The sequence below is a fragment of the Oncorhynchus mykiss genome, chromosome 19, assembly GCF_013265735.2.
Source record: "Oncorhynchus mykiss isolate Arlee chromosome 19, USDA_OmykA_1.1, whole genome shotgun sequence".
NCBI classification, from domain to species: domain Eukaryota; kingdom Metazoa; phylum Chordata; class Actinopteri; order Salmoniformes; family Salmonidae; genus Oncorhynchus; species Oncorhynchus mykiss.
The window spans coordinates 61,512,391-61,576,089 of NC_048583.1; the positions used below are offsets into that span (position 1 = coordinate 61,512,391).

The window sequence follows — 63,699 nt, forward strand, 5'->3', positions numbered from 1 at the left end:
CTATCTGCCTGAGGAGGACAAACTATGATGCAGCTAGGCTAACTGCCTAAGGAGGGCAAACTATGATGCCGCTAGGCTAACTGCCTAAGGAGGACAAACTATGATGCAGCTAGGCTAACTGCCTAAGGAGGACAAACTATGATGCAGCTAGGCTAACTGCCTAAGGAGGACAAACTATGATGCCGCTAGGCTAACTGCCTGAGGACAAACTATGATGCAGCTAGGCTAACTGCCTGAGGACAAACTATGATGCAGCTAGGTTAACTGCCTAAGGAGGACAAACTATGATGCCGCTAGGCTAACTGCCTGAGGAGGACAAACTATGATGCAGCTAGGCTAACTGCCTGAGGACAAACTATGATGCAGCTAGGCTAACTGCCTGAGGACAAACTATGATGCAGCTAGGCTAACTGCCCGAGGGCAAACTATGATGCAGCTAGGCTAACTGCCTAAGGAGGACAAACTATGATGCCGCTAGGCTAACTGCCTGAGGAGGGCAAACTATGATGCAGCTAGGCTAACTGCCTAAGGAGGACAAACTATGATGCAGCTAGGCTAACTGCCTGAGGACAAACTATGATGCAGCTAGGTTAACTGCCTAAGGAGGGCAAACTATGATGCAGCTAGGCTAACTGCCTAAGGAGGACAAACTATGATGCCGCTAGGCTAACTGCCTGAGGAGGGCAAACTATGATGCAGCTAGGTTAACTGCCTAAGGAGGGCAAACTATGATGCAGCTAGGCTAACTGCCTGAGGACAAACTATGATGCAGCTAGGCTAACTGCCTAAGGAGGGCAAACTATGATGCAGCTAGGTTAAGATGATCTGAAATCATATGAAACATCCCCACTTTTAGCCCACATTTACAAGCAGGCAAAGTAACCTCCTATGTGTGCTGAGGCATGTGTGATCACTCAACATTGACAGGACCGACAGAAAAAGACATGCTCACATGCAAACAAAAGACAACATGTGTCTAGCTTGCACCGTTATGCAATTATTAAGAGACTAGATACAAACAGCTAATCCTGGCTACCAATGTTCTAGCATTCATTTATTGAAGATAGCCAGTGGTATAAAGTACTTAAGTACAACTACTTTAAAGTACTTCTTAAGTCGTTTTTGGGGGGGTATCTGTACTGTATTTTACTATTTATATTGTTGCCAACTTTTACTTTTACTTCCCTAAATTCCTAAAGAAAATAATGTACTTTTTACTCCATACATTTTCCCTGACACCAAAAAGTAATTTTTATTACATTTTGACAGGAAAATGGTCCCATTTACACACTTATCAAGAGAACTTCCTCGGTCACCCCTACTGCCTCTGAAGGGATCAAGATGGCGTCTGAAATTTCTGTACTTCTTTTCAACAACGTTTTAGATCCTATTTGTTTTATTTTCTAACAGTTTAGTTTGTAAATATGTGATGTCACAAGAAAATGTGTTAATATTTCTACAAAAATAGCATTTGATGCTAACCAAATTTAGCTTGGCTAAGCACTAGCTAGCTCTAGGCTAGTTTATCTCAGTCTGATAGCTTAATGTAATGGTTGTAGCAACATTTAGCACAGGCCTCCAGTAATGTATAGCTCTTTCCAAATTGACACTGATAGTACAGTGAGTTATATATGATGTGAATGTGTAGATTGTATTTTATCTTTATTTAACTAGGCAAGTCAGTTAAGAACAAATTCTTATTTTCAATGACGGCCTAGGTTAACTGCCTGTTCAGGGGCAGAACAACAGATTTGTACCTTGTCAGCTCGGGGGTTTGAACTTGCAACTTTCCAGTTACTAGTCCAACACTCTAACCACTAGGCTACACTGCCGCCCCAGATGTGTGGTGATAGTATTTTAACCTCAGACCTTTTTTGATGCTGGAGTATGAACTGTGGAGATGTAATGCAATAATAGGATACAAAATGGATACTTGGTTTTGATAACCAAAAAGATGAACAAAAGAGAACAGTATTTGAATACATCTTGGAGAATTCCTACTACTGAACACTAGTAACGTTTCTCTGTCTCATCATTTTACCCTGTTAATTCAGGTTTATTATCTGCTGACCACGTCCCAGTCCGAGGCGTGTAACATATGTCAACAGGTGTCAAGGACTTGAAAGTTACAGAAATTGAGTTAACTGTTAGGACAAGGGATAACAATTAAATGAAATCCAGATCCTCAAACCTCACTTAGATGACTGCATTGATAGAATTGGCTCTGCTGCTTACGTTAGTTAGATTTGCTAAAAGGTTAATGGCAGGTGCCTCTGAACTCTCGAGCTTCTGACATCTCAGCTTTCATTACGCCTGATAACTTCGTACAATATACTGTGATGCCCTTTGGAATGTGTAATGCACCTGCTACTTTTCAGCGCCTAGTTAACATTGTGTTCGTGGATGTGCCAAATTGTACTGCTTACATTGACGATGTGGTGATTCATTCGTCTACTTGGTCTTATCATCTCGACACCTTGAAAAGTGTGTTTCAGTGGTTGTAGAATGCTTCTTTAACCCTCAATTTGGCCAAGTGTGAGTTTGGGAAGGCTACTGTGGCTTACTTGGGGACGCAGGTGGGACGAGGTCAAGTGTGAGTTTGGGAAGGCTACTGTGGCTTACTTGGGGACGCAGGTGGGACGAGGTCAAGTGTGAGTTTGGGAAGGCTACTGTGGCTTACTTGGGGACGCAGGTGGGACGAGGTCAAGTGTGAGTTTGGGAAGGCTACTGTGGCTTACTTGGGGACGCAGGTGGGACGAGGTCAAGTGTGAGTTTAGGAAGGCTACTGTGGCTTACTTGGGGACGCAGGTGGGACGAGGTCAAGTGTGAGTTTGGGAAGGCTACTGTGGCTTACTTGGGGACGCAGGTGGGACGAGGTCAAGTGTGAGTTTAGGAAGGCTACTGTGGCTTACTTGGGGACGCAGGTGGGACGAGGTCAAGTGTGAGTTTGGGAAGGCTACTGTGGCTTACTTGGGGACGCAGGTGGGACGAGGTCAAGTGTGAGTTTGGGAAGGCTACTGTGGCTTACTTGGGGACGCACGGGGGATGAGGTCAAGTGTGCCAAATAACTGGCAAAGTGGAAGCAATTGTTGCTTTTCCTGCTCTCACGACATGTCGCCAGTTGTGCAGATTCCTGGGGATGGTAGGGTACTATCGTACGTTCTGTAAGAATGTTTAGATGGTAGTAGCTCCCCTGACATCTCTGCTTAGTCCCAAAGTACCATTTAAGTGGTCCGAGGAATGTAACTATGCTTTTGTGTCACGTTCTGACCTTCGTTTCCTTTGTTTTGTCTTTATTTAGTATGGTCAGGGCGTGAGTTGTGGTGGGCAGTCTGTGTTTTTCTATGTGTGTTTTTCTCTGCCAGAGCCGTCAGCCAGTCCTGAGCTGCCCCTCAGTCCGGAGCTGCCCCTCAGTCCGGAGCTGCCCCTCAGTCCGGAGCTGCCCCTCAGTCCTGAGCTGCCCCTCAGTCCGGAGCTGCCCCTCAGCCCGGAGCTGCCCCTCAGTCCTGAGCTGCCCCTCAGTCCGGAGCTGCCCCTCAGTCCTGAGCTGCCCCTCAGTCCTGAGCTGCCCCTCAGTCCTGAGCTGCCCCTCAGTCCGTAGCTGCCCCTCAGTCCTGAGCTGCCCCTCAGTCCTGAGCTGCCCCTCAGTCCGGAGCTGCCCCTCAGTCCGGAGCTGCCCCTCAGTCCGGAGCTGCCCCTCAGTCCTGAGCTGCCCCTCAGTCCGGAGCTGCCCCTCAGTCCGGAGCTGCCCCTCAGTCCGGAGCTGCCCCTCAGTCCAGTGGGGCCCTTTAGTAGGGTTGCCAGTCCTAGGTCGGTGGCGAGGGTCGCCGCTTTAAAGAGGCCACAGAGGCGGGCGAAGAGGCGCACCAGAACTTTGGTGAAGTGGGGTCCACATCCTGCACCAGAACCGCCACCGCAGACAGACGCTCACCCAGACCCTCCCCTATAGGTTCAGGTTTTGCGGCCGGAGTCTGCACCTTTTTGGGGGGGGGGGGGGGGGGGGGGTACTGTCACGTTCTGACCTTTATTTAGTATGGTCAGGGCGTGAGTTGGGGTGGGCAGTCTGTGTGTTTTTCTATGTTTTTCTATTTCTATGTTTGGCCTGATATGGTTCTCAATCAGAGGCAGCTGTTTATCGTTGTCCCTGATTGAGAACCATATTTAGGTAGCCTGGGTTTCACTGTTGTTTTGTGGGTGTTTGTTTCCTGTGTCAGTCTTTGTGCCACACGGGACTGTTTCGTTAATATTAACTTTGTTATTTTATATTGTGTCATGTTCAGTTTATTCTATTAAAACATGGACACTTACCACACTGCGTTTTGGCCCGATCCTTGCAACACCTCTGACGAAGAGGAGGAAATCTGGCGTTACATTTAGATTCAGCCAAAGCACTACTTGTTAGTGCCCCAGTGCTTGCCGCTCCCAACTTTGACAAACCATTTAAGTTGGACGTATACGCTAGTATAGTATCATTTGGTAACGGAATTATGAGTTTTAATCACTTAATAATTCACAACCAAAATATACATCAGAAAAATCACTAGAACTAATTGTTAGCTCCACCATTACTGGATTAATTCTGTGTACTTTCATTATCCCCCCTCCTCACAAAGACAAATGTGAAAATATCTTGAAGTTATGTGGGGTTTTGGTAACGGAATTACGAGGCACAAGACAATATTACCAAAACGATTTCTCCAAACCCAAATGTAAGTGTTGATAATAGTAGTCAGGGGTCTTTATGTCAACATGATTCTGGTTTTATGTAGTTCTGATATTGGACCTCTTCAGACTTTTTCTGGTGATGTTTTCTAGGACCCCTTTTCCATCTGTTTACCCAGAAATCAAAGCCTTCACTGGTTGAAAAATGTATCTAGAATTACATTTACCAAAAATATACACTCTTAGATTTCATTTCACACCCAATTACACATGCTCCTATGAACGTCATAATTGGTGCTTAAATCAAAATCTAATTTTATTGGTCACAACACATGGTTAGTAGATGTTATTGCGAGTGTAGCGAAATGCTTGTGCTTCTAGTTTCGACAGTGCAGTAATATCTAACAAGTAATATCTAACAATTTCACAACAAATACATAATAGACAATCCTTTTACATGGAAATGCCCTACTGTACCTCTAGAGATACTATCCATCCCCAACTAGTAATAAAGTGGTTGGGCTGGTTGCTACTGGCCTCTCCAGCTTCAGGCTGAATCACACCCATGATGAGAGGAGGTTTACTGGACACACAGGGAGAAACTACAGTCTGAATCACACCCATGATGAGAGGAGGTTTACTGGACACACAGGGAGAAACTACAGTCTGAATCACACCCATGATGAGAGGAGGTTTACTGGACACACAGGGAGAAACTACAGTCTGAATCACACCCATGTTGAGAGGAGGTTTACTGGACACACAGGGAGAAACTACAGTCTGAATCACACCCATGATGAGAGGAGGTTTACTGGACACACAGGGAGAAACTACAGTCTGAATCACAACCATGATGAGATGAGGTTTACTGGACATACAGGGAGAAACTACAGTCTGAATCACACCCATGATGAGAGGAGGTTTACTGGACACACAGGGAGAAACTACAGTCTGAATCACATCCATGATGAGACTACCTTTAAGGCTTAAGGGTTTGGTTAATGTTAGGGTTAAGGTTAGGGTCAGTTTTAGGTTTTGGTCAGACGTGCTGTCAATGGGATGTTAGTCAGAAAAGTCCATTTAGTCTTTCCCTTCTCAAACATGTCCTCCCCCTAACCAGCTCATATCATGTATTCCACCACCAGCACACCTGATTCACTAATCAGAGGTTTGGATGATTAGTTGACCAGTGGACCAAAGTGGACTGGATCTAGGTGAACTATGTGGAGAGTCTTCCAGGGACAGTACAGTACAGACTGAGAAGCTAACAACAGTGTAGTTTACTCAACTCATTCAAACTATCATGAATATTGTTTAGAGAGAAGATCTGCACAAGGGCATAAAATTTAAGATATAGCAAGAAAGGACAATATGCAAGGTAGCCAAAGTGGAATCAAAAGTCATAGGCCTAATCATCAATCAAATATGAAATATAAAACCAAAATATAATCTACATATAAAGACAACATGTCATCTACATGTGTTATAGAATAGCTCCCTTCTCACATCCCAGGTCATGTTTGGACTGGAACGGGACAACTCAACGGGCTATGCGCATCTCCCCAATAGCCTACAGACAACTTTCCTGAGTGCAATGTCATTAATGTGACCGATATGTACAGTATAATAAGGAGAGTGAAGAAGGAAAAGATCCCACCTCTGTCGCACAGCAGAGACATCGCTGCTGAGATTTCCCCTGGAGCAAGAGTCCCTCAAGAATTTAAAAACAGTCATTGCGTTTCAATGATTGTACTCCCCAAACGCTTGTTGCATCGTGAACTATCCTCCCAGTCCCTTGGGAGTTCATCGGATGGATGATGCGCCGCTGCCATTTACTTGGATGAGAAGTTGGACGAACGCTCCTCCAGCTCACGATACGAGATGGTGGAGAACTACAGTGTAATGATGTGTCGTTCACGAACGAACGGCTCTTTCTGAACGGATCTTTTCGTTGAACCTCGGGAACCGAATTGCATCGGTGAAAGAGCCATTCATCTGGCTCTATGATTTGCAAACTGCTACTACTGCTTGTTGAGCTCAGAACAACGTTTTTCTGTAGATACATTACAACATCATTATCTAAAGGGGGTGAATCCTCACTGCAGAAATAATAAATAGTGGGGAGAGTGGGTCAATCTGGTCCACGAGGATTTATTTCATTGAACTTTAGGCCCATACAAAGACAAATCACACAACATAGAATTCCAAATAACCTTAGGCAAAAATACACGAAATAAAAGTCAAGTGAAAATAGTTATAAATGTCTTTATCAATTATGAGTAGCTAAACATTATCGACTTTTGGACACTGATGCGCAGGAGAACCCCTAGCTGTCAATCAAGCAGGCGCGGTGAACGGATTATGACGCTCAAGCGTTCCAAATGACGCAACAATACAGCTCCAGACCAGAGAAAGTTAATGCCGAAGTTATTATTCAGTTCAACACTAAAACTGAGGTTTGACACGTGTGATTTGAGGTGAGTCAAATATTTACAAAAGTTTACAATACATTAACCATCCGCTTCGTTATTTCTGTTGCTATCAATCACTCCATCTGTATCTACTCTTCTGTCTGTCTGTCGGACTATCTGAATTGTCTGTGTACTGTCTAGCCAGCATATGCCAGAAAGGTTCTTTCACAAAGTCTCATAGAAGGAGTGCTGATCAATAATCAGTTTGGTCTTTTAAATTAAACTGAATACGTTTTGATGGACAGGAGGCGACCTGATCCTAGATCAGCACTCCTACCCTGAAACACTTTGTGAACACAATCCAGGTGTACTGTGATTATGAAGTTGTGATGAGGTATTATTATATTAGTTGTGCTGATGCATGATGGGTTGTAGGCTAGAGCTTGAGGACTCAACTCTGAAGACTGTTTCTGAATTCACTGACCTGGTGAGTAAATGTTGTGTACAAGGCCACCATCTAGTGACAGAAACATAGAAACACACATTGTTGCTGAACGAAGGCATCTCTTTATTTTCCAGAAATAAAACTTGTAGACCTTTCCTGCAGTCTCTGAGAAGATGGAAACCTCTTCTTCTTCTGGACGATCTCCGTCTCCTACTGGGACTGTCTTCTTACCCCCTCCTATCATGTGGAACAGTCTGTAAGTCATTCATCACATAACCTAGCTCTGGTCCAGGGCATTATGTGCGGCTTGCTGAAGGAAGGCTCAGTGTCTGCAAGCTGTACGTAACGCCCTGGACCAGAGTGACACATTACCCACCTCTGGCCATCATGGACAGTCAACTCATCACATTCACGTACTGTAAGTCACAGTTGTGTGATTTGTGTTATTAAAGACAGTTAAATTGAGCAGAAGTTTAATTATTAGTTTAATATTGTAGTAAATTGTCTGAGTTCACTTCCTAAATAATGTGTTGACATTCCTTTGCTCCCAGCTACAAGCAGGCAGAGATGGAGGTTCACTTCCCGAGAGAAGAGAAGAAGACCTGTACAGAGAAGGAAGCCCACATGCTTGAGTTGAGGGGGAAGGATCGAACGATCCGAAACCAGAAGAAGGAGATGGACAGACTTCAAGTGTGCCTCTGGGAGGAGGAAAAGAAGAAGAGGAATGGTGGAACGGAGAAGGACAAGATCATTGAACAATTACAGTCTGAGTCAGACAGTCTCCGAGCCCTTTTAAAAGATGAAAGGAGGAGAAGAAGAGTAGAAAGGGGTATAATGACAGAGTGGAAGGCTGAGATCCTGAGACTGAGGGAGGCAGAGAGCCAGAGGGAGGCAGAGAGCCAGAGAGAGGCAGAGTGCCAGAGGGAGGCAGAGTGCCAGAGGGAGGCAGAGTGCCAGAGAGATGCAGAGAGAGAGAGAGAAGCAGAGAGACAGAGAGAAGCAGAGAGCCAGAGAGATGCAGAGAGACAGAGAGAAGCAGAGAGACAGAGAGAAGCAGAGAGACAGAGAGAAGCAGAGAGACAGAGAGAAGCAGAGAGACAGAGAGCAGCAGAGAGACAGAGGGAAGCAGAGAGACAGAGAGAAGCAGAGAGACAGAGAGAAGCAGAGAGACAGAGGGAAGCAGAGAGAGAGAGGGAAGCAGAGATAGCCACAGAAGCAATGGAGCACCAGAGAAAAATGCAGGAGATCCACAGACTCAAAAAACTGCTGGATCTACTGATGGTGGACCTACAACTGGCCCACGTAAGACATGTCATTGTTATTATTAAAAGGCAGTGTATATTTACCCAGCTGAAAATGAATAGTGGCAGACAGCGGTACGCTAACCCAATGTTAACTTTTATTCCTTTCCTTAACCCTTACCTTAACCTCACTGAAACTATACCTAACCTTTACCTTAACCCAACCCTAGGTCCTGAACCTAACCTTCATTTATCTCAACCCCTATGCCTTTCTTCTGCCGGTTGAATATCCACTTCCTTATTAACGTCATTACTGTTGTTGTTGTTGTTGACTGTATCTGTGAAGGTTGTAAATAGCTGCATTAGTGAAGCATCATTTGTAGGAGTAATTTCTACAAGCATAAACATCAGAGGCAACATTGTTGTAACATCACACAAATTGTAACAGGAATTTCTCAAACCCCTAACTGAATGGGCAAGAAGGTTGTGTGTTTGTATTTGAACACATTTTGGACATAATTGATTCCATAAAATGTCTCGTAATTTTTTCAAACAATGATAATACATTAATTGACATTGAATTGTCCAGATGAGTTGATCAAAATGACCCTGCTATTGATGTTGTCCAGTGTTTGATTCAATTACCTAGCTCTAGGTTGTATTTCTATGTATCATTCTCTGCAAATCCTTTGAAAGTATGTCTTGGTCATAGATTATCACTAATTTTACCTTTTAAAATGAAGCAAGAGATAGAGAGATTGAGGCTATGGCAGAAAGTCATGGAGGATCAGCGACCAAGACTGGCCTGGAACAACAAACCTATTGAGACAGGAAGAGAGAGGGAAAGAGAGAGGGAAAGAGAGAGAGAAAGGGAGATGGAAAGTGAGAGAAAAGCAGAATTGGAAAGACAAGAAATGAAGAAGAAAGTGGAACAGGCAGAAGAAACGATAAAAGTGTTAGAACGAGAGATTGAGAGATTGAAAGAGATTGAGAAGGAAATCACATTTGAAAGAGAAAGAGACGTGCGTATTGGAGAGAATGAGAAAGTCAAACTGGTTAACAAAAACGTAAAAGAGTTAGAGAGAGAGGTTGAGAGACTGAAAGAAGATATGACAACGAAAGAGATTCAATACAAAATCAAATTTGAAAGAGCGAAAGAAGCGTTTAGAAGACAGAATGAGAGAGTGAAACAGGTTAACCAAAATGTACTAGTGTTAGACAGAGAGGTTGTGAGAATGAAAGAAGAGATTAGATTGAAAGACGAGACTGAACCAGAGAGAACATTTGATAGAGACAGAGAGAGAGAAAATGATTGGAGACGAAGTGAAGAGGAGATGAAAAATAGAGTGGAGAGAGAGATGGAGATGGAGACAGACCTCATCAATGACAAAAATACGTCTGAATTGGAGGAAGTCTGCAAGAAAATCAAGGAACAGCGGATAGAATTAGAAAATATGGAAACAGACAAATATAAATGGAAACAGAACCAAATGGACATGGAGGAGAAGATGGAGGGTGAGCACAACAAACAGAAAGAGGTAGAAAGAAAGAGAATGGAGAAAATACTAAAACAGAGACAAGAAGAAGATGAGAAGAAGAAGGAGATGGAGAGAGAAGAAGAAGAGAGACGCAAACAGAAGAACATAGAGATGGAAGAGGAAGAACGAGAAAGGGAGAAAGAGAGACAGAGGGAGATCAAAAGGAAGAGAATGGAGAAGAGACAGAAAATTATGAAAAGAGAAGAAGAGAGACAGAGAGAGATTGAAAGAGAGATTGAAGAAGAAAGATGTAAACAGAAGCAAATAGAGATGGAAGAGATAGAACGAGAAAGGGAGAAAGAGAGACAGAGCGAGATCAAAAGGAAGAGAATGGAGAAGAGACAGAAAATTATGGAAAGAGAAGAAGAGAGACAGAGAGAGATTGAAAGAGAGATTGAAGAAGAAAGATGTAAACAGAAGCAAATAGAGATGGAAGAGGAAGAAAGAGAAAGGGAGAAAGAGAGACAGAGCGAGATCAAAAGGAAGAGAATGGAGAATAGACAGAAAATTATGGAAAGAGAAGAAGAGAGACAGAGAGAGATTGAAAGAGAGATTGAAGAAGAAAGATGTAAACAGAAGCAAATAGAGATGGAAGAGATAGAACGAGAAAGGGAGAAAGAGAGACAGAGACAGATTGAAAGGAAGAGAATGGAGAAGAGACAGAAAATTATGTTAAGAGAAGAAGAGAGACAGAGAGAGATTGAAAGAGAGATTGAAGAAGAAAGATGTAAACAGAAGCAAATAGAGATGGAAGAGATAGAACGAGAAAGGGAAAAAGAGAGACAGAGCGAGATCAAAAGGAAGAGAATGGAGAAGAGACAGAAAATTATGGAAAGAGAAGAAGAGAGAGAGAGAGATTGAAAGAGAGATTGAAGAAGAAAGATGTAAACAGAAGCAAATAGAGATGGAAGAGGAAGAAAGAGAAGAAGAGAGACAGAGAGAGATGGGTGAGAAAGAGAGACAACAACAACAAGAGGAGAGACAGAAACAAAAGGAGAAGGAGAAAGAAAGGGAGAAAGACAATGAGAATCAGAGAGAGATGGAATTAAGAGATCAGCAACAGAAAGAGATTGAGAGAGAAAAGATGATTATGAGAGAAAGGGAGGAAGCAGGAAGAAGAAAGGAGGGGCAGAAAAATATTTTGGGGGAAGTTGAGGGACAGAATGAACTGGAGATAGAACAGGAGAGAGAGATGGAAGAAAAGCAGGAAGTGATTAAGGAAGCAGAGGAAGAGTACAGGGAAAGAGAAGAGAGAGGAAAGGAAGTAAGCATGAAGAAACATGTAGTAGTTAATGTTAAAGCAAAAGCACGGGAAGTCTTCAATAGGCGTAAAGAGAGGAGGTTAGAAGTGTTGAAGGGGGAACGAGAACACATAGAAAGGGGACAACAAATCAGGAGGGAGAAGGAGGAAAGACGGCTGGAGATGGAAAGAAAACAGGAGAGGGCAAGACAACAAGAGGAGCAGGATAGAAAACAAGAGATTGAAATTGCTAGACAGAAAGAAATGTTGAGACTAAGAGAGGAGCAGAGGCAGAGAGAGGATGAGAGAGAGGAGCAGAGAAAGAGAGCCATTGAAGGCCATTTAGCTTTAATCAGAGAGAGAGGGAAGATTTTAGAGGTAAAGAAAAAAGAGGAGATGGCAGAAGAGGAAAGAAGGGAGATCCTTGAGTACAAGAGGGGTGACTTAGAGGAGGAGGAGAAGGAAGATGACAAGGAGGACATTCTCCCACCTGATAATAGTATCCGAAGGAGAGCTGTGGGCTGGGTGAACAAGAAGTGGGAGAAGAGGAACCTCAAAAAGATAGAGAGAACCTGTCAGAGAGAAGCTGAGGAGGGCTATAAGATCATCCACATAGGTAAGACCTGTTTTCCCTCTGCTTATGACATCATCCTCTGTAGTCTCCTCTACACACATACGTTCCACACCAGTCATCATGTTGCATCATTGTTTCAATATAAAACTACTGTCCAAAATGGTCAGGCTGATCTGGTATCAACTTAAATGTAATGTACACAGGGAATTTAGAATGGAAAACTCAACTGGATCTCAATGACCCTGGTCTAAAGTAGTGCATCATCGCCTTTTGAGGCCCTAAGAAACATTTTGTTCAGGTTTTTGACTACATTTCCTCCCAATCTACACTTTGCAACGGGGCGTAGAGAACATATTGCATTTTTTAAGCAAGTTTGCTGCAATTCTACACATTTTCCCATGGGTTGGAGAGAAGAATTAGCCATTTTGAAATCTATTTCCTTCAATTCTACACATTTTGCCATGACTTATGGCATGTTAAGATAATATCTGAATGAAATTGACTAACAAAATTAATGGGGGCTCACTGTAGTTCAAGGCCCCTGGGTAATTTGACCAAAAAAGGTTTTTTGGGGGGTCAGGGGGCCCCTAGTTGCCATGGGGCCCTAAGCAATCGCATATGCCCTGGCACTTTACAAAGAATAGGTGCCATTTGGGACTCGTGTTAAACTTTGGGTCAGGTCAATTCGGGATGGGAATTATTTAAATGTATTGACAAATTCCATGCCATGCTCAAATGAGAAGAGTAAAGAATCATTGAGATCCAACTGGGTTTTCTATTCTTCATTCCCTGTGTCCATTACATTTAAGTTGACACCAGATCCACTAAGTTGAATGAGAACTCTACTTCTTCTCCCCTTCCAGTCATCCCTGGACCCATAAGGATAACCATGACCCGGGCAGAGAGAGAGAGGGAGAAGAGGAAGGAGCTGCTGAAGGCTGAGGAGAGAAGGAAGAAGATGGAGGATTTCAATAAGCAGTGGAGAGAGTGGTCCCTGCTTAAAAAACAGACTCATGAAAAACTGAAGGAGGAGAGGGAGAGGATGAAGGAAAACTACCTGGAGCAGATGAATCTGGAGGCTGATGAGCAAATCCAGAAGTTCAGCACCCAGTACATCACCCGTTGTCCAACCACCCAACACAGCCACGACTACAACCAAGGTCAGGAATTGCCGCGGTGGGCGACAGGCCAACAAGTAAGCCACGAGCCTTTTGCATCTGGAGATGGCCAGCAGGAGGGGCCAAGGAGGCAACAGGCATGGGCAGAGAACCAGGAGGGGAGTTCAGAGAACCAGCAGGAGGGGCCAGAGAACCAACAGGAGGGGCCAGACAGGCAGCATCTAGAAGCTCCAGAAGAGGTTGAAACATCAGAGCCAACCTCCAAGAACAAGAAAAAGCCAAGCATCTGGAAGAAAATTAGGATGAGGTAAAGAATGTTTAAACATCTATTCATGTTTTACACTGTTAATATATACATGTCATCACTTTAAAAAGTGACATTATCCAAATGTGAGGGTTTAGTGTACATGCAACACACATGTAAATATATAGATACTTACCTGTCTCTGTGATGTCTTACAGCCTTCCTGATGTGCTGTCTGCCTAGAGCTGGAACTCGATGAAGCCACAGTTCCACTGAGGTTACGTTGGTTATTAAAAGTGTCGCCCAATAATTCCTCCTCCTCTTTAAGTCATCAAGCCACATTTCCTCCTCAAAACATTATAGTCTCCTCAAGCCAGCAAGTATCCTCTTTATCAGGCAACAAACCATCGAAGGTCAGTGACCCTCCTCTCCAGAACAGAGACTCTCATCTTTATCCTAGTTAAATTCATCTCTGATCACCACCTCTACTGTTCTAGAAAATATCCCCAAAATGGAAATGGTTTCAACAGAAGTCCTCCCCTCAGACCAGTGGCTCCACAGACCAGAGTTTCTCATCTTTATTCAAGTTGAATGCAACTCTGATCATTTCCACCACCTCTCCTGTTAAGGGGAGGTGCTGAAAAGGAGGTCTGGGAGGAGGTCTGCAGGTAGCCTGGACCGGACCGGTAGCAGCTAAGTTGCTGGCTCCATCCCCGGGCAGAGCTGCTCAAGTCAGGCCACTGATGTTTGATGATGTCATTTTGTTATCAAATTTATTAAAAAACAATATTGTTGTTACGGTGTGGATTGTTTTGTTATTTATTAGAATTGAAACATCCAGTAGTCATGGTAGATGTTAGACTTTCAATGAGACACCTAACATTCCATCAGTTTGATACAATGTGTGACATGTTATATTAGAGAGGAGTCCTCTATACACATCTATTTTAGACCATAGGAGAAATATCAGATTGAAATAGCTTCTCTAAGAATCTGAGGAGAGAGCAACAGTAGACGCATCGTTAGCTCTGCCACCTCCAGTTCAGTACTCGGGTCATTCCACCAATTGAGTACCTTTTGGGGAAAACTCCCCCCCAAAATATTTTAGATGAATGCCAGCAAAGCCACTACACAACACAACACTAAACAATACATTAATTGCACTATAACTTTAACAAACAATGCCCACAGACTGTTAGGGTCGACATAAAGCTGTCCCAACAGCAGAGCTTTCTTTACAGCACCATGGAGTCACGGCTTCAATAAGTAGTGAGTGCAGGAGTCAGGCGCAGAGAGCAGGGTAGTTCAAAAGATGTGGATCTTTAATATTCCCACAAAACCATAACATTTTTACATTTTTTAAAAATGTATATTTATTTCACCTTTATTTAACCAATAGGCTAGTTGAGAACAAGTTCTCATTTACAACTGCGACCTGGCCAAGATAAAGCAAAGCAGTGTGAACAGACAACACAGAGTTACACATGGAGTAAACAATTAACAAGTCAATAACACAGTAGAAAAAAGAGAGAGTCTATATACATTGTGTGCAAAAGGCATGAGGAGGTAGGCGAATAATTACAATTTTGCAGATTAACACTGGAGTGATAAATGATCAGATGGTCACGTGCAAGTAGAGATATTGGTGTGCAAAAGAGCAGAAAACTAAATAAATATAAACAGTATGGGGATGAGGTAGGTAAATTGGGTGGGCTATTTACCGATAGACTATGTACAGCTGCAGCGATCGGTTAGCTGCTCAGATAGCAGATGTTTGAAGTTGGCGAGGGAGATAAAAGTCTCCAACTTCAGCGATTTTTCCAATTCGTTCCAGTCACAGGCAGCAGAGAACTGGAACGAAAGGCGGCCAAATGAGGTGTTGGCTTTAGGGATGATCAGTGAGATACACCTGCTGGAGCACAAAAACATAGCTGATATGGCTGACTTGCTTCAACAAATGTGGTTTCCACTGACAATTGAGATGTACAAACTATGGCATAAGGGGACAACGAGTGGACCACAGGCAAACAGCAATTTTGATTAAGACAATGAGAGAGCTAGGATGGACGTCGTCAATATAACCATTTGTTCAGCACTTTTGAAATGTACAGCGACAGAATTTTGAACATGGGCCATTCTTACAGTATTCTCCCTGTACATCAAGTCAGAACTGCATTAAAGCAGACAATGAAAGCTCTTACAATATTTGATGATTACATTTATCTAAAACAGGCTATAGTCTACATGTGCACAATCAAGTCAGTGCAGTAGGCTAAGTTATGAGAGGGGAAAGTGACAACATTATTAGGGTGAGGCACATGGGCTCCTCACAGCTTACTACACAACATACACTTAGTATTACTTTCTTCGCTACAGTATACATATCTCCCTAGCGTATTACATCATTTATAGAGCAGTATACAGGACATTAAACCTTGTCATCAAAGTCTGTCATTCTCTGGATTTATGGTGCTTCAAGACAACTGGGAACTCTGAAAAAACAAGGTTGAATCATGAAGTCAGGGATCTTCAGGTCAGAGCACAAGAAAGAGGCCCAAGTTCCCGACTTGGAGTTCTGAGTTGGATGGCCGTTCAAAACCTGTTTTTCCAGTCAGAGTTCCCAGTTGTCTTGAACTCACTGAAGTCTAAGATGTCCCAGTTCCGAGTTTCCAGTTGTCTTGAACTCACTGAAGTCTAAGATGTCCCAGTTCAGAGTTCCCAGTTGTCTTGAACTCACTGAAGTCTAAGATGTCCCAGTTCAGAGTTCCCAGTTGTCTTGAACTCACTGAAGTCTAAGATGTCCCAGTTCTGAGTTCCCAGTTGTCTTGAACTCACTGAAGTCTAAGATGTCCCAGTTCCGAGTTTCCAGGGGTTTTGAATGCGGCAGAAGTCATACTGAATAGCAGGCTAGTGATTGCTTTGTTAAGCTTGCAGTTAGCCACTGATTCCTTCCAAACCACCCATTGTTGAATTTGCGATTTCCAACTTGTGTAATGTTTATGTCCAATGGTTGATGAGCTCCGATACATTTTATCTATAATTTCTCATCATAATTTCTCTTCATATGACAAGGATTGGAAAGGATTTGCCAGTAGATTGTTGACCGGATTCATGATGATGACTGCTGGTTAGTAGCTAAGATTTTGAAAATGTGATGTTGACATGATCAGTCCAATCAAAGCTACGGTATATATAAACTGATTTGATGTCATTTTATCTGTGGCCAATGACCTTGAGTATTCTTGGATGGGCACTTCTAATGTAACTCTATGGCAGCACCCAAGGCGCTTGAATTTTGGAGCTCTCCTCATAGATTTTGCAGTGACGTAGTGTCCCCTTGAATGACAGAACACTGAGCCAATCACGGCGCAACTAGAGAACATTACCAACCCCTACACTCCGTATTTCAAATCCCACCGTACCTTCTCCACTATGCAATCTGGTTTCCGAGCTGGTCATGGGTGCACCTCAGCCACGCTCAAGGTCCTAAACGATATCATCACCGCCATTGATAAAAGACAGTACTGTGCAGCCGTCTTCATCGACCTGCCCAAGGCTTTCGACTCTGTCAATCACTCACATCACAATCACATTCTTATCGGCAGACTCAATAGCCCTGGTTTCTCAAATGACTGGATCACCTGGTTCACCAACTATTTCTCAGATAGAGTTCAGTGTGTCAAATTAGAGGACCGGTTGTCCGGACCTCTGGCAGTCTCTATGGGGGTCCCACAGGGTTCAATTCTCGGGCCGACTCTTTTCTCTGGATATACGGTATCAATGATGTCGCTCTTGCTGCTGGTGATTCTCTGATCAACCTCTACGCAGACGACACCATTCTGTATACATCTGGCCCTTCTTTAGACTCTGTGTTAACAAACCTACAAACGAGCTTCAATGCCATACAACACTCTTTCCGTGGCCTCCAACTGTGAAATAAAACTCTAAAAAAAAAAAACGCCTACTATTGTCTGTAAATGAGAAATGTCAATACCTTCTCAACTACATGACATAGAGATCTCAAACCAATTGGACATTGTAAAGAGACTTTGTCTCCCGAAAACAATTAGTTGAACTTTGTTTGACTTTATCTATAAAATAAAAAATAAATCACTTTACATAAATGTACTTCCAAAAAATGTCAATATCTTCCACCCCATATGACTTTCATGAATACAACCAGCTGTTATTGGTTAACTGTAAGGGGTGCGTAACTGGTGGCAGGGAAGTCAGGCGCAGGAGAGCAGAACTGGGTAATAACCGGAGCATACCACTGCTGGCTTGCTTCTGAAGCTAAACAGGGTTGGTTCTGGTCAGTTCCTGGATGGGAGACCAGATGCTGCTGGAAGTGGTGTTGGAGGGCCAGTAGGAGGCACTCTTTCCTCTGGTCTAAAAAATATCCCAATGCCCCAGGGCAGTGATTGTGTAGGGTACCTGTGTAGGGTACCGTCTTTCGGGTGCGACATTAAGCGGGTGTCCTGACTCTCTGAGGTCATTAAAGATCCCATGGCACTTATCGTAAGAGTAGGGGTGATAACCCCGGTGTCCTGGCTAAATTCCCAATCTGGCCCTCAAACCATCAAGGTCACCTAATAATCCCCAGTTTACAATTGGCTCATTAATCCCCCTCCTCTCCCCTGGAACTATTCCCCAGGCCCTTGTTGCAAATGAGAACGTGTACTCAGTCAACTTACCTGGTAAAATAACGGATAAATAAAATAAAATACAAATAAATAAAATAACAAAACAAACGGCTTCCAGGACAACAAAATGTGGATACAAAATAACCCGTCGTGCACCAGTCAAACGTGCACTTACAACAAACAGTTCCACACAAAGACATGGGGGGAACAGAGGGTTAAATACAGTGCCTTGCGAAAGTATTTGGCCCCCTTGAACTTTGCGACCTTTTGCCACATTTCAGGCTTCAAACATAAAGATATAAAACTGTATTTTTTGTGAAGAATCAACAACAAGTGGGACACAATCATGAAGTGGAACGACATTTATTGGATATTTCAAACTTTTTTAACAAATCAAAAACTGAAAAATTGGGCGTGCAAAATTATTCAGCCCCTTTACTTTCAGTGCAGCAAACTCTCTCCAGAAGTTCAGTGAGGATCTCTGAATGATCCAATGTTGATCTAAATGACTAATGATGATAAATACAATCCACCTGTGTGTAATCAAGTCTCCGTATGAATGCACCTGCACTGTAATAGTCTCAGAGGTCAGTTAAAAGCGCAGAGAGCATCATGAAGAACAAGGAACACACCAGGCAGGTCCGAGATACTGTTGTGAAGAAGTTTAAAGCCGGATTTGGATACAAAACGATTTCCCAAGCTTTAAACATCCCAAGGAGCACTGTGCAAGCGATAATATTGAAATGGAAGGAGTATCAGACCACTGCAAATCTACCAAGACCTGGCCGTCCCTCTAAACTTTCAGCTCATACAAGGAGAAGACTGATCAGAGATGCAGCCAAGAGGCCCATGATCACTCTGGATGAACTGCAGAGATCTACAGCTGAGGTGGGAGACTCTGTCCATAGGACAACAATCAGTCGTATATTGAACAAATCTGGCCTTTATGGAAGAGTGGCAAGAAGAAAGCTATTTCTTAAAGATATCCATAAAAAGTGTTGTTTAAAGTTTGCCACAAGCCACCTGGGAGACACACCAAACATGTGGAAAAAGGTGCTTTGGTCAGATGAAACCAAAATTGAACTTTTTGGCAACAATGCAAAACGTTATGTTTGGAGTAAAAGCAACACAGCTGAACACACCATCCCCACTGTCAAACATGGTGATGGCAGCATCATGGTTTGGGCCTGCTTTTCTTCAGCAGGGACAGGGAAGATGGTTAAAATTGATGGGAAGATGGATGGAGCCAAATACAGGACCATTCTGGAAGAATGGGACGGAGATTTGTCTTCCAACAAGACAATGATCCAAAACATAAAGCAAAATCTACAATGGAATGGATCAAAAATAAACATATCCAGGTGTTAGAATGGCCAAGTCAAAGTCCAGACCTGAATCCAATCGAGAATCTGTGGAAAGAACTGAAAACTGCTGTTCACAAATGCTCTCCATCCAACCTCACTGAGCTTGAGCTGTTTTGCAAGGAGGAATGGGGAAAAATGTCAGTCTCTCGATGTGCAAAACTGATAGAGACATACCCCAAGCGACTTACAGCTGTAATCGCAGCAAAAGGTGGCGCTACAAAGTATTAACTTAAGGGGGCTGAATAATTTTGAACGCCCAATTTTTCAGTTTTTGATTTGTTAAAAAGTTTGAAATATCCAATAAATGTCATTCCACTTCATGATTGTGTCCCACTTGTTGTTGATTCTTCACAAAAAAATACAGTTTTATATCTTTATGTTTGAAGCCTGAAATGTGGCAAAAGGTCGCAAAGTTCAAGGGGGCCGAATACTTTCGCAAGGCACTGTATACAACAAGTAATGAGGGAAATGATAACCAGGTATGTGGGAAAACAAGACAAAACAAATGGAAAATGAAAAGTGGATCGATGATGGCTAGAAGACCGGCGACGCACACTGCAGTACGACCCCCGAACAAGGAGAAGGACCGACTTCGGCGGAAGTCGTGACAGTACCTCACCCCCCCCTCCACCGACACCCGGAGGGCGAGGTGCAGGGCGATCCGGACGGAGACGGTGGAACTCTCGCAGCATTGAAGGATCCAACACGTCCTCCACCGAAACCCAGCATCTCTCCTCCGGACCGTACACCCTCCCACTCCATGAGGTACTGAAGGCCCCTCGCCCGACGCCTTGAATCCAGTATGGATGGAGCGAAAGGAATACACTGGGGCCCCCTCAATGTCCAGAGGGGGCAGAGGAACCTCCCGCACCTCAGACTCCTGGAGCGGGCCAGCCACCACTGGCCTGAGGAGAGACACATTGAACGAGGGGTTAAAAAGGTAATCTGGGGGAAGCTATAACCTGTAACTAACCTTGTTCAGTCTCCTCAGGATTTTAAGTGGCCCCAGCTTCCGGCAGGCGGAGGGGCAGGTTTTGGGTAGAGAGCCAGACCCCGGTCCCCCGGTGCGAAAACCGGGCCCTCACCGTGGTGATGGTCTGCGCTGGCTTTCCTGCGCAGCACGGCCCGCTGGAGGTGAACATGAGCTGCTTCCCATGTCTCCTCCACGCGCCTGAACCAGTCGTCCACCGCAAGAGCCTCGATCTGACTCTGATGCCAAGGTGCCAAAACCGTCTGGAATCCCAGTACTCACTGGAATGGGGAGAGGTTAGTGGAGGAGTGGCGGAGCGAGTTCTGGGCCATCTTTGCCCAGGGCACGAACGCAGCCCACTCCTCCGGCCGGTCCTGGCAATAAGACCTCAGAAACCTACCCACATCCTGGTTAACTCTCTCCACCTGCCCATTACTCTCGGGGTGAAAACCTGAGGTAAGTCTGATCGACACCCCCAGACGTTCCATGAACGCCCTCCAGACCCTCGAAGTGAACTGAGGACCCCGATCAGACACTATATCCTCAGGCACCCCGTAGTGCCGGAAGACGTGTGACCTCTTCGGCCACAGATGGTGCACGAGATGGAACCTCCTCCGGTCTCCCTAAACGCAGCACCTCCCAGCACCATGGGCATCGGAGCGGTGGTGCTGGGGGATGGAACTGACAGACCCCGATCTGGATGTCCGCGGGTAGCCAGCAGGTTATCCAGCCGAATGGACAGGTCCACCAGCTGATTGAAGGTGAGGGTGAAGGCCAGCTCCCGACAGACATCCTCGCGCAAACTGCAGCGATAGTGGTCGATCAGGGCCCTGTCGTTCCATCCCGCTCCAGGGGCCCGTGGAGGCCCCTGTTGTGCTGGTGGAGGTGCTGGAGGGTTTGGACGACGCGGTCCATGGCAGCGCCAAGATGGTGGAGCATCGCTGCGTGCTCCCGGACGCGGTCCTCGACCCCTATACCAAGGGCACCTGCTACTGCTGACTCCATATAGTTGTTGTGGAATTCTGTAAGGGGTGCGTAACTGGCGGCAGGGAAGTCAGGCGCAGGAGAGCAGAACTGGGTAATAACCGGAGCAGTTTATTTAACAAAACAAACGGCATCCAGAACAACAAAATGTGGGTACAAAATAACCCGTTGTGCACCAGTCAAACGTGCACTTACAACAAACAATTCCACACAAGCACTTGCTATAGTATGTATTTGTTACTCTTGAGAAGGGAAACATGTTTTATATTAAGTTGAACATGTGCTCTTTATGACAGAATGGTAGAATTAGGAGAAATAAAAGTTACACTCCCCAAAAGGTGGAATGACCCGAGTACTGAACTGGAGGTGGGAGAGCTAACGATGCGTCTACTGTTGCTCTCTCCTCAGATTCTTAGAGAAGCTATTTCAATCTGATATTTCTCCTATGGTCTAAAATAGATGTGTATAGAGGACTCCTCACTAGTATAACATGTCACACATTGTATCAAACTGATGGAATGTTAGGTGTCTCATTGAAAGTCTAACATCTACCATGACTACTGGATGTTTCAATTCTAATAAATAACAAAACAATCCACACCGTAACAACAATATTGTTTTTTAATAAATTTGATAACAAAAATGACATCATCAAACATCAGTGGCCTGACTTGAGCAGCTCTGCCCGGGGATGGAGCCAGCAACTTAGCTGCTACCGGTCCGGTCCAGGCTACCTGCAGACCTCCTCCCAGACCTCCTTTTCAGCACCTCCCCTTAACAGGAGAGGTGGTGGAAATGATCAGAGTTGCATTCAACTTGAATAAAGATGAGAAACTCTGGTCTGTGGAGCCACTGGTCTGAGGGGAGGACTTCTGTTGAAACCATTTCCATTTTGGGGATATTTTCTAGGACTGTAGAGGTGGTGATCAGAGATTAATTTAACTAGGATAAAGATGAGAGTCTCTGCTCTGGGGAGGAGGGTCACTGACCTTCGATGGTTTGTTGCCTGATAAAGAGGATACTTGCTGGCTTGAGGAGACTATAATGTTTTGAGGAGGAAATGTGGCTTGATGACGTAAAGAGGAGGAGGAATTATTGGGCGACACTTTTAATTACCAACGTAACCTCAGTGGAACTGTGGCTTCATCGAGTTCCAGCTCTAGGCAGACAGCACATCAGGAAGGCTGTAAGACATCACAGAGACAGGTAAGTATCTATATATTTACATGTGTGTTGCATGTACACTAAACCCTCACATTTGGATAATGTCACTTTTTAAAGTGATAACATGTATATATTAACAGTGTAAAACATGAATAGATGTTTAAACATTCTTTACCCCATCCTAATTTTCTTCCAGATGCTTGGCTTTTTCTTGTTCTTGGAAGTTGGCTCTGATGTTTCAACCTCTTCTGGAGCTTCTAGATGCTGGCTGTCTGGCCCCCCCTGTTGGTTCTCTGGCCCCTCCTGCTGGTTCTCTGAACTCCCCTCCTGGTTCTCTGCCCATGCCTGTTGCCTCCTTGGCCCCTCCTGCTGGCCATCTCCAGATGCAACAGGCTCGTGGCTTACTTGTTGGCCTGTCGCCCACCGCGGCAATTCCTGACCTTGGTTGTAGTCGTGGCTGTGTTGGGTGGTTGGACAACGGGTGATGTACTGGGTGCTGAACTTCTGGATTTGCTCATCAGCCTCCAGATTCATCTGCTCCAGGTACTTTTCCTTCATCTTCTCCCTCTCCTCCTTCAGTTTTTCATGAGTCTGTTTTTTAAGCAGGGACCGCTCTCTCCACTGCTTATTGAAATCCTCCATCTTCTTCCTTCTCTCCTCAGCCTTCAGCAGCTCCTTCCTCTTCTCCCTCTCTCTCTCTGCCCGGGTCATGGTTATCCTTATGGGTCCAGGGATGACTGGAAGGGGAGAAGAAGTAGAGTTCTCATTCAACTTAGTGGATCTGGTATCAACTTAAATGTAATGGACACAGGGAATGAAGAATAGAAAACCCAGTTGGATCTCAATGATTCTTTACTCTTCTCATTTGAGCATGGCATGGAATTTGTCAATACATTTAAATAATTCCCATCCCGAATTGACCTGACCCAAAGTTTAACACGAGTCCCAAATGGCACCTATTCTTTGTAAAGTGCCAGGGCATATGCGATTGCTTAGGGCCCCATGGCAACTAGGGGCCCCCTGACCCCCCCAAAAACCTTTTTTGGTCAAATTATCCAGGGGCCTTGAACTACAGTGAGCCCCCATTAATTTTGTTAGTCAATTTCATTCAGATATTATCTTAACATGCCATAAGTCATGGCAAAATGTGTAGAATTGAAGGAAATAGATTTCAAAATGGCTAATTCTTCTCTCCACCCCATGGGAAAATGTGTAGAATTGCAGCAAACTTGCTTAAAAAATGCAATATGTTCTCTACGCCCCGTTGCAAAGTGTAGATTGGGAGGAAATGTTGTCAAAAACCTGAACAAAATGTTTCTTAGGGCCTCAAAAGGCGATGATGCACTACTTTAGACCAGGGTCATTGAGATCCAGTTGAGTTTTCCATTCTAAATTCCCTGTGTACATTACATTTAAGTTGATACCAGATCAGCTTGACCATTTTGGACAGTAGTTTTATATTGAAACAATGATGCAACATGATGACTGGTGTGGAACGTATGTGTGTAGAGGAGACTACAGAGGATGATGTCATAAGTAGAGGGAAAACAGGTCTTACCTATGTGGACGATCTTATGGCCCTCCTCAGCTTCTCTCTGACAGGTTCTCTCTATCTTTTTGAGGTTCCTCTTCTCCCACTTCTTGTTCACCCAGCCCACAGCTCTCCTTCGGATACTATTATCAGGTGGGAGAATGTCCTCCTTGTCATCTTCCTTCTCCTCCTCCTCTAACTCACCCCTCTTGTACTCAAGGATCTTCCTTCTTTCATCTTCCACCATCTCCTCTCTTTTTTTTGCCTGTATTATATTTTCTCTCTCTCTGATTAAAGCTAAATGGCCTTCAATGGCTCTCTTTCTCTGCTCCTCTCTCTCATCCTCTCTCTGCCTCTCCTCCTCTCTTAGTCTCAACATTTCTTTCTGTCTAGCAATTTCAATCTCTTGTTTTCTATCCTGCTCCTCTTGTTGTCTTGCCCTCTCCTGTTTTCTTTCCATCTCCAGCCGTCTTTCCTCCTTCTCCCTCCTGATTTGTTGTCCTCTTTCTATGTGTTCTCGTTCCCCCTTCAACACTTCTAACCTCCTCTCTTTACGCCTATTGAAGACTTCCCGTGCTTTTGCTTTAACATTAACTACTACATGTTTCTTCATGCTTACTTCCTTTCCTCTCTCTTCTCTTTCCCTGTACTCTTCCTCTGCTTCCTTAATCACTTCCTGCTTTTCTTCCATCTCTCTCTCCTGTTCTATCTCCAGTTCATTCTGTCCCTCAACTTCCCCCAAAATATTTTTCTGCCCCTCCTTTCTTCTTCCTGCTTCCTCCCTTTCTCTCATAATCATCTTTTCTCTCTCAATCTCTTTCTGTTGCTGATCTCTTAATTCCATCTCTCTCTGATTCTCATTGTCTTTCTCCCTTTCTTTCTCCTTCTCCTTTTGTTTCTGTCTCTCCTCTTGTTGTTGTTGTCTCTCTTTCTCACCCATCTCTCTCTGTCTCTCTTCTTCTCTTTCTTCCTCTTCCATCTCTATTTGCTTCTGTTTACTTCTTTCTTCTTCAATCTCTCTTTCAATCTGTCTCTGTCTCTCTTTCTCCCTCTCTCTTTCTTCCTCTTCCATCTCTATTTGCTTCTGTTTACATCTTTCTTCTTCAATCTCTCTTTCAATCTCTCTCTGTCTCTCTTCTTCTCTTTTCATTATTTTCTGTCTCTTCTCCATTCTCTTCCTTTTGATCTCGCTCTGTCTCTCTTTCTCCCTTTCTCTTTCTTCCTCTTCCATCTCTATTTGCTTCTGTTTACATCTTTCTTCTTCAATCTCTCTCTGTCTCTCTTCTTCTCTTTCCATAATTTTCTGTCTCTTCTCCATTCTCTTCCTTTTGATCTCGCTCTGTCTCTCTTTCTCCCTTTCTCGTTCTATCTCTTCCATCTCTATTTGCTTCTGTTTACATATTTCTTCTTCAATCTCTCTCTGTCTCTCTTCTTCTCTTTCTTCCTCTTCCATCTCTATTTGCTTCTGTTTACATCTTGATTCTTCAATCTCTCTTTCAATCTCTCTCTGTCTCTCTTCTTCTCTTTTCATAATTTTCTGTCTCTTCTCCATTCTCTTCCTTTTGATCTCCCTCTGTCTCTCTTTCTCCCTTTCTCGTTCTTCCTCTTCCATCTCTATTTACTTCTGTTGACATCTTTCTTCTTCAATCTCTCTTTCAATCTCTCTCTGTCTCTCTTTCTCCCTTTCTCATTCTTCCTCTTCCATCTCTATGTTCTTCTGTTTGCGTCTCTCTTCTTCTTCTCTCTCCATCTCCTTCGTCTTCTCATCTTCTTCTTGTCTCTGTTTTAGTATTTTCTCCATTCTCTTTCTTTCTACCTCTTTCTGTTTGTTGTGCTCACCCTCCATCTTCTCCTCCATGTCCATTTGGTTCTGTTTCCATTTATATTTGTCTGTTTCCATATTTTCTAATTCTATCCGCTGTTCCTTGATTTTCTTGCAGACTTCCTCCAATTCAGACGTATTTTTGTCATTGATGAGGTCTGTCTCCATCTCCATCTCTCTCTCCACTCTATTTTTCATCTCCTCTTCACTTCGTCTCCAATCATTTTCTCTCTCTCTGTCTCTATCAAATGTTCTCTCTGGTTCAGTCTCGTCTTTCAATCTAATCTCTTCTTTCATTCTCACAACCTCTCTGTCTAACACTAGCACATTTTGGTTAACCTGTTTCACTCTCTCATTCTGTCTTCTAAACGCTTCTTTCACTCTTTCAAATTTGATTTTGTATTGAATCTCTTTTGTTGTCATATCTTCTTTCAGTCTGTCAACCTCTCTCTCTAACTCTTTTACCTTTTCGTTAACCAGTTTGACTTTCTCATTCTCTCCAATACGCACGTCTCTTTCTCTTTCAAATGTGATTTCCTTCTCAATCTCTTTCAATCTCTCAATCTCTCGTTCTAACACTTTTATCGTTTCTTCTGCCTGTTCCACTTTCTTCTTCATTTCTTGTCTTTCCAATTCTGCTTTTCTCTCACTTTCCATCTCCCTTTCTCTCTCTCCTTCCCTCTCTCTTTCCCTCTCTCTTCCTGTCTCAATAGGTTTGTTGTTCCAGGCCAGTCTTGGTCGCTGATCCTCCATGACTTTCTGCCATAGCCTCAATCTCTCTATCTCTTGCTTCATTTTAAAAGGTAAAATTAGTGATAATCTATGACCAGCTAGGTAATTGAATCAAACACTGGACAACATCAATAGCAGGGTCATTTTGATCAATTCATCTGGACAATTCAATGTCAATTAATGTATTATCATTGTTTGAAAAAATTACGAGACATTTTATGGAATCAATTATGTCCAAAATGTGTTCAAATACAAACACACAACCTTCTTGCCCATTCAGTTAGGGGTTTGAGAAATTCCGATTACAATTTGTGTGATGTTACAACAATGTTGCCTCTGATGTTTATGCTTGTAGAAATTACTCCTACAAATGATGCTTCACTAATGCAGCTATTTACAACCTTCACAGATACAGTCAACAACAACAACAGTAATGACGTTAATAAGGGAGTGGATATTCAACCGGCAGAAGAAAGGCATAGGGGTTGAGATAAATGAAGGTTAGGTTCAGGACCTAGGGTTGGGTTAAGGTAAAGGTTAGGTATAGTTTCAGTGAGGTTAAGGTAAGGGTTAAGGAAAGGAATAAAAGTTAACATTGGGTTAGCGTACCGCTGTCTGCCACTATTCATTTTCAGCTGGGTAAATATACACTGCCTTTTAATAATAACAATGACATGTCTTACGTGGGCCAGTTGTAGGTCCACCATCAGTAGATCCAGCAGTTTTTTGAGTCTGTGGATCTCCTGCATTTTTCTCAGGTGCTCCATTGCTTCTGTGGCTATCTCTGCTTCCCTCTGTCTCTCTGCTGCTCTCTGTCTCTCTGCTTCTATCTGTCTCTCTGCTTCTCTCTGTCTCTCTGCTTCTCTCTGTCTCTCTGCTTCTCTCTGTCTCTCTGCTTCTCTCTGTCTCTCTGCATCTCTCTGGCTCTCTGCTTCTCTCTGTCTCTCTGCTTCTCTCTCTCTCTCTGCATCTCTCTGGCACTCTGCCTCCCTCTGGCACTCTGCCTCCCTCTGGCACTCTGCCTCCCTCTGTCTCTCTGCTTCTCTCTGTCTCTCTGCTTCTCTCTGTCTCTCTGCATCTCTCTGTCTCTCTGCTTCTCTCTGTCTCTCTGCATCTCTCTGTCTCTCTGCATCTCTCTGGCTCTCTGCTTCTCTCTGTCTCTCTGCTTCTCTCTCTCTCTCTGCATCTCTCTGGCACTCTGCCTCCCTCTGGCACTCTGCCTCCCTCTGGCACTCTGCCTCTCTCTGGCACTCTGCCTCTCTCTGGCTCTCTGCCTCCCTCTGGCTCTCTGCCTCCCTCAGTCTCAGGATCTCAGCCTTCCACTCTGTCATTATAACCCTTTCTACTCTTCTTCTCCTCCTTTCATCTTTTAAAAGGGCTCGGAGACTGTCTGACTCAGACTGTAATTGTTCAATGATCTTGTCCTTCTCCGTTCCACCATTCCTCTTCTTCTTTTCCTCCTCCCAGAGGCACACTTGAAGTCTGTCCATCTCCTTCTTCTGGTTTCGGATCGTTCGATCCTTCCCCCTCAACTCAAGCATGTGGGCTTCCTTCTCTGTACAGGTCTTCTTCTCTTCTCTCGGGAAGTGAACCTCCATCTCTGCCTGCTTGTAGCTGGGAGCAAAGGAATGTCAACACATTATTTAGGAAGTGAACTCAGACAATTTACTACAATATTAAACTAATAATTACACTTCTGCTCAATTTAACTGTCTTTAATAACACAAATCACACAACTGTGACTTACAGTACGTGAATGTGATGAGTTGACTGTCCATGATGGCCAGAGGTGGGTAATGTGTCACTCTGGTCCAGGGCGTTACGTACAGCTTGCAGACACTGAGCCTTCCTTCAGCAAGCCGCACATAATGCCCTGGACCAGAGCTAGGTTATGTGATGAATGACTTACAGACTGTTCCACATGATAGGAGGGGGTAAGAAGACAGTCCCAGTAGGAGACGGAGATCGTCCAGAAGAGGAAGAGGTGTCCATCTCCTCAGAGACTGCAGGAAAGGTCTACAAGTTTTATTTCTGGAAAATAAAGAGATGCCTTCGTTCAGCAACAATGTGTGTTTCTATGTTTCTGTCACTAGATGGTGCCATTGTACACAACATTTACTCACCAGGTCAGTGAATTCAGAAACAGTCTTCAGAGTTGAGTCCTCAAGCTCTAGCCTACAACCCATCATGCATCAGCACAACTAATATAATAATACCTCATCACAACTTCATAATCACAGTACACCTGGATTGTGTTCACAACGTGTTTCAGGGTAGGAGTGCTGATCTAGGATCAGGTTGCCTCCTGTCCATCAAAACGTATTCAGTTTGATTTAAAAGATCAAACTGATTATTGATCAGCACTCCTTCTATGAGACTTTGTGAAAGAACCTTTCTGGCATATGCTGGCTAGACAGTACACAGACAATTCAGATAGTCCGACAGACAGACAGAAGAGTAGATACAGATGGAGTGATTGATAGCAACAGAAATAAGGAAGCGGATGGTTAATGTATTGTAAACTTTTGTAAATATTTGACTCACCTCAAATCACACGTGTCAAACCTCAGTTTTAGTGTTGAACTGAATAATAACTTCGACATTAACTTTCTCTGGTCTGGAGCTGTATTGTTGCGTCATTTGGAACGCTTGAGCGTCATAATCCGTTCACCGCGCCTGCTTGATTGACAGCTAGGGGTTCTCCTGCGCATCAGTGTCCAAAAGTCGATAATGTTTAGCTACTCATAATTGATAAAGACATTTATAACTATTTTCACTTGACTTTTATTTCGTGTATTTTTGCCTAAGGTTATTTGGTAGTCTATGTTGTGTGATTTGTCTTTGTATGGGCCTAAAGTTCAATTAAATAAATCCTCGTGGACCAGATTGACCCACTCTCCCCACTATTTATTATTTCTGCAGTGAGGATTCACCCCCTTTAGATAATGATGGTGTAATTTATCTGCAGAAAAACGTTGTTCTGAGCTCAACAAGCAGTAGTAGCAGTTTGCAAATCATAGAGCCAGATGAATGGCTCTTTCACCGATGCAATTCGGTTCCCGAGGTTCAACAAAAAGATCCGTTCAGAAAGAGCCGTTCGTTCGTGAACGACACATCATTACACTGTAGTTCTCCACCATCTCGTATCGTGAGCTGGTGGAGCGTTCGTCCAACTTCTCATCCAAGTAAATGGCAGCGGCGCATCATCCATCCGATGAACTCCCAAGGGACTGGGAGGATAGTTCACGATGCAACAAGCGTTTGGGGAGTACAATCATTGAAACGCAATGACTGTTTTTAAATTCTTGAGGGACTCTTGCTCCAGGGGAAATCTCAGCAGCGATGTCTCTGCTGTGCGTCAGAGGTGGGATCTTTTCCTTCTTCACTCTGCTTATTATACTGTACATATCGGTCACATTAATGACATTGCACTCAGGAAAGTTGTCTGTGGGCTATTGGGGAGATGCGCATAGCCCGTTGAGTTGTCCCGTTCCAGTCCAAACATGACCTGGGATGTGAGAAGGGAGCTATTCTATAACACATGTAGATGACATGTTGTCTTTATGTAGCGGGTCTTATATGCACCACAGGAGAAGCAGGAAATGAAGAGAAGAACGGCTGTCTTCTATACTTTTTAAAAAATGTTATCCATTATTTTACCAGGTAAGTTTACTGAGATGAGATAATATCTTCCACCCCATATGACTTTCATGAGTAAAACTAACTCTTATTGGTTCAGGGACCTCATGCCTCCAATCAATAGCAATAACTTTTGTATTTTTTGACTTTGGGGTGATATTCTACCAATTTAAATTGACTTTATATTAAAAATACTTTCTTAAAACGTCAATAGCTTCCACCCCATATTACTTTAATGAATACATTTTTTTATTTATATTTATTTATCTGTTATTTTACCAGGTAAATTGACTGAGAATACGATCTCATTTTCAGCAATGACCTGGGGAATAGTTACAGGGGAGAGGACGGGGATGAATGAGACAATTGTAAACTGGGGATTATTAGGTGACTGAGATGGTTTGAGGGCCAGAATAGGAATTTAGCCAGGACACCAGGGGTTAACACCTTTACTCTTACGATCAGTGTCATGGGAACTTTAATGACCTCAGAGTCAGGACACCCGTTTAACATCCCAGCCAAAAGACAGCACCCTACACCCTAGTGTCCCCAATCCCTGCCCTCAGGTATTGGGATATTTTTTAGACCAGATGAAACAGTGCCTCCTACTGGCCCTCCAACACCACTTCCAGCAGCATTTGGTCTCCCTTCCAGGGACTGACCAGGACTAACCCTGCTTAGCTTCAGAAGCAAGCCAGCAGTGGTATGCAGGGTGGTATGCTGCTGGCTTATGTTGATCTGCAATAGTATTGTGAAAAGACAGGACAGGAACACATCAGTCTCCAATGCACCATCTGACAAGTTGTTCTGTCTCAGTGTTTTCTCAGACTGAGGAGAACGGGAGCTACGGGTTATACCAGGGTGTTAGTAGGTGACGCAAGCACCCAGATTAAATAAAATACATTTAATGAAACAAAACCTCAAGATGTTTAACATCTTTCAGCTACTGTAGCTGCCTACTGTTATGGGTGTAAGATGGCACAGTGATGCCATCTGCTGGTAAATGTTCATTACTGCAACTCTTGTGTTTTACCGGGGTGCTTGAGATACCCGGATGTGTTGTGATGTACTGAACAAGACTGGTTACTCGCATCAATGCCTCTGTGTCGTCATTTAACATTCAAACAGAGTGCACAACATTCGGTAGACTTACCTAATTGTTTATGGATATGACTTTATTTAGGACGGGTGCACTAGATAGTGGGTGTTTTCCTAATGAACGTCATTCAGTAAGGCACAAATGTTCTTCATCCTCTTTTTGACGGTAGCTAGCTTGTCCCTAGTAGATATCTAACTAGCTGGCTAATTCACAACTCACCCCCCCCCCCCCCCCCCCCCCCCAAAAAAATGTACTTAGTTTAAATAGCAACAAATCGATGTCTTTGCAAGTTTTCCCACTACTAGTACTCCTGTGAGTGAATCAACTTATTTTTCACGATAAGAAACATGGCATCAATAAATACCTTGTTTACTGTAAAATGTTCAAATGTTATTTTGTTTACGGAGAAGAAGCAATATATATATACGAATCATCATTCACATCTAATTTCCCGCTTGATTATGAAATTGTTGAGCTGGAATCTCATGTGTTTGTTGTCAAAGATACTGATAAAGACTGCAATTATTACAAAGTTGAGGCTATGTGCTGCAATACTGTCCAGAGGAAGGGAGTAAATATCCCTGTTCCAGTTTCCAACAGACGTGGAAAGGTATGTAGTACATAATGAGAAGATGCATTTGGAGTAATTAAGGCATGGCGAAGCACACATCGTTGGCTGTGTAATCAGTAATGGGCTGGATCCATGACTACCCATGCAATCAATCACCAAAGCAATGACCACTGATGTATTACACATACCAGCAATGAAAACTAAACTACAGCTGGGTTTAACACAACTAGCATGATGCAGCTAGTTAAGGTTAGTTTACCAATGCTAGTTAGGCTAATTAAGGCTGCAGAGCATGCGCTTTCAAATCCTACAGATAACAATCACTCCATTCACAATATCAAGTAGCACTTGGTCGTTGTAGCCTAACTTTTAATGACATCATTTTAATTCCATCTTCCATTGATTAGATATCTCCTAACTTTTAGTATGTTTATTTTACATCAACAAGGAGCGTCAGGAACACATCTACAGTGGCTTCAGAAAGGATTCAGACCCCTTGATTTTGTTACGTTACAGCCTAATTCTAAAATGGATTCAATAGTATTTTTCCATCATCAATCTAAACAAAATACCCCATAATGACAGAGCAAAAACAAATTTTTAGAAATCTTTGCAATATCCCATTTACATAAGTATATTTGAAATCGGGAGTAAGAAGGAAATCTTCCAACCAGGAGTTCTGGGAATTCTGGGAAAGGTAGCGGGAATTTTGCAACCCTCAGTTCAGACAACATAAAATGGCTCAGACGTTGCTGGAGAAAACCATTGACAATCTTATACCACCATCATGTGGCCAAAAGATAGTATGAATTAGCTTGGGTGTGGGTCAGTGGGAGAATCTCAATAGCTCATTGACTTCTCACGTCCTTCTCGAAACCCATTGGAGGAGATCAGAAGTGCGGAAACTCTGAATTTCTCATGTACAATTGAGATATATTTAATTGACCCACTCCCACATCAATGTATTGATATCTTTTGGGCAAACGATGTTGGTACAATACAGTCAATGATTATTCCAGCAACGTCTGGACCAATTTATTTTGTCTGAACTGAGGGTCGCATTAGTGAATTAGATAATGGTTGTGTCGCCACCTGGTGGTGACAGTTGGTTCTTTATCTTTATATAATAGTGATCTCTGCTGCCGTCTTCTGGACAGACGATATGTTAAAGTCGTACATTTGAGTGTGAATTGTTCCATTGCAGCAATTTGTTGGACTAGTAACTTAGACTAGTCACTTAGACGGAAAAACCTACACCCCAAATCATTTTTGTTGTTGTATTTTACCCCCCTTTTCGATTCTGTCACATCACTGCAACGTCCAAACGGGCTCGGGAGAGGCGAAGTCATGCGTCCTCCGAAACATGATCCAACACCCGCCCGCTTAACCCGGAAGCCAGCCGCACCAATGTGTCGGAGGAAACACCGTTCAACTGGCGACCGGCTCAGCCCGCAGGCTGTGTCACAGCCTGGGAATAAATGTACACGGGGCATGAGACCGCTGTGACACTCTGGAGGCCCACCTCAAAACATTTCCAACAAGGATCGAGTGATAGCGGTGTTTTGAAGTTACTGCTGAACGACGTTATTACCTAGTTTGCGCTCGTTAACCGCAAAGATGTTCCTGCAGGAGTCATGTAGATATAGTTGAGCGTTTTTTTGTTGGCATTAGCAGAAAACACACTGCCAAGTGTTCCTGGGTATGAGCTGCGCAACAAATCCTTGGAAATAGAACCAGTTATGTCACGCTGGTCACCAGGTGTGGCCTCAATTCAAATTAAAAGCAGTCAATTCAGGAAATTATTTGAATAAAACAAGTCTTAAATTGAAAAATCTTTTAAATAAATAGCTTCTACTTTTCAGTTTATTAAGTTTTGAAAATGCATTTTTTTTCTCCAATTAATATAGTAATTTGTGATAACTTCCTGAATTGACTGCCTTCAATTCATATTCAGCCCAACCCTGAGGGACCTACACACACCATGGCTGGGTTCAATTCATATTCAGCCCAACCCTGAGGGACCTACACACACCATGGCTGGGTTCAATTCAAATTCAGCCCAACCCTGAGGGACCTACACACACCATGGCTGGGTTCAATTCAAATTCAGCCCAACCCTGAGGGACCTACACACACCATGGCTGGGTTCAATTCAAATTCAGCCCAACCCTGAGGGACCTACACACACCATGGCTGGGTTCAATTCAAATTCAGCCCAACCCTGAGTGAGGGACCTACACACACCATGGCTGGGTTCAATTCAAATTCAGCCCAACCCTGAGGGACCTACACACACCATGGCTGGGTTCAATTCAAATTCAGCCCAACCCTGAGGGACCTACACACACCATGGCTGGGTTCAATTCATATTCAGCCCAACCCTGAGGGACCTACACACACCATGGCTGGGTTCAATTCAAATTCAGCCCAACCCTGAGGGACCTACACACACCATGGCTGGGTTCAATTCAAATTCATCCCAACCCTGAGGGACCTACACACACCATGGCTGGGTTTCATTGATCATAAACAAGAGCCTCTAATGCCCTGCACTAATGACTGTCCAGTGTAGCAGGCCTGTAAAACACACTTCACAACGGGGAATCTCCATTGAACATCATTTTTTAGGATTTATCTACGTCTGAGAAACTGGCCCTAGGAGATCTCATTTGATTTACACCGGAGAACCTGTTGCCAGACTAGAATTAACATAAAACTCAAACGATCGTGGTGTAACAAAGCAGAGTGACAAAACATACCCACTGATAGGCTAGATGAAATGTTTAAAGAGCCAATCACATAGGGTTTCCACTCTTAAGATGCACAAAAAAACTTTAATGAAGGGAATGTCATACATTATTTAATACAATCAGGGATTTCTTTTACATACAGCCGCGGCTTTTGTGGAGCGATGGGTAACGATGCTTCGAGGGGTGACTGTTGTTGATGTGTGCAGAGGGTCCCTGGTTCGCGCCCCGGGTATGGGCGAGGGGACGGTGTAAAGTTATGTTACATTGGTGCCTTGGAGGTAAGGGCTGGGGGTTGTTTCTGGACAAGGCCTTGTTATCAAATCAAATTTATTTATATAGCCCTTCGTACATCAGCTCATATCTCTTTCAGAAACCCAGCCTGTACAGAAACCCAGCCTAAAACCCCAAACAGCAAGCAATGTAGGTGTAGAAGCACGGTGGCTAGGAAAAACTCCCTAGAAAGGCCAGAACCTAGGAAGAAACCTAGAGAGGAACCAGGCTATGAGGGGTGGCCAGTCCTCTTCTGGCTGTGCCGGGTAGAGAGGAACCAGGCTATGAGGGGTGGCCAGTCCTCTTCTGGCTGTGCTGGATAGAGAGGAACCAGGCTATGAGGGGTGGCCAGTCCTCTTCTGGCTGTGCCGGGTAGAGATTATAACAGAACATGGCCAAGATGTTCAAATGTTCATAAATGACCAGCAGGGTCAAATAATAATAATCACAGTGGTTGTCGAGGGTGCAACAAGTCAGACACCTCAGGAGTAAATGTCAGTTATCCTTCTCCTGAAAGCGTGGTCCCTCTCCAAAGCCTTTTATATTGGCCAGGGTGTCGACATCTACATTCATCTCAGTGGACTGGTTACGACCTGAACTCTCCTTATAACCATAATCTAAATCAGGATTACAATGCTGCATCCCTCCTAACAGATCACTCTATTTCCTGTGACCTCACAACCAGTCTCAGTAGTCAGTCCACTGGTGAGGAGAGAGTCTGATGAACATTGTGTTCCTCTTGAGTTCAAAGACGACCAGTCTGAGTAGAGTCTGATGAACATTGTGTTCCTCTTGAGTTCAAAGACGACCAGTCTGAGTAGAGTCTGATGAACATTGTGTTCCTCTTGAGTTCAAAGATGACCAGTCTGAGTAGAGTCTGATGAACATTGTGTTCCTCTTGAGTTCAAAGACGACCAGTCTGAGTAGAGTCTGTTGAACATTGTGTTCCTGTTCTGGTAAAATTTCAGGTCAGTCCGTCCGTGGAATGGAGTTGAAAAACGACCAGTCTGACAGGAAATCAACAAGGCTGAAGGTGTAACAGTGGTGTCCAACATCCTCAGGGCAGGTCCACATGTTGAGGAAGGAGTCAGACTTCATGTCCCTCTAGTTTGGCAAATAGAGGATCTGTGGATAAAATGAAGAGAGAAATGATGCAATCAACTTTCTGGAGGTGGTTAAATATTATATATTTATTTTTACCTTTATTTAACTAGGCAAGTCAGTTAAGAACAAATTCTTATTTTCAATGACGGCCTACCGGGGAACAGTGGGTTAACTGCCTGTTCAGGGACAGAACGACAGATTTTGTACCTTGTCAGCTCGGGGATTTGAACTTGCAACCTTTCGGTTACTAGTCCAACACTCTAACCACTAGGCTACACTGTGTGATTAGTGCCAGTGTTAATCACAGTGTTTAGTGCCAGTGTTAATTACAGTGTTTAGTGCCAGTGTTAATCACAGTGTTTAGTGCCAGTGTTAATCACAGTGTTTAGTGCCAGTGTTAATCAGTGTTAATCACAGTGTTGAGTTCCAGTGTAAATCACAGTGTTTAGTGCCAGTGTTAATCACATTGTTAATCATAGTGTTTAGCGCCAGTGTTAATCACAGTGTTAATCACAGTGTTATCACAGTGTTTAGTGCCAGTGTTAATCACAGTGTTTAGTGCCAGTGTTAATCACAGTGTTAATCAGTGTTAATCACAGTGTTAATCAGTGTTAATCACAGTGTTTAGTTCCAGTGTAAATCACAGTGTTGAGTTCCAGTGTAAATCAGTGTTTAGTGCCAGTGTTAATCACAGTGTTATTCATAGTGTTTAGTGCCAGTGTTAATCACAGTGTTAATCAGTGTTAATCACAGTGTTTAGTTCCAGTGTTAATCACAGTGTTTAGTGCCAGAGTTAATCATAGTGTTTAGTGCCAGTGTTAATCACAGTGTTAATCACAGTGTTTAATGCCAGTGTTAATCACAGTGTTAATCAGTGTTAATCACAGTGTTTAGTGCCAGTGTTAATCAGTGTTAATCACAGTGTTTAGTGCCAGTGTTAATCACAGTGTTTAGTGCCAGTGTTAATCACAGTGTTTAGTGCCAGTGTTAATCACAGTGTTTAGTGCCAGTGTTAATCACAGTGTTTAATGCCAGTGTTAATCACAGTGTTTAGTGCCAGTGTTTAGTGCCAGTGTTAATCACAGTGTTTAGTTCCAGTGTTAATCACAGTGATGTCCACTCCACATTCAGTATAATAATTGGATAACGTTGACATCCCCAATAAGCTATTCTTCTAAGCCACAATGTTTGCGTTGAGGAAGGCAGCCCAATTCTGATAAATGTTCCAATGTTCCATTAATTTACATTTTGACCAATCACATCAGATCTTTTTCAAAGCTGATTTGATTGGTCAAAAGACCAATTACTGAAGAAAACAAATTCAGAATTGGGCTGCATGTTTCAAGGCAGCAAAATTTTACAAAAAAAATGCAGATTCTTAAATATAATATTTAGGGATTTAACAGACCTTTAGGGATTTGGGGTTTTCACTTGTGTAGAGTTTAGTCCAACATGGGGGGCTGATACGACCACGCTGCTTTAGGGATACTCTGCTGGAAACACAAACACATGTATGAAGATATCAGACCAAGAAATTACAGCTAATTCACATTCCTTTAAGTGTTGACCTGAATGCTATTGGCACCAGTCAGATTCTATGAATTCTTAAAATGTTAATATAATTTACCCCCCCCCCCTCATAAAAAACAAATGACTTGCATACCTTTTCATCCAGAGGCTCACGTGTCACAACTAGCTACGGATTCTGATTCATACGCGGTGTCTGGAGAAGGGGAGACTTGTGCACTGAGACGAGTTGACTGAGTGAGAGGGTCACTCACAAAACAGAGGACAAAAACAGAACAACTATTCCGATCGAACTGCAGTTCCTCACAATAAAATGACAGCTCTAAGAATGTCAGAGGAAGTATCCTTTAAAAAATAAAAATAAATACATAAAAATAATCTTAGTTCATGGTAGAATAACTCCCTGTTCAAAAAAGGAACATATTGGTAACAGTAAGGCAGGTCTGGATACAGTCTCTAAATCTTTCCACAAAAAAAGGAACATATTGGTAAGAGTAAGACAGGTCTGGGTACAGTCTCTAAATCTTTCCACAAAAAAAGGAACATATTGGTAAGAGTAAGACAGGTCTGGGTACAGTCTCTAAATCTTTCCACAAAAAAAGGAACATATTGGTAAGAGTAAGGCAGGTCTGGATACAGTCTCTAAATCTTTCCACAAAAAAAGGAACATATTGGTAACAGTAAGGCAGGTCTGGATACAGTCTCTAAATCTTTCCACAAAAAAAGGAACATATTGGTAACAGTAAGACAGGTCTGGATACAGTCTCTAAATCTTTCCACAAAAAAAGGAACATATTGGTAACAGTAAGGCAGGTCTGGATACAGTCTCTAAATCTTTCCACAAAAAAAGGAACATATTGGTAACAGTAAGGCAGGTCTGGATACAGTCTCTAAATCTTTCCACAAAAAAAGGAACAAAAAAAACAAAATAGCCCACTGATAAAAAAATTAAAATATGATCCATCATAGTAGGTTATTTCACTACTGCTACTACTACATACTCTTAGAAAATAAAACATCTTTGTCTTTTTATTCCTAACTAAAAAAGGATCAGAGGTTCTTCTATAGAGGCTTGTATTTGTAGTGGAGTTCGTTTCGTCAATGAATACGTCGTAAAATAGTTAAGAAAACAAAAAAAGTCTAGCAATAATCCTGCTGTGTTCAGTCTCTACAGCAAGACCAGACATCAAGAGTTAAACAGGAAGGAAGGCCAAGGGAATCTGCACAAATCCACCATTCAAAGACTAAACCCTTAATACAAATACATTGTCTCCCTATTTTCACTTAAACCTAAAAAGACTAGTGCTACTCCTTCTTGTGTACCAATTTCTGAATTGGTCCAAGAAACGCTAGCGTAGCCCTCCATTAAACATTTAGCTACAGTATATACCTAATGAATACACATCTCCGTTAGGCTCGATGACTGTGTTCTAGGGTGACTAATAGAATGGAAGTCTACGGACTTCAGGGAGACCTAAAACTAACACTAGGAAACCTTTCACATTCCAAGTGTGATCCAAAGATCAATGTAGCATACAGTCATTTGAAAACACACGTTTTTAAACTGTGAAACTATTGGGATAAAGGCAGCCCAATATATGAAGGTAGAGTTAAGTCATAGCATGCCTTTGCTTTACCTATATGAAAGTCTGTGTGTATTAAGCAGGTAGGCCTACTTCAGGACAGAAAGAAAAGACTTTAAAACACAATGTCCTCCCTTCAGCTGAGACAGAAGCCAACCAGCACAAATAGTCAGAGTGATGCTGAGTAGCTGGAGCTGGTTGCCAATCTGGTCATTGATTTGTCATTGTAATGTGTGTATCAGTCAGTTTCTGTTTTTCCACAGTTAGGCTCCATCCTGTCCAGACTAAAACTCCATCCTGTCCAGACTGAAGCTCCATCCTGTCCAGACTGAAACTCCATCCTGTCCAGACTGAAGCTCCATCCTGTCCAGACTGAAGCTCCATCCTGTCCAGACTAAAACTCCATCCTGTCCAGTCTAAAACTCCATCCTGTCCAGACTAAAACTCCATCCTGTCCAGACTGATTCTGGGTGTTTCTCTCTACCACACAAGTGATCAACAGCCCTTCTTCCTTTTGGCAAAACTCTTGTTGTCTCTGCTTTCTGCAGTGATTTTAAACAGTTTTTTTGTAATTAGTCCAGAGCCATTCCCAGGTACGAGTCGTCTTCTTGAACTGAGGGACTTTATGACTTAGCCTTTTGCAGATTTTCAATAGCAACCTGATCTGTATCCAGCAAGGATTTGTTAGCATTTCTTCTCAGAACCAGTCTCGACTACAAAGCATTTTGAAACTTCGGTAAGAATCCACCGTGTTGCACTTCATCACATATAACAATATCAATCTTTTTCTCATTTTTTTTTCAGGCAAATGAGAAACTGGCGTTTCACAGCGAGCAGATCAGACTTTTCTTTCCATCTTGTATCTCCCCCCCCCCCCCCCCCCCCTGAGATCTCAGTCAGGAAGTAAAGGAATTGCTTTTCTTTTCCCTGGCAGGTCCATCTCATCTCAATGAGGTTCTACTTGTCTGACAACTTTCTTTTCCTTCTTGGCTATAAACATGTATTTATCCTCATTAAATCCCTTTTTTCCCCTGGTTACTTCTGTCAAGTCTATGGTATTTTGTCTCAAGTGATTCTGCATTGGACCGTCTGGTTATATCTGTGAAGTTGGCTCGGTTTTACTTTCGAAAGGACCACTTTCTGCAGCTGGTAGTGGTGCCTGTGGAAGGCTGAACACATTTCCAGGCAGAATATTACTGGGTGTTGATTCATGCCATGATCCATCTTCGATCAAATGCTCTTCAGATGTTCTGACGGTATCTTGGTCTTTGCAGAAATAAACCAGTTTGACCTCAGAGTGAAGATCTGACTCCTCCTCCTCCTTTATGCAGATCTCAGCAGGTCCATTATCCCGGTCAAGCATCTCTGCTTCATCAGTGGAGACTGTTTCAGCTGTCTCCACAGAGATAGTGTCTTTACCATGATGAGGATAAACCAGCCTTGGGTTTTGTTCCATATTTTTATCTGAAAGCACATTTGTTTTTGCTTGGCTTTTAAGCACACTCGGTATTATGAACACCTCTTTTGAGATTTCTCTTTTTCTCATGAGCTCAGATTTGTGTTTCTGAACCATTCGTTTCACTTTACAGCAAATATGCAGTGGAAATAGATTACGTCTCTGATTTTGCAAACTAAGATCAAAATTGTATTTTAGAATATCAACGAGAATGTACCCACTTTTTTTTTTTTGACGATTGGATTTTATCCCTGCATATTTATGCACCTCAAATATTACACCGTTTGTCAGTAAATTCAATTCCAGTTTCTTTTTAGATGGTTTGGATGTGACATCAAGGTCCAGACCTATTTCCTCACAGAGTGGGTAGCACGCTTTGGCTTTCACCATATTTTTGCTGTGAGACGTCACATTTGATTGGTCCAAGTTGGTAACGACAATTTGCTTTGTTTCGTCAGTACAAAGTGCCAGGTCAGTCTCATCAGAGATTCTCTCTATTTTGACAAGACGAGGTTCTATTTGTACTACTTCAGAGAAATGGCCTCCCTCGGTCTCCTTGGTTACTAACATGTCCATGTCTTTCTTCTTGCTCATTAAATTCAATCTCCTCCTTTTTGATACTTCATTCATTTGGTATTTTGGCTCAAGTGATGCTGTAGTGACCTTCTGGTTAGTGGACATCTCCGCAGGGTTCTTTCGTTTACGTGACTTCTTTAAGAAAGCTTCATTTTCAAGTTCCAATCTCCATATACCGTGTTTACCCGTCTTGCGCTGTAAAACTGCTTTTAACCTTCCCATAATATCTTCGGCCAGCTCAGTTTTCCCACTTTTTAAATCCAAATCAAAATTATGCTCGAGAACCTCACACACAACCTGCTTCCAATTTCCACACACTTGTGAGGCAAAATCAGCCAATTCAAACATTACATCTCTGGTCAATAGATGCAAGTCAAGTTTCTTATTTTTCCCATATTTTGATTTCACAACAAGGTCAAGTCCTTTTCCCTTGCAGATTGGGTAGAGTTCCCTCAATGCTTCTTCTACAGTGGGCATCATGAAGGATTGATCCATTGTTATATCTGTCTGAGTTGGGAAGGTTTCCGCCTGGACATGTTGAGGACGGACGATGCCCATATAAGGCCTTGTGCAGGTATCATTACGTCCATTTTCAGGGCCAAGGATTGCCGTCTCATCAGCACACTGTGTCACATCTGTCTCAGTGGAGAAGCTCTCAGTCGTCACATGCAGAGGAGAGATCAGGCCCACAACAGGCTCCTCCTTTATGCAAACGTCAAAAGGTGTAGGATTTGACAAGCTGTTTTGCAAATACAACTGTGCCCATTTAAGGGAGTATTCCAAAACTGTAACTGTCTTTGGATCAGGAAGGTCAAAGACTTCTGTTAACCACTCAGGTGTTCTCTTAGAACGAATCTTCAGCATTTCTTTTAATTTATTTTCTACCCTGTTAGAAAAGTCATATTGTTGTTCATTTTGTACACCAAGAACAAAGTTGTAATCTAGAATATCAAAGATAACATGAGGGCGAGATCTATTAATGTTTCTAGCATATTCTGACACCTCAAGCATTACACCAACTGTCAGTAAATGCAAATGAAGTTTCTGTTTCGCTCCAGATCCAACATTGAAATCTACACCGATCTCCTTGCACTTGACGTATGGATCTTTCCAATATCTCCCAAACTTTCTTAGGTTGGGTCTTGAGTAACTGCCACGACACTGACGTATCCATTTATCCTCTAACGTTTTCCGGCATTGTTGTCTTAGACTTAAATTGGCATTGTAGTCTTCCTCTTCATCAGAGGGAAAGTTCAATGGCTCACAATATTCTGGAAGAATAGGTCTAGTAGATACAGCTAAATGACAGTCGCTTTCTGTAGCAGGTGAGGTTAGCACAGAATGAATGGCAGTACTAGGGCTTGGGATATTAACATTGTCAGAGGGCAATTTATTATTGGTCTGTGTTTGGCTAGAAACCTGTGAAGTTGGGTTGATTTGAGCTTCAAAATAGCCACTGAAAGTGGATGCATGTCCTGTCAGAATATCACTGGACGGCGCTAAATGCCATGACTGTTCCTTGATTGAATTCCCTTCAGATGTGCCGATGGTATCTTGATCTTTACAGAAATAAACCAGTTTGACAGCCCTGTTCTCCCCATCACTTGCTCCGGTCATTTCAGGAAAAATACGTAAAATCTGCCTGTGGCTTGTTGTTTGGGGACTGATGGGAGGTACATGTGAATGCTCTTTCAGTAAACCCACATGGTAACCTGTTTCTGTGTTTTCTGACAATGTTGAATTTGGGTAATCTATCCAGGCATTAATCGAATCAGACCAAATTCCTGTATGGGATATCTCCCTCTCATCTTCCTCTAGTTTAACGTCAACATCCATTTTGCACCAATGTCTCTACAAAGACAAAGTAATCAAAAACACCCCGATGACATTCCTCTCCACATGAACTAGACAGATAATGTAATTTCCACTATATAAATTACCTAGCCAAATGCCTACATCGTATTTGGAGATGTAGCTATCTAACCATGAGAAACTCTTCGATACAGCGCCACTTCGATACAGTTACGACCGGAAGTTACTTTTTCGTAGCAGATTAGTACAAAGTATTACGCAACGGGTTATGAGAATCAATGTAGCAGGTTAGGACAATTTGGTTACGGTTATGAAAAATAATTAGGGATGGCAAAACTGCCCTCCTAACCTGCTATTAAAATAATTTCGGGTCGTAGCTCTTACCGAAATGGCGAGTAAAAGAACTAGGTTAGTTGTCCGTAACCTGCTAACTAACGCTTTACCTTTACAGGTGATGGGTAACTGCAAATCCCTTGGCCTTCATTCTATTTAGATAAATGTTGAACAATATTTCCAAAAACGTCGTATACTAGCTAGTACACTGAAAACGGAGCAGTACGCACCGGAGTGGAATATTTTACGGAAGCGTTTTGAAGTCGACGTCTGAGGGTTGTGGCTCCAGGAAGTACAGGCGGAAGTGATGTCATTTTCCTTATTCTTTCGCCATGCGATTCGCTCTTGGCTAGAAAGGAGTACAGCTATGGACAGAAGTTGATATTTATATTTATTTTATCAAACAAATTGAAGTACTTGTTTCTCTCCAAATGGGTATAGAATACAACCTTTTAGTTTCAAGTAAGGGCTTTTTACACGATTAGAATGCACGTTCACGTCATTGTGTGTGCTGGTACAGGCTGCTGCACCTACAATTGAGTGAATTATAATATGAACAAGCAGCGTTGACATTGACATTAAATCACTCTGCAGACACTCTTATCCAGAGCGATATACAGGAACAATTAGGATTAAGTGCCTTGCTCAAATGTACCTTGGCAGATGTGTTACCTAGTCGGCTAGGGGATTCGGTTACTGGCCCAACGCTCTTAACCTCTAAGCTACCTGCATTACCAAGGGGTTCACAAGGGGTTCACATTTTTCCAAATAGGGTCCCCTGCATTTTCTAGTATCAATTTGGGGTCATTTGCAGAAAAAGTTTAGGGACCCCTGACATAGCAGGAAGGCCGATTACCGACCAGACACGCAGGGCATTAGCCTGGTGGCCACTACTTTTTATGTCAAGTGCATTTCACCATGTCTCAGACTTTACAGAACAAATTATTTGTAAAAAATTATTGAATTATAATAATGAATAAATAAAAACAAGACACAACAAAGGTCATAGAATAGAGTTCAAAGATGACCAGTCTGACAGGAAATCAAATGGCATGTGTTGAATACAACAGGTGTAGTAGACCTGACAGTGAAATGCTGAATACAACAGGTGTAGTAGACCTTACAGTGAAATGCTGAATACAACAGGTGTAGTAGACCTCACAGTGAAATGCTGAATACAACAGGTGTAGTAGACCTTACAGTGAAATGCTGAATACAACAGGTGTAGTAGACCTTACAGTGAAATGCTGAATACAACAGGTGTAGTAGACCTTACAGTGAAATGCTGAATACAACAGGTGTAGTAGACCTTACAGTGAAATGCTGAATACAACAGGTGTAGTAGACCTCACAGTGAAATGCTGAATACAACAGGTGTAGTAGACCTTACAGTGAAATGCTGAATACAACAGGTGTAGTAGACCTTACAGTGAAATGCTGACTACAACAGGTGTAGTAGACCTTACAGTGAAATGCTGAATACAACAGGTGTAGTAGACCTCACAGTGAAATGCTGAATACAACAGGTGTACTAGACCTTACAGTGAAATGCTGAATACAACAAGTGTAGTAGACCTCACAGTGAAATGCTGAATACAACAGGTGTAGTAGACCTTACAGTGAAATGCTGAATACAACAGGTGTAGTAGACCTTACAGTGAAATGCTGAATACAACAGGTGTAGTAGACCTCACAGTGAAATGCTGAATACAACAGGTGTAGTAGACCACACAGTGAAACACTTATTTTAGTAAAAAATTAGTGTTAAAGTTAAAAAAAATAAAAAATAAAAAGTAATAGCAGCAGTAAAATAACAATAGCGAGACTATATACAGGGGGTACTGGTACAGAGTCAATGTGGAGGCTATATACAGGGGGTACCGGTACAGAGTCAATGTGGAGGCTATATACAGGGGGTACCGGTACAGAGTCAATGTGGAGGCTATACACAGGGGTACTGGTACAGAGTCAATGTGGAGGCTATACACAGGGGGTACCGGTACAGAGTCAATGTGGAGGCTATACACAGGGGGTACTGGTACAGAGTCAATGTGGAGGCTATATACAGGGGGTACTGGTACAGAGTCAATGTGGAGGCTATATACAGGGGGTACTGGTACAGAGTCAATGTGGAGGCTATATACAGGGGGTACTGGTACAGAGTCAATGTGGAGGCTATATACAGGGGGTACTGGTACAGAGTCAATGTGGAGACTATATACAGGGGGTACTGGTACAGAGTCAATGTGGAGGCTATACACAGGGGGTACCGGTACAGAGTCAATGTGGAGGCTATATACAGGGGGTACCGGTGCAGAATCAATGTGGAGGCTATATACAGGGGGTACCGGTACAGAGTCAATGTGGAGGCTATACACAGGGGGTACCGGTATAGAGTCAATGTGGAGGCTATATACAGGGGGTACCGGTATAGAGTCAATGTGGAGGCTATACACAGGGGATACCGGTACAGAGTCAATGTGGAGACTATATACAGGGGGTACCGGTACAGAGTCAATGTGGAGGCTATATACAGGGGGTACCGGTACAGAGTCAATGTGGAGGCTATATACAGGGGGTACCGGTACAGAGTCAATGTGGAGGCTATATACAGGGGGTACCGGTACAGAGTCAATGTGGAGGCTATACACAGGGGGTACCGGTGCAGAGTCAATGTGGAGGCTATACACAGGGGGTACTGGTACAGAGTCAATGTGGAGGCTATACACAGGGGGTACCGGTACAGAGTCAATGTGGAGGCTATACACAGGGGATACCGGTACAGAGTCAATGTGGAGACTATATACAGGGGATACCGGTACAGAGTCAATGTGGAAGCTATATACAGGGGGTACTGGTACAGAGTCAATGTGGAGGCTATACACAGGGGATACCGGTACAGAGTCAATGTGGAGGCTATATACAGGGGGTACTGGTACAGAGTCAATGTGGAGGCTATACACAGGGGATACCGGTACAGAGTCAATGTGGAGACTATATACAGGGGATACCGGTACAGAGTCAATGTGGAGGCTATATACAGGGGATACCGGTACAGAATCAATGTGGAGGCTATATACAGGGGGTACCGGTACAGAGTCAATGTGGAGGCTATATACAGGGGGTACCGGTACAGAGTCAATGTGGAGGCTATATACAGGGGGTACTGGTATAGAGTCAATGTGGAGGCTATACACAGGGGATACCGGTACAGAGTCAATGTGGAGGCTATACACAGGGGATACCGGTACAGAGTCAATGTGGAGACTATATACAGGGGATACCGGTACAGAGTCAATGTGGAGGCTATATACAGGGGGTACTGGTACAGAGTCAATGTGGAGGCTATATACAGGGGGTACTGGTACAGAGTCAATGTGGAGGCTATATACAGGGGGTACTGGTACAGAGTCAATGTGGAGGCTATATACAGGGGGTACTGGTACAGAGTCAATGTGGAGGCTATATACAGGGGGTACTGGTACAGAGTCAATGTGGAGGCTATACACAGGGGATACCGGTACAGAGTCAATGTGGAGACTATATACAGGGGATACCGGTACAGAGTCAATGTGGAGGCTATATACAGGGGGTACTGGTACAGAGTCAATGTGGAGGCTATATACAGGGGGTACTGGTACAGAGTCAATGTGGAGGCTATACACAGGGGATACCGGTACAGAGTCAATGTGGAGACTATATACAGGGGGTACCGGTACAGAGTCAATGTGGAGGCTATATACAGGGGGTACCGGTACAGAGTCAATGTGGAGGCTATATACAGGGGGTACCGGTACAGAGTCAATGTGGAGGCTATATACAGGGGGTACCGGTACAGAGTTAATGTGGAGGCTATACACAGGGGGTACCGGTGCAGAGTCAATGTGGAGGCTATACACAGGGGGTACTGGTACAGAGTCAATGTGGAGGCTATACACAGGGGGTACCGGTACAGAGTCAATGTGGAGGCTATACACAGGGGATACCGGTACAGAGTCAATGTGGAGACTATATACAGGGGATACCGGTACAGAGTCAATGTGGAAGCTATATACAGGGGGTACTGGTACAGAGTCAATGTGGAGGCTATACACAGGGGATACCGGTACAGAGTCAATGTGGAGGCTATATACAGGGGGTACTGGTACAGAGTCAATGTGGAGGCTATACACAGGGGATACCGGTACAGAGTCAATGTGGAGACTATATACAGGGGATACCGGTACAGAGTCAATGTGGAGGCTATATACAGGGGATACCGGTACAGAATCAATGTGGAGGCTATATACAGGGGGTACCGGTACAGAGTCAATGTGGAGGCTATATACAGGGGGTACCGGTACAGAGTCAATGTGGAGGCTATATACAGGGGGTACTGGTATAGAGTCAATGTGGAGGCTATACACAGGGGATACCGGTACAGAGTCAATGTGGAGGCTATACACAGGGGATACCGGTACAGAGTCAATGTGGAGACTATATACAGGGGATACCGGTACAGAGTCAATGTGGAGGCTATATACAGGGGGTACTGGTACAGAGTCAATGTGGAGGCTATATACAGGGGGTACTGGTACAGAGTCAATGTGGAGGCTATATACAGGGGGTACTGGTACAGAGTCAATGTGGAGGCTATATACAGGGGGTACTGGTACAGAGTCAATGTGGAGGCTATATACAGGGGGTACTGGTACAGAGTCAATGTGGAGGCTATACACAGGGGATACCGGTACAGAGTCAATGTGGAGACTATATACAGGGGATACCGGTACAGAGTCAATGTGGAGGCTATATACAGGGGGTACTGGTACAGAGTCAATGTGGAGGCTATATACAGGGGGTACTGGTACAGAGTCAATGTGGAGGCTATACACAGGGGATACCGGTACAGAGTCAATGTGGAGACTATATACAGGGGATACCGGTACAGAGTCAATGTGGAGGCTATATACAGGGGATACCGGTACAGAATCAATGTGGAGGCTATATACAGGGGGTACCGGTACAGAGTCAATGTGGAGGCTATATACAGGGGGTACTGGTATAGAGTCAATGTGGAGGCTATATACAGGGGGTACCGGTGCAGAGTCAATGTGGAGGCTATATACAGGGGGTACCGGTACAGAGTCAATGTGGAGGCTATATACAGGGGGTACCGGTGCAGAGTCAATGTGGAGGCTATATACAGGGGGTACCGGTACAGAGTCAATGTGGAGGCTATATACAGGGGGTACCGGTGCAGAGTCAATGTGGAGGCTATATACAGGGGGTACCGGTGCAGCGTCAATGTGGAGGCTATATACAGGGGGTACCGGTGCAGAGTCAATGTGGAGGCTATATACAGGGGGTACCGGTGCAGAGTCAATGTGGAGGCTATTTACAGGGGGTACCGGTACCGGCTCAGGACCTCAGACTTGGGAGAAGGTTCACCATCCAACAGGACAACGACCCTAAGCAACACAGACAAGACAACACAAGAGTGGCCACCAATGGTGTTATTTTCCACCATAATTTGCAAATAAAATTCATTAAAAATCCTACAATGTGATTTTCTGGATTTTTCTTTTCTCATTTTGTCTGTCATAGTTGAAGTGTTCCTATGATGAAAATTACAGGCCTCTCATCTTTTTAAGTGGGAGAACTTGCACAATACAGTTCTCTGGTTAGACCCATAAATGTTTGTCGTGCACGAGCACACACGCTAGGGGTCTTCATGGGTCTAAGAAAGTTGGACCTGTTACGAAACGGACCTGGGGCTTTCCCACGCGGACCAGATATGTTTAAAATATAGGAGACCTGTTCCGAACGGACCTGGGGCTTTCCCACGCGGACCAGATATGTTTAAAATATAGGAGACCTGTTCCGAACGGACCTGGGGCTTTCCCACGCGGACCAGATATGTTTAAAATATAGGAGACCTGTTACGAAACGGACCTGGGGCTTTCCCACGCGGACCAGATATGTTTAAAATATAGGAGACCTGTTCCGAACGGACCTGGGGCTTTCCCACGCGGACCAGATATGTTTAAAATATAGGAGACCTGTTCCGAACGGACCTGGGGCTTTCCCACGCGACCAGATATGTTTAAAATATAGGAGACCTGTTCCGAACGGACCTGGGGCTTTCCCACGCGGACCAGATATGTTTAAAATATAGGAGACCTGTTCCGAACGGACCTGGGGCTTTCCCACGCGGACCAGATATGTTTAAAATATAGGAGACCTGTTCCGAACGGACCTGGGGCTTTCCCACGCGGACCAGATATGTTTAAAATATAGGAGACCTGTTCCGAAAGGACCTGGGGCTTTCCCACGCGGACCAGATATGTTTAAAATATAGGAGACCTGTTCCGAACGGACCTGGGGCTTTCCCACGCGGACCAGATATGTTTAAAATATAGGAGACCTGTTCCGAAAGGACCTGAGGACAACTTTTTTTTAAAGCTACTTCCTTAACCGGAGATAATAAAGGGCGCGAGAGAGAGGTTCTAGCAGGCCCCTTTGACGGCATCAAACGAGGAGAAGCTAGTTAAGCTAGATAACGTTAGCTAGTTAGGCTAATTAAGGCTGCAGAGCATGCGCTTTCAAATCCTACAGATAATCACTCCATTCAGAATATCAAGTAGCACTTGGTCGTTGTAGCCTAACTTTTAATGACACAATTTTAATTCCATCTTCCATTTATTAGATATCTCCTAACTTTTAGTATGTTTATTTTACATCAACAAGGAGCGTCAGGAACACATCTACAGTGGCTTCAGAAAGGATTCAGACCCCTTGATTTTGTTACGTTACAGCCTAATTCTAAAATGGATTCAATAGTATTTTTCCATCATCAATCTAAACAAAATACCCCATAATGACAGAGCAAAAACAAATTTTTAGAAATCTTAGAAATATCACATTTACATAAGTATGGCTGGGTTCAATTCATATTCAGCCCAACCCTGAGGGACCTACACACACCATGGCTGGGTTCAATTCAAATTCAGCCCAACCCTGAGGGACCTACACACACACCATGGCTGGGTTCAATTCAAATTCAGCCCAACCCCTGAGGGACCTACACACACCATGGCTGGGTTTCATTGATCATAAACAAGAGCCTCTAATGCCCTGCACTAATGACTGTCCAGTGTAGCAGGCCTGTAAAACACACTTCACAACGGGGAATCTCCATTGAACATCATTTTTTTTAGGATTTATCTACATCTGAGAAACTGGCCCTAGGAGATCTCATTTGATTTAAACCGGAGAACCTGTTGCCAGACTAGAATTAACATAAAACTCAAACGATCGTGGTGTAACAAAGCAAAGTGACAAAACATACCCACTGATAGGCTAGATGAAATGTTTAAAGAGCCAATCACATAGGGTTTCCACTCTTAAGATGCACAAAAAAACTTTAATGAAGGGAATGTCATACATTATTTAATACAATCAGGGATTTCTTTTACATACAGCCGCGGCTTTTGTGGAGCGATGGGTAACGATGCTTCGAGGGGTGACTGTTGTTGATGTGTGCAGAGGGTCCCTGGTTCGCGCCCCGGGTATGGGCGAGGGGACAGTGTAAAGTTATGTTACATTGGTGCCTTGGAGGTAAGGGCTGGGGGTTGTTTCTGGACAAGGCCTTGTTATCAAATCAAATTTATTTATATAGCCCTTCGTACATCAGCTCATATCTCTTTCAGAAACCCAGCCTGTACAGAAACCCAGCCTAAAACCCCAAACAGCAAGCAATGTAGGTGTAGAAGCACGGTGGCTAGGAAAAACTCCCTAGAAAGGCCAGAACCTAGGAAGAAACCTAGAGAGGAACCAGGCTATGAGGGGTGGCCAGTCCTCTTCTGGCTGTGCTGGGTAGAGAGGAACCAGGCTATGAGGGGTGGCCAGTCCTCTTCTGGCTGTGCCGGGTAGAGAGGAACCAGGCTATGAGGGGTGGCCAGTCCTCTTCTGGCTGTGCCGGGTAGAGATTATAACAGAACATGGCCAAGATGTTCAAATGTTCATAAATGACCAGCAGGGTCAAATAATAATAATCACAGTGGTTGTCGAGGGTGCAACAAGTCAGACACCTCAGGAGTAAATGTCAGTTATCCTTCTCCTGAAAGCGTGGTCCCTCTCCAAAGCCTTTTATATTGGCCAGGGTGTCGACATCTACATTCATCTCAGTGGACTGGTTACGACCTGAACTCTCCTTATAACCATCATCTAAATCAGGATTACAATGCTGCATCCCTCCTAACAGATCACTCTATTTCCTGTGACCTCACAACCAGTCTCAGTAGTCAGTCCACTGGTGAGGAGAGAGTCTGATGAACATTGTGTTCCTCTTGAGTTCAAAGACGACTAGTCTGAGTAGAGTCTGATGAACATTGTGTTCCTCTTGAGTTCAAAGACGACCAGTCTGAGTAGAGTCTGTTGAACATTGTGTTCCTGTTCTGGTAAAATTTCAGGTCAGTCCGTCCGTGGAATGGAGTTGAAAAACAACCAGTCTGACAGGAAATCAACAAGGCTGAAGGTGTAACAGTGGTGTCCAACATCCTCAGGGCAGGTCCACATGTTGAGGAAGGAGTCAGACTTCATGTCCCTCTAGTTTGGCAAATAGAGGATCTGTGAATAAAATGAAGAGAGAAATGATGCAATCAACTTTCTGGAGGTGGTTAAATATTATATATATATTTATTTTTAACCTTTATTTAACTAGGCAAGTCAGTTAAGAACAAATTCTTATTTTCAATGACGGCCTACCGGGGAACAGTGGGTTAACTGCCTTGTTCAGGGGACAGAACGACAGATTTTGTACCTTGTCAGCTCGGGGATTTGAACTTGCAACCTTTCGGTTACTAGTCCAACACTCTAACCACTAGGCTACACTGTGTGATTAGTGCCAGTGTTAATCACAATGTTTAGTGCCAGTGTTAATCACAGTGTTTAGTGCCAGTGTTAATCAGTGTTAATCACAGTGTTGAGTTCCAGTGTAAATCACAGTGTTTAGTGCCAGTGTTAATCACATTGTTAATCATAGTGTTTAGCGCCAGTGTTAATCACAGTGTTAATCAGTGTTAATCACAGTGTTTAGTGCCAGTGTTAATCACAGTGTTAATCACAGTGTTATCACAGTGTTTAGTGCCAGTGTTAATCAGTGTTAATCACAGTGTTAATCAGTGTTAATCACAGTGTTTAGTGCCAGTGTTAATCACAGTGTTAATCAGTGTTAATCACAGTGTTTAGTTCCAGTGTAAATCACAGTGTTGAGTTCCAGTGTAAATCAGTGTTTAGTGCCAGTGTTAATCACAGTGTTAATCATAGTGTTTAGTGCCAGTGTTAATCACAGTGTTAATCAGTGTTAATCACAGTGTTTAGTTCCAGTGTTAATCACAGTGTTTAGTGCCAGAGTTAATCATAGTGTTTAGTGCCAGTGTTAATCACAGTGTTATCACAGTGTTTAATGCCAGTGTTAATCACAGTGTTAATCAGTGTTAATCACAGTGTTTAGTGCCAGTGTTAATCAGTGTTAATCACAGTGTTTAGTGCCAGTGTTAATCACAGTGTTTAGTGCCAGTGTTAATCACAGTGTTTAGTGCCAGTGTTAATCACAGTGTTTAGTGCCAGTGTTAATCACAGTGTTTAATGCCAGTGTTTAGTGCCAGTGTTTAGTGCCAGTGTTTAGTGCCAGTGTTAATCACAGTGTTAATCACAGTGTTTAGTTCCAGTGTTAATCACAGTGATGTCCACTCCACATTCAGTATAATAATTGGATAACGTTGACATCCCCAATAAGCTATTCTTCTAAGCCACAATGTTTGCGTTGAGGAAGGCAGCCCAATTCTGATAAATGTTCCAATGTTCCATTAATTTACATTTTGACCAATCACATCAGATCTTTTTCAAAGCTGATTTGATTGGTCAAAATACCAATTACTGAAGAAAACAAATTCAGAATTGGGCTGCATGTTTCAAGGCAGCAAAATTTTACAAAAAAAATGCAGATTCTTAAATATAATATTTAGGGATTTAACAGACCTTTAGGGATTTGGGGTTTTCACTTGTGTAGAGTTTAGTCCAACATGGGGGGCTGATACGACCACGCTGCTTTAGGGATACTCTGCTGGAAACACAAACACATGTGTGATATCAGACCAAGCAATTACAGCTAATTCACCTTCCTTTAAGTGTTGACCTGAATGCTATTGGCACCAGTCAGATTCTATGAATTCTTAAAATGTTAATATAATTTACCCCCCCCCCCCCCCCCCTCATAAAAAACAAATGACTTGCATACCTTTTCATCCAGAGGCTCACGTGTCACAACTAGCTACGGATTCTGATTCATACGCGGTGTCTGGAGAAGGGGAGACTTGTGCACTGAGACGAGTTGACTGAGTGAGAGGGTCACTCACAAAACAGAGGACAAAAACAGAACAACTATTCCGATCGAACTGCAGTTCCTCACAATAAAATGACAGCTCTAAGAATGTCAGAGGAAGTATCCTTTAAAAACAAAACGAAAAAATACATTAAAATAATCTTAGTTCACGGTAGAATAACTCCCTGTTCAAAAAAGGAACATATGGGTAACAGTAAGACAGGTCTGGGTACAGTCTCTAAATCTTTCCACAAAAAAAGGAACAAAAAAAACAAAATAGCCCACTGATAAAAAATAAAAAATATGATCCATCATAGTAGGTTATTTCACTAATGCTACTACTACATACTCTTAGAAAATAAAACATCTTTGTCTTTTTATTTCTAACAAAAAAAGGATCAGAGGTTCTTCTATAGAGGCTTGTATTTGTAGTGGAGTTCGTTTCGTCAATGAATACGTCGTAAAATAGTTAAGAAAACAAAAAAAAGTCTAGCAATAATCCTGCTGTGTTCAGTCTCTACAGCAAGACCAGACATCAAGAGTTAAACAGGAAGGAAGGCCAAGGGAATCTGCACAAATCCACCATTCAAAGACTAAACCCTTAATACAAATACATTGTCTCCCTATTTTCACTTAATCCTAAAAATACTAGTGCTACTCCTTCTTGTGTACCAATTTCTGAATTGGTCCAAGAAACGCTTGCGTAGCCCTCCATTAAACATTTAGCTACAGTATATCCCTAATGAATACACATTTCCGTTAGGCTCGTTGACTGTGTTCTAGGGTGACTAATAGAGTGGAAGTCTACGGACTTCAGGGAGACCTAAAACTAACACTAGGAAACCTTTCACATTCCAAGTGTGATCCAAAGATCAATGTAGCATACAGTCATTTGAAAACACACGTTTTTAAACTGTGAAACTATTGGGATAAAGGCAGCCCAATATATGAAGGTAGAGTTAAGTCATAGAATGCCTTTGCTTTACCTATATGAAAGTCTGTGTGTATTAAGCAGGTAGGCCTACTTCAGGACAGAAAGAAAATACTTTAAAACACAATGTCCTCCCTTCAGCTGAGACAGAAGACAACCAGCACAAATAGTCAGAGTGATGCTGAGTAGCTGGAGCTGGTTGACAATCTGGTCATTGATTTGTCATTGTAATGTGTGTATCAGTCAGTTTCTGTTTTTCCACAGTTAGGCTCCATCCTGTCCAGACTGAAACTCCATCCTGTCCAGACTAAAACTCCATCCTGTCCAGACTGATTCTGGGTGTTTCTCTCTACCACACAAGTGATCAACAAGTGTTCTTAGTTTTGGCAAAACTCTTGTTGTCTCTGCTTTCTGCAGTGATTTTAAACAGTTTTTTTGTAATTAGTCCAGAGCCATTCCCAGGTACGAGTCGTCTTCTTGAACTGAGGGACTTTATGACTTAGCCTTTTGCAGATTTTCAATAGCCCCCTGATCTGTATCCAGCAAGGATTTATTAGCATTTCTTCTCAGAACCAGTCTCGACTACAAAGCATTCTGAAACGTCGGTAAGAATCCACCTCGTGTTGCACTTCATCACATATAACAATATCAATCTTTTTCTCATTTTTTTTTTTCAGGCAAATGAGAAACTGGCGTTTCACAGCGAGCAGATCAGACTTTTGCTCCCATCTTGTATCTTCCCCCCCTGAGATCTCAGTCAGGAAGTAAAGTAAAGTAAAGTTTTCCCTGGCAGATCCATCTCATCTCAATGAGGTTCTACTTGTCTGACAACTTTCTTTTCCTTCTTGGCTATAAACATGTATTTATCCTCATTAAATCCCTTTTTCCCCCTGGTTACTTCTGTCAAGTCTATGGTATTTTGTCTCGAGTGATTCTGCATTGGACCGTCTGGTTATATCTGTGAAGTTGGCTCGGTTTTACTTCCGAAAGGACCACTTTCTGCAGCTGGTAGTGGTGCCTGTGGAAGGCTGAACACATTTCCAGGCAGAATATTACTGGGTGTTGATTCATGCCATGATCCATCTTCGATCAAATGCTCTTCAGATGTTCTGACGGTATCTTGGTCTTTGCAGAAATAAACCCGTTTGACCTCAGAGTGAAGATCTGACTCCTCCTCCTCCTCCTCCTTTATGCAGATCTCAGCAGGTCCATTATCCCGGTCAAGCATCGCTGCTTCATCAGTGGAGACTGTTTCAGCTGTCTCCACAGAGATAGTGTCTTTACCATGATGAGGATAAACCAGCCTTGCGTTTTGTTCCATATTTTTATCTGAAAGCACATTTGTTTTTGCTTGGCTTTTAATCACACTTGGTATTATGAACACCTCTTTTGAGATTTCTCTTTTTCTCACGAGCTCAGATTTGTGTTTCTGAACCATTCGTTTCACTTTACAGCAAATATGCAGTGGAAATAGATTACGTCTCTGATTTTGCAAACTAAGATCAAAATTGTATTTTAGAATATCAACGAGAATGTACCCACTTTTTTTTTTTTGACGATTGGATTTTATCCCTGCATATTTATGCACCTCAAATATTACACCGTTTGTCAGTAAATTCAATTCCAGTTTCTTTTTAGATGGTTTGGATGTGACATCAAGGTCCAGACCTATTTCCTCACAGAGTGGGTAGCACGCTTTGGCTTTCACCATATTTTTGGTGTGAGTCGTCACATTTGATTGGTCCAAGTTGGTAACGACAATTTGCTTTGTTTCGTCAGTACAAAGTGCCAGGTCAGTCTCATCAGAGATTCTCTCTATTTTGACAAGACGAGGTTCTATTTGTACTACTTCAGAGAAATGGCCTCCCTCGGTCTCCTTGGTTACTAACATGTCTTTCTTCTTGCTCATTAAATTCAATCTCCTCCTTTTTGATACTTCATTCATTTGGTATTTTGGCTCAAGTGATGCTGTAGTGACCTTCTGGTTAGTGGACATCTCTGCAGGGTTCTTTCGTTTACGTGACTTCTTTAAGAAAGCTTCATTTTCAAGTTCCAATCTCCATATACCGTGTTTACCCGTCTTTCGCTGTAAAACTGCTTTTAACCTTCCCATAATATCTTCGGCCAGCTCAGTTTTCCCACTTTTTAAATCCAAATCAAAATTATGCTCGAGAACCTCACACACAACCTGCTTCCGATTTCCACACACTTGTGAGGCAAAATCAGCCAATTCAAACATTACATCTCTGGTCAATAGATGCAAGTCAAGTTTCTTATTTTTCCCATATTTTGATTTCACAACAAGGTCAAGTCCTTTTCCCTTGCAGATTGGGTAGAGTTCCCTCAATGCTTCTTCTACAGTGGGCATCATGAAGGATTGATCCATTGTTATATCTGTCTGAGTTGGGAAGGTTTCCGCCTGGACATGTTGAGGACGGACGATGCCCATATAAGGCCTTGTGCAGGTATCATTACGTCCATTTTCAGGGCCAAGGATTGCCGTCTCATCAGCACACTGTGTCACATCTGTCTCAGTGGAGAAGCTCTCAGTCGTCACATGCAGAGGAGAGATCAGGCCCACAACAGGCTCCTCCTTTATGCAAACGTCAAAAGGTGTAGGATTTGACAAGCTGTTTTGCAAATACAACTGTGCCCATTTAAGGGAGTATTCCAAAACTGTAACTGTCTTTGGATCAGGAAGGTCAAAGACTTCTGTTAACCACTCAGGTGTTCTCTTAGAACGAATCTTCAGCATTTCTTTTAATTTATTTTCTACCCTGTTAGAAAAGTCATATTGTTGTTCATTTTGTACACCAAGAACAAAGTTGTAATCTAGAATATCAAAGATAACATGAGGGCGAGATCTATTAATGTTTCTAGCATATTCTGACACCTCAAGCATTACACCAACTGTCAGTAAATGCAAATTCAGTTTCTGTTTCGCTCCAGATCCAACATTGAAATCTACACCGATCTCCTTGCACTTGACGTATGGATCTTTCCAATATCTCCCAAACTTTCTTAGGTTGGGTCTTGAGTAACTGCCACGACACTGACGTATCCATTTATCCTCTAACGTTTTCTGGCATTGTAGTCTTGGACTTAAATTGGCATTGTAGTCTTCCTCTTCATCAGAGGGAAAGTTCAATGGCTCACAATATTCTGGAAGAATAGGTCTAGTAGATACAGCTAAATGACAGTCGCTTTCTGTAGCAGGTGAGGTTAGCACAGAATGAATGGCAGTACTAGGGCTTGGGATATTAACATTGTCAGAGGGCAATTTATTATTGGTCTGTGTTTGGCTAGAAACCTGTGAAGTTGGGTTGATTTGAGCTTCAAAATAACCACTGAAAGTGGATGCATGTCCTGTCAGAATATCACTGGACGGCGCTAAATGCCATGACTGTTCTTTGATTGAATTCCCTTCAGATGTGCCGATGGCATCTTGATCTTTACAGAAATAAACCAGTTTGACAGCCCTGTTCTCCCCATCACTTGCTCCGGTCATTTCAGGAAAAATACGTAAAATCTGCCTGTGGCTTGTTGTTTGGGGACTGATGGGAGGTACATGTGAATGCTCTTTCAGTAAACCCACATGGTAACCTGTTTCTGTGTTTTCTGACAATGTTGAATTTGGGTAATCTATCCAGGCATTAATCGAATCAGACCAAATTACTGTATGGGATATCTCCCTCTCATCTTCCTCTAGTTTAACGTCAACATCCATTTTGCACCAATGTCTCTACAAAGACAAAGTAATCAAAAACACCCCGATGACATTCCTCTCCACATGAACTAGACAGATAATGTAATTTCCACTATATAAATTACCTAGCCAAATGCCTACATCGTATTTGGAGATGTAGCTATCTAACCATGAGAAACTCTTCGATACAGCGCCACTTCGATACAGTTACGACCGGAAGTTACTTTTTCGTAGCAGATTAGTACAAAGTATTACGCAACGGGTTATGAGAATCAATGTAGCAGGTTAGGACAATTTGGTTACGGTTATGAAAAATAATTAGGGATGGCAAAACTGCCCTCCTAACCTGCTATTAAAATAATTTCGGGTCGTAGCTCTTACCGAAATGGCGAGTAAAAGAACTAGGTTAGTTGTCCGTAACCTGCTAACTAACGCTTTACCTTTACAGGTGATGGGTAACTGCAAATCCCTTGGCCTTCATTCTATTTAGATAAATGTTGAACAATATTTCCAAAAACGTCGTATACTAGCTAGTACACTGAAAACGGAGCAGTACGCACCGGAGTGGAATATTTTACGGAAGCGTTTTGAAGTCGACGTCTGAGGGTTGTGGCTCCAGGAAGTACAGGCGGAAGTGATGTCATTTTCCTTATTCTTTCGCCATGCGATTCGCTCTTGGCTAGAAAGGAGTACAGCTATGGACAGAAGTTGATATTTATATTTATTTTATCAAACAAATTGAAGTACTTGTTTCTCTCCAAATGGGTATAGAATACAACCTTTTAGTTTCAAGTAAGTGCTTTTTACACGATTAGAATGCACGTTCACGTCATTGTGTGTGCTGGTACAGGCTGCTGCACCTACAATTGAGTGAATTATAATATGAACAAGCAGCGTTGACATTGACATTAAATCACTCTGCAGACACTCTTATCCAGAGCGATATACAGGAACAATTAGGATTAAGTGCCTTGCTCAAATGTACCTTGGCAGATGTGTTACCTAGTCGGCTAGGGGATTCGGTTACTGGCCCAACGCTCTTAACCTCTAAGCTACCTGCATTACCAAGGGGTTCACAAGGGGTTCACATTTTTCCAAATAGGGTCCCCTGCATTTTCTAGTATCAATTTGGGGTCATTTGCAGAAAAAGTTTAGGGACCCCTGACATAGCAGGAAGGCCGATTACCGACCAGACACGCAGGGCATTAGCCTGGTGGCCACTACTTTTTATGTCAAGTGCATTTCACCATGTCTCAGACTTTACAGAACAAATTATTTGTAAAAAATTATTGAATTATAATAATGAATAAATAAAAACAAGACACAACAAAGGTCATAGAATAGAGTTCAAAGATGACCAGTCTGACAGGAAATCAAATGGCATGTGTTGAATACAACAGGTGTAGTAGACCTGACAGTGAAATGCTGAATACAACAGGTGTAGTAGACCTTACAGTGAAATGCTGAATACAACAGGTGTAGTAGACCTCACAGTGAAATGCTGAATACAACAGGTGTATTAGACCTTACAGTGAAATGCTGAATACAACAGGTGTAGTAGACCTTACAGTGAAATGCTGAATACAACAGGTGTAGTAGACCTTACAGTGAAATGCTGAATACAACAGGTGTAGTAGACCTTACAGTGAAATGCTGAATACAACAGGTGTAGTAGACCTCACAGTGAAATGCTGAATACAACAGGTGTAGTAGACCTTACAGTGAAATGCTGAATACAACAGGTGTAGTAGACCTTACAGTGAAATGCTGACTACAACAGGTGTAGTAGACCTTACAGTGAAATGCTGAATACAACAGGTGTAGTAGACCTCACAGTGAAATGCTGAATACAACAGGTGTACTAGACCTTACAGTGAAATGCTGAATACAACAAGTGTAGTAGACCTCACAGTGAAATGCTGAATACAACAGGTGTAGTAGACCTTACAGTGAAATGCTGAATACAACAGGTGTAGTAGACCTTACAGTGAAATGCTGAATACAACAGGTGTAGTAGACCTCACAGTGAAATGCTGAATACAACAGGTGTAGTAGACCTCACAGTGAAACACTTATTTTAGTAAAAAATTAGTGTTAAAGTTAAAAAAAATAAAAAATAAAAAGTAATAGCAGCAGTAAAATAACAATAGCGAGACTATATACAGGGGGTACTGGTACAGAGTCAATGTGGAGGCTATACACAGGGGGTACCGGTACAGAGTCAATGTGGAGGCTATACACAGGGGGTACTGGTACAGAGTCAATGTGGAGGCTATACACAGGGGGTACTGGTACAGAGTCAATGTGGAGGCTATACACAGGGGGTACCGGTACAGAGTCAATGTGGAGGCTATACACAGGGGGTACTGGTACAGAGTCAATGTGGAGGCTATATACAGGGGGTACTGGTACAGAGTCAATGTGGAGGCTATATACAGGGGGTACTGGTACAGAGTCAATGTGGAGGCTATATACAGGGGGTACTGGTACAGAGTCAATGTGGAGGCTATATACAGGGGGTACTGGTACAGAGTCAATGTGGAGACTATATACAGGGGGTACTGGTACAGAGTCAATGTGGAGGCTATACACAGGGGGTACCGGTACAGAGTCAATGTGGAGGCTATATACAGGGGGTACCGGTGCAGAATCAATGTGGAGGCTATATACAGGGGGTACCGGTACAGAGTCAATGTGGAGGCTATACACAGGGGGTACCGGTATAGAGTCAATGTGGAGGCTATATACAGGGGGTACCGGTATAGAGTCAATGTGGAGGCTATACACAGGGGGTACCGGTACAGAGTCAATGTGGAGACTATATACAGGGGGTACCGGTACAGAGTCAATGTGGAGGCTATATACAGGGGGTACCGGTACAGAGTCAATGTGGAGGCTATATACAGGGGGTACCGGTACAGAGTCAATGTGGAGGCTATATACAGGGGGTACCGGTACAGAGTCAATGTGGAGGCTATACACAGGGGGTACCGGTGCAGAGTCAATGTGGAGGCTATACACAGGGGGTACTGGTACAGAGTCAATGTGGAGGCTATACACAGGGGGTACCGGTGCAGAGTCAATGTGGAGGCTATACACAGGGGGTACCGGTATAGAGTCAATGTGGAGGCTATACACAGGGGGTACCGGTACAGAGTCAATGTGGAGGCTATACACAGGGGATACCGGTACAGAGTCAATGTGGAGACTATATACAGGGGATACCGGTACAGAGTCAATGTGGAAGCTATATACAGGGGGTACTGGTACAGAGTCAATGTGGAGGCTATACACAGGGGATACCGGTACAGAGTCAATGTGGAGGCTATATACAGGGGGTACTGGTACAGAGTCAATGTGGAGGCTATACACAGGGGATACCGGTACAGAGTCAATGTGGAGACTATATACAGGGGATACCGGTACAGAGTCAATGTGGAGGCTATATACAGGGGATACCGGTACAGAATCAATGTGGAGGCTATATACAGGGGGTACCGGTACAGAGTCAATGTGGAGGCTATATACAGGGGGTACCGGTACAGAGTCAATGTGGAGGCTATATACAGGGGGTACTGGTATAGAGTCAATGTGGAGGCTATACACAGGGGATACCGGTACAGAGTCAATGTGGAGGCTATACACAGGGGATACCGGTACAGAGTCAATGTGGAGACTATATACAGGGGATACCGGTACAGAGTCAATGTGGAGGCTATATACAGGGGGTACTGGTACAGAGTCAATGTGGAGGCTATATACAGGGGGTACTGGTACAGAGTCAATGTGGAGGCTATATACAGGGGGTACTGGTACAGAGTCAATGTGGAGGCTATATACAGGGGGTACTGGTACAGAGTCAATGTGGAGGCTATATACAGGGGGTACTGGTACAGAGTCAATGTGGAGGCTATACACAGGGGATACCGGTACAGAGTCAATGTGGAGACTATATACAGGGGATACCGGTACAGAGTCAATGTGGAGGCTATATACAGGGGGTACTGGTACAGAGTCAATGTGGAGGCTATATACAGGGGGTACTGGTACAGAGTCAATGTGGAGGCTATACACAGGGGATACCGGTACAGAGTCAATGTGGAGACTATATACAGGGGATACCGGTACAGAGTCAATGTGGAGGCTATATACAGGGGATACCGGTACAGAATCAATGTGGAGGCTATATACAGGGGGTACCGGTACAGAGTCAATGTGGAGGCTATATACAGGGGGTACCGGTGCAGAATCAATGTGGAGGCTATATACAGGGGGTACCGGTACAGAGTCAATGTGGAGGCTATACACAGGGGGTACCGGTACAGAGTCAATGTGGAGGCTATATACAGGGGGTACCGGTGCAGCGTCAATGTGGAGGCTATATACAGGGGGTACCGGTGCAGCGTCAATGTGGAGGCTATATACAGGGGGTACCGGTGCAGAGTCAATGTGGAGGCTATATACAGGGGGTACCGGTGCAGAGTCAATGTGGAGGCTATTTACAGGGGGTACCGGTACCGGCTCAGGACCTCAGACTTGGGAGAAGGTTCACCATCCAACAGGACAACGACCCTAAGCAACACAGACAAGACAACACAAGAGTGGCCACCAATGGTGTTATTTTCCACCATAATTTGCAAATAAAATTCATTAAAAATCCTACAATGTGATTTTCTGGATTTTTCTTTTCTCATTTTGTCTGTCATAGTTGAATTGTTCCTATGATGAAAATTACAGGCCTCTCATCTTTTTAAGTGGGAGAACTTGCACAATACAGTTCTCTGGTTAGACCCATAAATGTTTGTCGTGCACGAGCACACACGCTAGGGGTCTTCATGGGTCTAAGAAAGTTGGACCTGTTACGAAACGGACCTGGGGCTTTCCCACGCGGACCAGATATGTTTAAAATATAGGAGACCTGTTCCGAACGGACCTGGGGCTTTCCCACGCGGACCAGATATGTTTAAAATATAGGAGACCTGTTCCGAACGGACCTGGGGCTTTCCCACGCGGACCAGATATGTTTAAAATATAGGAGACCTGTTCCGAACGGACCTGGGGCTTTCCCACGCGGACCAGATATGTTTAAAATATAGGAGACCTGTTCCGAACGGACCTGGGGCTTTCCCACGCGGACCAGATATGTTTAAAATATAGGAGACCTGTTCCGAACGGACCTGGGGCTTTCCCACGCGGAACAGATATGTTTAAAATATAGGAGACCTGTTCCGAAAGGACCTGGGGCTTTCCCACGCGGACCAGATATGTTTAAAATATAGGAGACCTGTTCCGA

General features: G+C 43.2%; 1 protein-coding gene and 2 long non-coding RNA genes across 7 annotated transcripts; all 3 read right to left on the minus strand.

Moving 5' to 3' along the window:
• Positions 1 to 22,032: 22,032 nt before the first annotated feature.
• LOC110498257 (trichohyalin-like) lies at positions 22,033 to 24,941 on the minus strand. Its single transcript, XM_021574885.2, has 3 exons — positions 24,157 to 24,941; positions 22,774 to 23,335; positions 22,033 to 22,618 (listed from the first exon to the last, which is right to left on the minus strand). Exons 1-3 carry the CDS (start codon positions 24,926 to 24,928, stop codon positions 22,594 to 22,596), a joined length of 1,359 nt encoding a protein of 452 aa, XP_021430560.2. The 5' UTR covers positions 24,929 to 24,941; the 3' UTR covers positions 22,033 to 22,593.
• Positions 24,942 to 35,860: 10,919 nt separating this feature from the next.
• Positions 35,861 to 43,706, minus strand: LOC118941517. Of its 3 annotated transcripts, none has more exons than XR_005037823.1 (4): positions 43,514 to 43,706; positions 37,780 to 37,988; positions 37,525 to 37,606; positions 35,861 to 36,137 (listed from the first exon to the last, which is right to left on the minus strand). It is a non-coding gene; the product is annotated as an uncharacterized LOC118941517 (long non-coding RNA). The 3 variants fall into 3 exon arrangements; XR_005037821.1 differs by having other exon boundaries at positions 37,525 to 37,609; positions 43,514 to 43,705; XR_005037822.1 differs by having other exon boundaries at positions 37,525 to 37,609; positions 43,634 to 43,655.
• A 7,713-nt stretch (positions 43,707 to 51,419) lies between these two features.
• LOC118941516 lies at positions 51,420 to 59,038 on the minus strand. Of its 3 annotated transcripts, none has more exons than XR_005037818.1 (4): positions 58,847 to 59,038; positions 53,686 to 53,894; positions 53,427 to 53,508; positions 51,420 to 52,013 (listed from the first exon to the last, which is right to left on the minus strand). It is a non-coding gene; the product is annotated as an uncharacterized LOC118941516 (long non-coding RNA). The 3 variants fall into 3 exon arrangements; XR_005037816.1 differs by having other exon boundaries at positions 53,427 to 53,511; XR_005037817.1 differs by having other exon boundaries at positions 53,427 to 53,511; positions 58,967 to 58,988.
• Positions 59,039 to 63,699: the final 4,661 nt, after the last annotated feature.

What these genes read in the sequence shown, in the direction of transcription:
- LOC110498257 (XM_021574885.2), bottom strand. Translation starts at nt 24,928, where the DNA reads ATGATTATGAGAGAAAGGGAGGAAGCAGGAAGAAGAAAGGAGGGGCAG. An exon ending in CCATAAGATCGTCCACATAG is followed by an intron (nt 23,336 to 24,156) that starts GTAAGACCTGTT and finishes CTCCCCTTCCAG; the next exon opens with TCATCCCTGGACCCATAAGG. An exon ending in TGGAAGAAAATTAGGATGGG is followed by an intron (nt 22,619 to 22,773) that starts GTAAAGAATGTT and finishes GATGTCTTACAG; the next exon opens with CCTTCCTGATGTGCTGTCTG.